The sequence below is a fragment of the Gouania willdenowi genome, unplaced genomic scaffold (genome assembly GCF_900634775.1).
Source record: "Gouania willdenowi unplaced genomic scaffold, fGouWil2.1 scaffold_32_arrow_ctg1, whole genome shotgun sequence".
Lineage (NCBI taxonomy): Eukaryota > Metazoa > Chordata > Actinopteri > Blenniiformes > Gobiesocidae > Gouania > Gouania willdenowi.
In genome coordinates, this window is record NW_021145091.1 from 1,467,086 (window position 1) to 1,539,174 (window position 72,089).

A 72,089-nucleotide genomic window follows, 5' to 3' on the forward strand; every position below is an offset into this window, starting at 1 on the left:
AAAGGCCCCAGGGATGTTATTCATAGAGGTTTGCTTACATTCTGAGTGTTATCATAAGTTGTAATCACTTACCTTTTTTACTTTGACACATTACAGACACTTCCCCAGCCAGTGGCATCTCGTCACCTGAAACCACAGAAAAATACTGTAAATAGATGCGTTTTCTGTGGTAGAAGGGCAAGTGATAAGAGAAAACGTATAAAAGAAAATGTATCTGTAATATTTCCTTATACTGTATATGTCAATATGATGCTAGAAGAAAAATTATCCACCACTTTGCCTCCCATGAAATACATTTTTGATGAAGCTATTTTGATTCAGCCATGCCTCTCTGTCATGGTGCAAGAATCAAGTAGTGCAACTTTAATAAAAGTAACTTGGTTAGAGATTCATATTCTCTTCTGTTTGCATGACAAGACAGAAAGATCATATTTTCTTTTCAGTACTTTTAGTAAAGAGCAGTTCAGTAACTGAGCAGTCATTTTACATCTACACAAATTGTATAATTGTATAAACTGTAGAGACTTAAAAGAAGTAGAAATATCCTATGTTTATTTAAGTTCTGATTGTAAATTGAATCATTTGTAAAACTGTAAAAGAAACAAAAGACTGAAAATGTATGAAGGAGTAGGAAACATAAGTTTTACTTCTACCTACTCCTTTTCAAATTGTATATATATTTTCCTTTTTTTATTGTATTGTGCAATGAATAATTAATAATTCGAAATAAATAAAGACTACTACTACAACTACACGTAAAACTGTTATTTTACGCAAGAACAATATTATTACACTTTCTAGATTTAAAAGGTCTTCTTGGGCCCCCACCATTGTTTTTTGCGTAGCATTTTATCTTCAAATAGTGTTTGAGGGACCCATCTTTTCCTTTGAAAATTTACCACAGCATTTATAAACTTCTTTAACTTTCAAATTTCTCTGCCAAACTACATCGATCCATTTGACACATCATCATCTTACATTACAGAAGTGTGATTACCTTTGGCTGGCTGTGGAGAGCTTTGACCAACTTCAGAGGATCTCTTTTACACCCTGGAATTTTCTGTGAATACAAAGGTTATGCTTAAGAACATGAGTGTTCAACACAGGCAAAGTCATTAGTCAAGTACATGTTTATGTGAAGCATCATAATTAAACAAACCAGTGTTTTTTCAGTGCTTGGTCAAGTAATTAAGAGAGCCCCAGGGTAAAATTCCCACAACCAATTATACATTACAAACTTTGACTGCTACAGCCTTACATTTGAAACATCTGAAAGCTTTTTATTTATTGTGGCGCTTAAAATGGCCGTCTATTTCAAAGAGGACAAATTTTAGTTTTAACAAACTCAGGCATTTTGATCACAACTAATTTACCTGTCATTCGGTTATCAAACCCTACAAGCATATTTAAGTATTGAACACATCTTGTAAAGAATACTTCTAAATGTTTGTCACAAAATATTTGCCTTCATACCCGGTGATAACGAGGCTGAAGGTGAAGCTGCACCCAACTTGTTAATGTCGTCATCTGATTCACTGTCAGTTAAGTCACTGTCCACTGACATTTTCTCTGGAAATGCATTAAAAAAAGTGAGATCAACACTTACTCAACAAAACAAATCTTCAAGAAATCCTAATACTGGCAATTTCCACCATCATTCACCAATATCCATTATTATTACATTATTGCATAATTGTAGTTAATTTAAGACAGACTCTCTGGCAGGAAAAAAAAATGATCTACAGATTGTGTAAATGCATATATTCCATCATTTACCTTGGGGATCGATGTTGATTTCATCCAGAGTTCTTCCCTGAAACTGTGACAGCTGACCTCTTTCTAGTGCCATCAGGACTTTGCTGATTTTTGCTAGCTGTAATGTGCCCTCTGGGAGTCTATAATACTGGCGATGCACTCTGATGTCATGTCCTAGGAAATTAGCAAGGTCATCCATCTCATTGTCCTTCAGATTAAGGACCTTGGACATGGTTGCCATGTGCTTCCTTAACTTAGTGGATGATAAAGCTTCCGGATGATTTGTCCCACAGCTTCGAGCAACATGACGAATGACATCTGATCCTCTGAAGTGGCTTAGAGCTTGTGGTCTGCCAAACATGAACAGATTTTCATCAGGTACTTCACAGTTGCGACGAGTCTTGACGAGTATCTCCATTGGACAAAGCTAACTCAATATCGGGGTGAGTTGACGAGGTATCTCGTAATGTGAAAGCATTCAATGTCATCTTCGATACTTCTCCCTCTCTCCTGCGGTTAAACAGTATAATCTCACAGAGAGTTATTTTTGCAAGTTCTGCCCAGTTCGTCTTTGTCGGCTGTTCTTCGAGTTTTGTATGGCAGCCCTCTCTTTGTCTTCTGAGATACTCATGCATTTTTTTACATCTTCTGCAAAGGGAAGCACCTGTGGGACATTCCATTTCGCTTCATCAAGATTTCTTAGGGCCTGAGCTGACACACACTCATTCCACTTGGTGTCACATATTTTTTTAAACACCTGAACATTTTGGATGACATCCTCTTCACCTGCAATCATAGCCTCACATTCTATAATGCTTGCAATTTTTTTGAGGTTGTGGCCTAACTTTAGTGCCAGAGAAGGTGTTTTGTATATGTTTGTTTCCTTATTGAAGCCAGCTACATCTTTGACAGCTTGTATCACATAAGGGAATTTAGCTGGTAAAAAAAAGTCTGACAACTGCTTCAACTTGCCATTTTTGTGTCCTTGCACAACAAGTCACCCTGTCTCCCGCATCTTTTGTCTGATATATTCGTGTTTGTTGACGTCATGGCCATGTTTGTTGAAGAGGTGTTCTCCATATTTCAGAATGTTTTTCTCTTTGCGGACAGCAGTAGTTACCTCGTCCATATGCATGTTTAGCACCATTTCCCAAAAGCATTCATTAACGTCCTCTGGCACTGGCTGAGCATACTCACAAAGGGCCTGGACTCTTGTTTTCCCGGGTTTTAATACTTCACTCTTCTTGCTTAGATGACATCTTTGCATATGCCTCCACAGGGATTTCCTCTTGAGGTAAGCCTGGCAGTTAACACAGTGCATGTAGTCTCCGGCTGTAACTTCAGTGCTGGACCGTTGTCTGGGGACTACTATTCCTTTTCCTTCTTTCAGCACCTTATTATTATGTAGACGATTCCCTTCGTTTCTTAGTAAGCAGAGTTGTATTTTTCTCTCTTTTGATCCCCTTGGATGTGTCATCGCTTCTGCCACTTCTAGTTTGTCTTTGTGTCTTGATTCCAAATGACGGGTAATTTTATGAAAAGTCTTAGTGCAAAACACACAGAAAAACTTTTTGTTTTATAATCTGCCCCAATTCGGTTTCTTCTTTAGCATCATTACTGTCACATCTGAACTGTCATGTAAGGAGGCCTCTGCATTGCCTTTTTCAGCCACTAAACTTGTTTTCCGTCTTCGTTTCTGTGGTTGGACGATTTGTGCTGCCTGAGTGTTAGTTGAGTACTTTCTCTTGGCCTTTTTCTTCTTATTCGTGGGCTGTTTGACCTCACCAGAGCTCTCTTCTTCATCAGTTTCATCAGCATAATCAGGAACATACAACTCTTCACTGCTCCCAGAACTTGACAGAGGATAGTCTTTGTTCCACAGTATTTCCCTGGTCAGCTAAAAACAAAAAAAATACTTGTTTTTTTTAAAGTTTTGAATGTTAAGTAAATTGTCTAATACTAATTATCTTCACATCAGAAATGTAAAGACAAAGAAAATACTTTGTTCAGAGGTGGTGCAGAAAGGGAAGGTGAGTGACAACCTTAACCCTACGCAATCATGACTTTTTTATGTTTACATAATGCCAAATCAAACAACACAAAATGATCAGTATAAAGAAAGTACCAAAAAGTGCAAACATGGACTATTCATTTGGAATGTACACATTTCACAGGATAACTATTTGATTAATGATGCACTGTGTAATTTGGGTGCAGAAATTTGAAAACAGTTCTAGGCTATATTTTCTGAACTGAATACAGTTTCTGTAGTCCCTGAACACTGGAGCTAAAAAGCTACCAGGAGCATATAGGTGTCTGATATTCTGAGACCACCATCATTACTTCTCACATAACCTTTTATGCTACACTGTTACAGGGACCAACGTTTCCTAAGAGGACAGTATGAGTTATGAACATATGCAACAGAATGTGTCGACTTCTCTAACTTTCACCAACCAAAACTATATACATCCTTTAAGTAATATGCCCCAAAGGTTATTACCATTATTATTGATGTAGTTAAACCAAAAGCACATGATAAAGTAATGGAAATCAATTTCATGCAAATGTTTGAAAATCCTTTCCAGGATCAATTAGTTTTCTGTGTCACTATGTCTGCTTCCTCTATGCAGCAATATCATGGAGTATATGACAAAAGCCGTGGCAGGTAAACTTACAAAAACACTCTCAGTTCTTTTCAGCTCAGGTACAGTGTCCGTGTCCTCACTGCCCGTGTCTTCATGGTTGTCTACATCAGGTGGTGTGAGGTCAATGGTGTTATCACTGTCGCTTGAGCACTGATCAGCTCTCTGGGAAATGAGGAGAAATATTAGCTGCACTAAATAAGACAATGGCAGTTTTATGCCATAATAGAGTTCAGGCACCGTGATGATAATAATGTAAGAGAAAAAGGAAATAAACCTAAAAAAACATTGAACAACTCTTTTTGATTTCTAAAAAAGAAAATTCATTATGTTCTCTTCAGTGATTCACAGACAAGATGACTGGAATAACATATTTTACTCTGATTTGGGTTATTACAGTGGTACATTCTTTATGAAAAGAGCTATTTTGCTCATTGAATGAAGGCATATCAGGGATTTTGACAATTTTACAGTTCGTCATAGTTTACATTATATTAAGGACTGTATTTAACAGTTTCGGGGTTAAAGCAGCGGCTTGCAAATCTGTGTCAGACAGATGAGTCTGCAAGTGATAATTTCTTCAGGAGTCTGGGAGAATAGAGCTGAACAGAGTAAAGTAGTAAACTTTTTTGTTTCTGTCAGTTGATTCATTAATGGCTTAGATCTTTGATCAAAAACCTGGGGATCAAGAGTAATGGTTGCTTGAATCGTTCTCCAATATTAAAAATTAAGCTGGATCAAGCATTTCTGACTGTTCTGTTTCCATAGATACCAACAGTGCATCAATGTCATTTTTTTTATTATATAGCAGAAAAAAAATATTGCAATGTCCATTTTCTCTAATATCCGGCAACTGTAGTTCTTCTTTGGCAAGGAATCTACAGCTGGGAATGTATAATTCACTATTTACTATTAACATTCATATATTCACTTTAGAAATGTTGTAGCAAAGTTAATTTTTATTTAAAGCAAAGACTAATAATACAACTGAAACCCTAATTGCTATCAACGAAATGTAAACTAGTTAAACTGAAAATGGCACAGTATTTACTTAAGGTATCATTAGAACACATAGCCTCATTCCCCTTCACTGATTTTAAAAAGTATCATAAATGATCATGAGCTGTGGGTCATGACCGAAAGGACAAGATCGCGGGTACAAGCGGCCGAAATGAGTTTCCTCCGTAGGGTGGCTGGGCTCTCCCTTAGAGATAGGGTGAGAAGCTCAGTCATCCGGGAGGGGCTCAGAGTAGAGCCGCTGCTCCTCCGCATCAAGAAGAGCCAGATGAGGTGGCTCGGGCACCTAATTAGGATGCCCCCCGGACGCCTCCCTAGTGAGTGGATGATGATCATTTAAAAAAAAAAAGTGGCACAGACTCAGATAATTATCCTTTTAACTACAGTACTATTTCCAATATTTACAACCTGCTACATTGCATATAGTGCATCTTTACGTGCTTATAAATAATGACATTTTTATTTCCAAGATGATGTGTCAGAAAAGCATCAGAGAGAATTAAAGATAACATGAAAACTAATTGTTGCTTTTGATCACTGTCTTTCACTTTGGCTCAGAACAGATTTTTGTTTGATTGGTGATGTAGAATTGGATCTCAATGTGTGCTTAATGCATCATTTTGGCCTCATTCATGATTACATAGCAGAATAATAGAGCTTAAAGTAAACTCTTTAAGGTTATGCATGTAGTAAAGTGGTTACCTTTGGATTTCCAGAGCCCAAAGGTTTAATGTCGACCTCTTCATTATCTTTTTCAAAGCCTTTTTCCACATCAGCATCTGCAAAAAATGTCAGAGAATTAAATCCTTCCTTGAGTTAGAATTAATATATAAAAATCCTTCCTTGCAATCAGGAATATAGTATAGGTTTTGATGGGCAGCTTGATACAAATATATTAACTTAGCAGTGGTGGAATGACTGAAGAAAAAGAAAGGGCAGCCCTGAGTGGGGTACAGTGGATATTATATTATCTTGTCTACATGAAGGCTTCATCTGTAATATATCTGAACAATTACATGTTGAATCTGTTGGTGGGAACAGCTCAAGACTAGACAAAGGTCTCCCTTTTCTTTGTATTACTTGCTTTTATTATGCTGTAACTGTAATTTTTTTGATGCGATATGATAATAATTAGAGTATTAACTTTTTTATACAGCACCTTTAAAAACATAGGTTTAGAAAGTGCTCTTATAGCCAAACGTTAAAAGGTCAAAAGTTAAAATAGCAATAACAATGTGATGATTAAGAACATATAACAATTATTTGGTGTACAATAGAATGAAATTCAGGAAAATAAAACAGCCAAATAAATAACTGCCTAAAAACAGAAATTAGAAATGGAGTCAAAGGCAAAGGTAGTAAGAATACATTAAAACCCAATATTCACAAATCATAACATCAAACATTTTTAGTTTGTGTTTATAAGGATTTTATTGACTTATACGGCTCTCATCATATCATCTTTACAAATAAAATGGTGCTGGCAGTTAAAAGAAGTCAAGTGTGAACTTGACCTTATGAAAGTTCAAGTGGATAATACACACACAACTCCTTAAAGGGGGGCTGAGTAAGCATATTAAAGCTAGGGTGGGGAATTTTCTAAAGTTAGCTTGATTTTAATGTAGCTTCCTCCGACCGGCTCCACCTTTACCCCCCTCCCCTTTGTGCTCCATCTCACTCACATGCACGAGCACCAATGCTCCAATAGCGGAACTAAGCTCATCTCATGTATCGTGTAGGAACTTTGTCTCATTTAGCAGTAAGTAAACACTAAACTTAATCATTATATACAGTATGTTAAAAAACAAGACCTAAAACTCAGTTTTAACTGTCAGCGGTGACGCGCTTTGACTGTGGGCTTGTGCATGCGAGGGATTGAGTACGTGCAGGGAGACAGAGACGTGATTGGTTAAAAAAATGGTTCTTTTTTTCATTGGTTGAAGTTTTACTGGTTTACTGCTAATACAGATGATGGATTTTGTTTGTTCCTTTTTCAGAGCACAAAAGATCTTAAATTATGTCAGAAAATAAAGAACACTTCAACTAAAAACTTAAAAAGTGTATCTGGAGAACATTCACTACCCTCCCTATGAAGTAGTGAAAAAGAAAACTAAAAAATAAGTTGCAGAGTAAGCCACAATTAGCTATTTAATCACAAGTTCATTAACATGATCCTAAATGGGTTACCCTCATTTAATCCTGAATATCAGGCCCTGATGTAAACTCACACCACAACTCACATATTTCAACTCACATATTTCAACTCACCTTTCTCATGAGTGGATTGAATGCTGCAACCAGTGGCAGGAGGACTCAGGTCATTTTTCTGTGGAAACAACACAGTCAGTTTATATTATGTCAGTGTGCAGTGAAACATTAACAGTTTGAACTTCTACAGTTCACAGCTAAAATCTTTTAAATACAACAGCTAACTAAAATGTAATTTATTCACTAGTAAAATTTAATTCTAATCAAACTGATACATCAGATGCTTTTTTAAATAGGCCTAAACAAACATCAAACATTATTTAAAACAATTTACTTTTCAAACATTTTCTTCCAAAAATCCTCTGAATAAGTATTGTCAAAAACAAATGTTAATCATGGATTTCAGTCACATCTGCTATCACCACAGCTTCAATCAAGCATTAACTTCAATCTACACTATTTTTACATTACTCCGCATCTACTAGTTAATTTAATAAACTAAAGTTATAAAAGTGGAACAGCTAAACAATTCCACGTGATAGCCATGTGTCAGGTTAGCGGACGTTTTTATAATTTAATTCTACTCATTTTATCATGCAACACAGTTTAAAATGTATAAAACCAGCTTTCACAACACTACATTCAAGTCTGAGCAAAAAACAAGTCTTAAAACTTATCTTTTCTTTCTGTAAGCTCACAGCCTGCTCCATCGCTGTGCCTGTCGACTGTCTGTGAGTGAGTCAGACTAGTGTAGGTGTAGTTAGACCCCTCCCCCACCCAACAGCTCATTAAGCCTTGTTCAGGAGAGAGAACACGTTTGTTCCCTGGTCCTCTGGTCCTATTATGCCTAACTACAGCTACAGTTGTCTTTTAGTTTTTAAAATAAGAAATTGATCCATGTTTTGAAACAACTTTTTATTTATTTATTTATTCAGTTTATTTCTGACATGGTTGCATTCACAGAAGTTTTTTGTTTTGTTTTGTTTTGGTTTTTTTGGGGTTTTTTTGTACATGCTGAAAAAGGAGACAGGAAAAGCAGTTTGCTTATCTAAGCCCCGTCCCTTGTTTTAAACACAGAAAATTTACATCAAAGCTTGTGTCTTTTCTGGTCAAATATTCTTGGGTCACTTTTTATTAATTATGACAAATTAATGTACTAATTGAAGCTTTCAATAATAATAACTTAAAACTAATTATGCATATAGGCTACACACAATGATATGGAAGCCCATTTCTGTCACTTTAAAAAAAATAAAATAAACGAATTTAGAGAATGAATAATTATGACGAAAAAGAGAAAATTATACGATTTGTGCATGTGCAACACTTCAAAGACTTCTGGCTGCCACACGCCTTCCGTACACAGTTAAAAGAGGACATATAGTAAATATGCTTTTTTGTCTCTCATACTTGAGATAAGCATTATTTTAGATGACCTGCTTGCAGCTAGCCTGGAATCCATCCGAATCTCCTAGTAGGCCATTAGTCTGGAAGTGCTCAATAGAAGCATGAGTTTGGGTGGGAGGGACAAACACGGGCAGAGTAACCAATCAAACGTAGAAGAGATGTGATGACATTAGTGCGACAAACGTAGTTCTTATTTTCTAAACAGATATATCAGGTCTTTTTTAAACGTAACAGAGCGCAGCTACGAAGCTATTCTCTGTGTCGGGCGCCGTGTTTGTGATGATATTCCTCAGTGCAGCCGATATGGCATTTTTTTCCTGATCTACAGATCTGGAGACGAGGAAGTGAGCCGTTGATGGCAGAGAGAGTCCAGACCCACTTTCTTACAACAGTAAGGAAGTGGGTGTGGCTTCGCCAGGCTAGCGTGCATCCTCAGGCTTGGGATATGTGATAGACCAGTTTCAGGTTTTATTTTTTTTTTAATCTCATCTGATTCTATCATTTTCAGAGGTTCCACTGCTAAAGGTTAAACTCTCCAAGTGTCAAAGCGGCTAAAAGAGAGCAAAAAATCATCAGTCATGAAATAAACAGGTCTTTTTGGCTCCTGTTCATGCCTCGATACCCCTGGGGATCTGAAAATGTCCATGATTATTCACATTTGACTCGGTATCAAGCCTGTAAATTTTGGTCTGAATCGGTTAAGAATTTGCTGATATTTTGACCCTAAATGGTTATTGTAGTCTGCTGGACATGAAAGGGTTAATCCTCCAAATTTCAAGAGGCTCTCATCTGGGCTCCTGTAAAGCTAGAAGGTCGATATTGAATATTCAGACTCAGAGGGAGCTCTAGTACTTGTGTGGGAAATTTGGTGTTGATTGGGCCAAAAATGAGGGAGAAAATCTCATTCATCTGGCAAGATGGTCTCAGGGTGTAAGCAAAGAACAAGACCTGCATTTTCAGAAATGGACTGAAGTGAAAAAAGTTCTACTGGGACCTCAGGAATGATTTTTAAATATGTTATACTAGACTCCATTTGGAGCTGATCTGAGGTGGTTTGGTGTCTCTATGACTTTCCTGTGCCTTGTGGCACCATGGGAAAATTACACAAGTGTGGACTTCGAAGCCCCATAAATGAGTCATTTTTGGTTCAAATGAGCTGAAACTTTTAGAAGTCTTTCAGGGCCTCTCGATAAACAAGCGATTTCAAGGGCGTGTCTCTAGGTGGTTCCTGGAGCTACTTCCTGTGTGGGAGGGGCCATCGAAAAGATTCCACAAGCATATTATTTGAAAGTTGTCAGAGGTCCCACAGCCCAAGTTTCACCTTTCTAAGTGTCTCAGAGGTCAAACAAGAGCAAAAGAGCACCAGTTGTGAAATATGAAAAATTGTGTCTTTTTGGCCCCTGTTCATGCCTCGATACCCCTGGGGGTCTGAAAATGTGCATGATTATTCACATTGAACTTGATATATTGCTTGCCAATTTTGGTCCAAACTGGTTAAGGAATCTCAGAGACTTTGACCCTTTTTAGCCTTTTTGTACATTAAAGGGTTAAACGTGAACTGAGAAACAGGCCCATGCTCAGGCTCCTTTTGAGCTAGGGGTCTGATATTGGATTATCAATGTCATGGAGGGGCCTATTAGTTGTGTGTGCAATTTGGTATAAATAGCCCCTCAAATGAGGGAGTAGTTGTAGTTTTTTCTTTCTTGAAGGCCCCAGGCTTCATCACTACAAGTAGGCCTCAGGCAGACAATCAGGACTCTGGGGCTGACAAAGCTGGTGTTTCAGACATTAGAAATGTGGTGGGCAGTGAGATGAACTAATGGATCACTTTTCAAGGGTCTAGCCCATAGGACCCTCCCTTTCAGCTAAGGACACCTTCAAAGACTCTTTTCTTTAATTTTTATTTAAATGTTCATCAACGGATTGACCTGGGAGGCTGAAATTTGAGTCTGTTCATCGTGTGTGCATGTACAACAAGTGTGCTGAATTTCAGACTTGTGCGACCTTCCAAAGGGTGAAAGGTCACCATTAAGGGGACAGAGGTCAAGTTGATACATTTCTTTTTTTTTCCACAACACTTTGAACTGAAGGCTGACCTCTATGAAATGTGAGATCATATTCTCATGGAACCGTGTGACTAGCCCCTTCCAAACAGGAAGTAGCTCATTAACATGCGTGCACCCTCAGACTTGGCATATGTGATAGATCTCTGAGAGCTTTCTGATGAGGTCTCTAATTTTTTTCTAGAGGTGAGTTTCAGCACTCAATGAGGTGGACTTAATGCATGTTTGGTTCCTGCTGGCTTCACACAGGGATGTTCATACATGGCCTTGCTCAGATGGTCCAGACCTTTTCGTACATACCTAGCTTGTGGCTCTATGACAAAGATAAGAAAGTTGCCATGGTTGGCCTCCTTAGGTGACAGTATCTTGTCAGTTTTCAGTCTCAGCTTGAATGTAGCACGGACATAAAATGGCCAGCTATAGACCTGATTATCACATACTGTATATGGTGGGAACACATGGCCCTACATTGATCCCACTCTGCGTTCCAGAGCTGTAGTGTCTTTAAGGTTAACAGGTCAAAAGGTTAAATGTGCTGTGTGAAGTATTTTTATTTTCAGATTAAAAACATGTGAGATAGAGAGTTGAAATTGTTTGTACTCTTATCCTGTCGTCATGTTGGATCACTGTACTTTGTACTTTCTATTTAAAAACAATCAGTTAAAAAGGAAGAGAAAAAATAATAATAATTATTATTATTATATATGATATATCGAACACATTTATTAGAGCAAATGTTTATAATTAGCTTAAAAAAGGAATTAATTCCTTACTTATTGAAATTATTTACATCCTTTTTAAAAATACTAGTTTTTTAAGTCAAACAGGTTCAAATAAATGCAAAATTGAGATTTTATTTATTTTGACTATTTTTAATTAAAAAAAAACAAAAAACCTTAAACCATCTTTACTGGTCATTATATATCCTGTACATGCATATGTATTTACATTTCTCATATCCCTGAGGAGCAGTGAGCAGCCATAGAACAGCGCTCGGGGGGGCTATGAGCTAGGGGACTTACTCAGGGTCCCACAGTGCTGGACCCTCCGGTTACAGGTCACTTCCTTAACCACTCAGCCACCACGACCTCTTTTTTTGGGAAAAAGACATTATAAATAATTACTAATGCTAACTAATATTACTACTACTACTACTACCACTACTACTACTACTACTAATTATTATTATTATTATTATTATTATTATTATTAATAATAATAATAATTATAATATAATAATAATTCAGTTAAAAATATTAAGAACTGTAATACCGATTTTGATCTATAGGTTTTTCGCGACACACACTTCAAGAAAAGTAGACCTCGTGGGGACCGCGGTATTCTGTGTATCCACAAGGGGCGCCTCCTTACACACACTAACACACAAATGTAGTGAAAATGGTCAGCCTGGGGACTTTTGAAAAAAATGCATGGGGCGTGTCTAAACACTGTTTCTGACCTATTAGAAAGGGTTTGCCCGTGGGGACCTTCATTTTAGTCCCCACGGGGAGGTGTGCAGTCAGGTTGAAGTCCCCACCGAGATATAAAAACAAGTGCACACACACACACACACACACACACACACACACACACACACACACACACACACACACACACACACACACACAGACAGGCTTGGGGAGTAATGGATTACTAGTAACAGCGTTATGTAATCTGGATACAAAAATAATGTAACTATAATATGTTACAGTACATTTAAAAACATGTAATCAGATTACCAGTGTTTTTATTAAAAATGGGGATTACTTAGTGGGATTACTTCTTCAAAGCAAACAGAATATACACCGTGCAACAGATACACAGAGTGCACACACACATTGTGACACTTCGTAGCACTTCACCATAAACGTGAAACCAATACTGCCTGCCTAGCTGTTTACCATCATGACTCAGGAGTTTTCACTGCATGAAAATTCCTGAGTCACTGTTTGCTGTGACCACACCAAATAAAACATGGAAAGGTAAATTACAAAGATGAATCCAAAGTTAACTTCTGACACAAACTCTCTACACCATAGACTGTAAACACACATCTCCACTACGCATCCTCAAGTTGCCTTCACTGACTGCCAACGCTGTAGGAATTAGGAACATCTACAACGGACACATCCAACAAACAGCAGAGCTGTTACAATATAAAGCTATTATGGTAACAGCTAACTTATATGATATTGTGCAGTAACATAACAGCTGTATATGTGTTTGTTGTGTCTATCACTGCATGATGCAGAATAACTGCATTTGTTTGTCTAGGAAATAATTTTCAACATATTGAATTAAAGTCACTTCCTGTACATTACATGAAAGACATGCTGACACACCAAAAACAACTAATAATTAACTATGGAGCATGTTATTACGTAAAACATCTACTTTATGGCACTTTTTTCCTGTAATTTTTTAATTAATTTAAAACCAGAATCAGGAAAACAGAAAAACCAGAAACAGGAAAAAATAAAAACCAAATACAAAAAAAATGGTGTATTTCTGATTGGTTTTAAAATCAAAATAACAATGGTAACACATTATATAATTTTGTTTGTTTGTCTTTTTTACAAAGTGCAGTTGATTCTATATCTATAGCATAAAAAATCTGTGACTGCAGGTGACAGAACACATTTTTGTGGAGGTACGTCTTTTAAATTAACGCATGCCTCGAGATGCGTTCAAAGTCCCTGGGAAACCCAGAAATTTGTAAAATATCCCCACACAGCCCTGACACCACGTGAAAACAAAAGAGGACATGTCTAAAACCAGACGTATGGTCACCATACATGTCATCATTATTTAATAATGAATGGAAAAAATAAAAATGCAGTGTTATAGTTTGGTCACTTGGGGGAGATTTATTAAGTTTTATTGTTATTAATATATGGACTTTTGGTATTGTTTACCATATATGCATTGATAAAGGAACCTTGAGATGAAATATTATTTAGAACATATTTTCACTCAAACACATCTGTAACCTTTACACACCCAGAAACACAATATATTATGACTGTAAATATCATGTCTGCTATTAAAAACTGTATATTACAATAATTAGCATATTAGCACACACTTAGCTATAATAGAGCTTTTTATCTGTAAACCCTTCTTAGAAACCAATGATCACACAATGTGTTGCCTGTTATCTCACGCTACGAGGTGACTATTGTTGGAATTGTCCCTGTATAAATAAAGTTTCATTGAATTAATATGTGACCTTTGACAAATAAACAGTGGTTGCAAATATCAAACTACTTATGTGTAACTCTATTGTGTCCAGTCATCACATTTATAAACTATCTTAGTCATCTAGGATCTGTGCACCCTCAGAAAATCAGCTGCTCACATTATTTTGACCTGAAATCATCTGATTTTCCACCGTTTGTAATTCTTCTCCAGTCTGCATTGACTCCTCCCACCAGAGCGTCATATTTAAGGGAAGAAGAAAATGAAAATGGATGATTTATTATTCATTTTATTTATGAGTTAAAAAATGCAGTTATCTTCTGAAAATGAAAAAACATTTCTGTTAATGGATTTTAAATTGAATTATGGTACAGATATACTTCCATAGTTTATACAGTTGATGTAGCGTTCTTATTCTCTATTACAAGTTCACAGAGAAGCTGCAGTGTTTGCAACTGTCGTCACCTAAAAAAGACAAACAAACAAAACAATAAAATATGTTGACATTGTTATTTGGAATATTTTAAAACCAATCAGAAATACACCGTTTTTATCTGTATTTGGTTTTTCCGTTTTCCTGTTTCTGGTTTTAAATTAATTTTTAAAAATTCAGTTTTAATTTGGTTTTCAAACGAAATAACCAAAGAATGAAGGGTACATGGATTCAAACATGATCTAAATCATATTATTTCTGAGTGTTGTTATCTGTTGATAACGCTCTTGGTTCAGTTCATTAGTTCTAACCTGATAAGTTAATAATAAATGAGTGTTCAATGAACACGCCCTCTGAAGCTGTTTTGATGCACGGCACTGCTTCTCTTTAAACTCTTCACCACATTGTCCTTTTTGCTTTATTCCAGCCAGGAGAGGACCCTGGGCTATACCTGGAGAAGCAGCCTCTCTCCTCTCCGCTGCTGGTTTTTGATGGAACATCCAGCTGTGTCGTTGTGGGAAACATGCCTGTGAGCACCTCCCCCAGGAGGAATTCTGGGAAACAATGTTGGTATTGATGTCATACTACTACACTCTGCACTTAACACACCCAAAGTGTGTTGCCACGGTCCTCTCTGTCATTCAAACCGCGGACATTGGTGATGCCATCCATGATCAAGATGCTACTAGCACATATAGGAAAGCAATCGCTGAATGGAAATCATTGGTTGAAAAATAGGTGAATGTCAAGCAGCATTTTGTCAGGTCTGTTGTGTTGGTTTTTGTTTGCAATTCCTTTGAATTAGTTGTTTTGTGCCTGACTTGGCTAGCTACGCCACAAGTTTTCCCTCAGTGTCCTTAGGTCTCACATGTTAGATGGACCTTGAACTGAGACATGTTTGAATACTTTACATTGTAGTGTTGCACAAATGTTTGATCATTTTGTTTTTGCCTTCTTCACGTGACAAATCACAGCACTTTATACAGCAGCATATTATGTGTTTTGTTCATTGCTGTTTGTTTTGCTTTAAAAAAAAGTCTTAAATTGTCTTAAATTTGACATAAAAAGTGTGCAGCAACCACTGTTTCTGGTGTACGGTTCATACTGTTAATAAATGTTGATGGTACTCGTACTCCTGGTTGTGATTCTGATAAGATGTTTATTCTAAGAACAAAAACTGGTTTTAAGGTTTTGGTTTTAGTTTTAATATAGATTTAGGTTTATTTCAAGATGAGTCAACTTGTATCAAGAAACAGCTTAATCATTTTTCATTAATACTGAGTCATTTTTTACTTAGATTAGTTGTTTTCTTCTTGTTCTGAAGCTTTAATTTGCAAAAATTAAAAAAAAAAACTTTTTTTCTCAAGAATTATTTGCTTATAGTCAGTATATGTAACTTATTATTGTGCTGTAGGAAGTTTGATTTTAAGTAATTTAATCTAATAATCATACATTTCTGCTTATTTTAACCCTTTAGAATATTTATCAGGACCTTCTTATTTTAAGATTCAACATCTTTTTTTCAAGATTTCTTGTTTAGTAAATTTAACTTGCTTCATGGACAGATAATGTCTCTTGTTTTAAGAATTCTCCTCAAATCTAGTGTTTTTTCTTATATTTTATCTCTAATTTGCAGTAAAGGCTTTGTTTTAAGATCAAATAGAGAGCAGCAGCTTTTCTGGGACAGTCCACAACAACATTAACTATGATATTGGTCAACAGATGAACTCCTCTGTCCTGTTGGTTAGGACAACGTGTCTAACAATAAAAGCCCATCATCACAGAGCTTCATTTGGACATTTCCTGATTAGCAATCATTTATTAGCTTTAAGTTTGGACCAGACGTGGGCCACACAATACTCAATCTAGTATTAGCCACACCCCAAAGTAAATGCTCAAAATGAAGGAACAACACACAAAATAATAGCAAAACTGAACAAAAGGACAATAAAAGTACACAAATGTACTGTACAGTTTCACAAAATGACCATAAATATGCACAAAAAAAATCTAGAAAATACAACAAACAAACATGAATAACTCATTAAATACAAAACAAGAAGAATACACAAAGACCCTGTCCTCTGAAGCTGGATTTCCTCTTCTCTCTCTCTCTCTTTAACTTCCTGCATTTAATCAGTGTGTGCTGTACTCAGACTCTGGATAACTTCTTACCAGGCTAAATCACCATGGTAACTTAGGCTGAACACCTAACCTGGTCTGTAGGTGTTATATTGTATTACAGTGCATTATTCTAAATGGTAAAATAGGTTCTATTGTTTTCAGTGGTTTGTTGTGTCGCAGAATTGCATTGTTTTGTCTTGATATTTGAAATAAATACATGCTAACCACAATATTATTTCTAATGAAATTCAGTACATCGACACGTCTGCTATATGTTGTCACCACTAAAATGTAGTATTTTTTTTCTAGATCATCATCAACTCAGGTTGTTCCAGGCTGATTAAAACCATCCCATCTGAGCTGGGACATGAACTGATCCATTTATTCACACATTAGTTCTTCTAATGTATTTAAACACTTTTATTGATACACACAGACCTGGTCAGAGCAGGTTACACTCCCAGTTAGGATCATGGAAAATAACATTTGCTCCATCTCAGTATCTAGTTTAGACCTTTTTTAGACCTGTGTCCTGGGTATGATGGGTTTATGAGGTGAACAGTACTCAGCCATGTTGGGAAGTCCAGAAATCACACAGCATTTCACCCAATCATTGTGGTCCATGCCAGAAAATACTACAGCCCAAGTATTTGTAGTGTAGTCATAGCACTCAACAATTCTGTTTCCTGTGCTACAAGAAACAACAAAGATCTGCTTGTTCATCACTGCAATGTCAAAGAATCTGTGTGTGTGGACCATTTCAGGGACATCGTACCAGGTGTTGGTCACTGGGTCATAAGCCTCAGCAGACCTCAGATCTCTGGACCCATCGCATCCTCCAACTGCAAAAATGTGGCCCATATATGCAACGACTCCATGTCCACACCGAGGTGTTCCCATAGGAGTGATCAGTGTCCACTGGTTGGTGTCTGGGTTGTAATACTCAGCAGTATTCAGTACTCTATTACTACATCCTCCACATATGTAAATCTTGTTGTTCAGTGTGGTGCAGCTGGCGTAGATCCTCTCTTCATTCATTGATGCAATGAGTGTCCACTGGTTGATGTTGGGCTGGTAGCGTTCAGCAGTTCTTCGTGAGGTACCATCATCATCCCTGTAGCCTCCCATAGCGTAGATGTATCCCTTTAGCACAGTAACACTCACAAAGCTCTGTGACTCCTGCATTGGTGACATCTCCTGCCAAGTGTGTGTGACTAGGTTATACCTCCACACTCTGTTAGAGGGGTTGGTCCAACTTAAACCACTACCCACAATGTAGAAGCATCTACCAAGGAAGACAGTGCTGTAGAGGTCTAAGTGAGTCATGGAATCCTCCAGACTAGGATTAGTCTGAACTGTGATCCAGCTGTTAGTTCTGTAGTCAAAGGCCTCTATAGTCTTAGAAAATATTTTAACCATCATTAAGACGGCGTTTGGAAAACGACGGCAAAACAAGGTGTTGTTGATCCCAGACTCAGAGCAGAGTAACGAAGGTTGAGACATGACTTTTAGGGTATCAGAGACCAAGAGGTGGGACTCAGGGTTTGTTTTTACCACATCATTGCTAAGCACATTGTCTGTGATGTAACTTTTGTCCATCAGCCCCAGTCGTACCTTTGGTAACAGAGTAGAAATGGCTCCCTGTCGTTCCTCAGGCATGTGGTTTATCCACCTTAAAACACTTTGATAAACTGTGATCTCCTGGGTCACAGTAAGGTCATCCTGACCCAGGATATCAGCCAGCTCCTGCTCCGCAAGCTGCAAAAACTCTTCACAGAGTGAAACCTCCTCAAAATTCTCACAGATAAAGTGAAAGGCCTCATTCTTCAGTTGAAACAAAATGGGAATATAACAGGCATTTGCAAACTGCCACAGCCCAATGCAGTTTTCTGTACAGAGATGATCCTTAAGGACATCAAAGCATGTTTGTTCCAGACTCTTTACATTGAACTGATGCACTTCCATCATTAGATCAAAACTATTGCTGTTGTCAGAAATATAATAAGTAAAGTCACTGAGTCCAAGGAGTTTGTGAAATGTTCTGACAATGAAGGTCATGTGGGGATCCAAGCATTTTAGAACTTCAAAGATCAAAGCATTTTAGAACCTAGAAGATCAAAGCATTTTAGAACCGAAAGCTTCCATTTCTTCCAAACAGAATGTTACCATAGTTACCAGCAAAAGAGCTTTTGCTGAGTGTTGTTAAGTTGACAATTTGTTATATTCTTCAGTAATTTTGTTATATTTTAGTTTTAGTGCATGTAATATAGTTCACATACATAATATTGTTGTTTCATGTTTTCAGCATTTCTGATTGATGTTTTATAATAAAATACAAACATAGGTTTAATATTTGAGTCTCTGTTTCTCCAGTGATAGGCAGAGGTTCTGGACACTGGACTAACTAGGGCTTCTGTGCCCCAGCACGTTTGACACCTATAGTCTGGATTGTTTACCTATTCTCAGTGAAATTATGCTGTTCCTGTACCTGGTTACAGAACACTTTGTTGGCATAGTACCGACCTTCCCTTCAAGACAATGATAGCAACACATAGTCTCTGATTTTCCAAGTTTGCAGAAAACGGGAAAACAAAAAAATAACTTCCTGAGAACTATTTACACAGTTTTGCCAGATTTTCCCAATAGAAGTGATGTTAAATGTTAAATGTGATAAATATACTTCCTGCACTAAGTAACCTCACAAGTTCATTACTTTGCACTTGATCTGGTGACATGTTGGTAACCACGGTGATGTGGTTGAGTGAGAGCGCACAGAGCTTCTCGATCAGCTTCTGAACGTGTGCGCTGGGCCAGTGGTTTTCTTCTGTAATCAGCCGTTGAATAGAGCAAGTTTTACACAAATCACCAGTTTCAGAGCAAAAAGCTGAGAAAAACAGGCTTTTTCTAAAAAAAAATATCTCTCAGTGACTTTGAAGCAATTTCTTTTGCTTTATTGAAAACTATAACATTTGAACATTGGTATCCTTTCGCTTTTATTTATCAAAAAAACAACATTTGGCTCCAAAACTGAGCCCATTTATTGCAATTTAACCATGTAGTGTTAATAAGTGCCAGTTAAGTCAACTAACTTACTACTAACATATAATATATAATTTCTGGGCTCAGCCTATTTGCTATGGTAACCTAGAAACCTGTGTGTGTATGTGTTTGACAAACACTGAAATTATGTTTTTAGCAGCTGAGAAAATTAATTTATATCAGGCTTAATAAAGTATTTCTATTCTATATAAAATATTGTGTTGCTGACATTATTAGAATTGTCACAGTGATGATCAGAGACCAGAGAGTGTTTAAAGTCCACAACACTTCAGAGCACAGGCACTGAGACGTACCACAATATTTAATGCTACAATTTCTCTAATTTAATCCCATTTTTCTCAAATATAAAGTTTTTAAGGCTTTAGATTTGGCTACATCACATTTAATACTTTACCTTTTTAAGGATTTAAAGACCATCTACCCTGGTTTGTGTGTACACGTGTGCAGTGCTTGATTCTGATCACACCGCTTATGTCTCCTCCTCTGGCGGAGTACGAGGCTCCACAGGCTGCTGGGTGTAGCCGCTGTAGCAATCTGAAGCTAGAGTTGCTGCATCTATCGGACTATAACTGTTTGATTTACATAAATCTAAGATTACCTGATGGTCGTGTACTATTTTAGAGAAATTACGCTGCAGGTTCACTGATAAATTATTAGAACAGTTATCTGCTGTTTTATATCCATGCTAATGCTAACCTCTGCAGCTGACAGACACACAGCCAAATACACATGCATATGTCAATATATCAAGGCTGGAAAACTTCCACGTTCATTTTAATTTATTGTCCGGTTAATTTATGTATTTATTGATAATCGGCCCACGTCTAAATTAGCGCTACATTACCTTGTTTCAGTCACACTTGTATAAACAGCATGTGGATGCTTTTGGTTCAGATGCTGCATCATTGAAGTCGTACTGCTGTGGTATGACAGGTATTGTTTACAGTAAACACATGATTACACCTTGTTTTCTTCATTTTTGAGGATGCAATGATTCCAGACTTTAGACGTTCTCTGTCTTTTACTCTCCGCCATGGCGCTAAACTAAATGCAGAATGTTTGTCACGCATTGATGACGCACTAGCGGTGTGCGGTTCCTGCGCGTATAGTGCGTATCATAGGAAAGTAACAATGCTTCGAGGCACAATTTTTGCCTTGAAGAATTTTTTAAATCGAGTAACTCTATGAATCCTTTCAGCCCTAGTTCAAAGTTACCAAAAATGATGAAAAAAGTGGTGAAATGGGATTTTAAAAACCAGATAAATTGGTTGAAAGTTGCAAATTAGAGAGGACAAAAACAGACAGAAAAAGTGGTAAAAAAGGGTTGAAAGAGTTAATATTGGAACAATTAGTTTGAACTGGTGAATAATGAGTACGACAAATGGTGAATATGGTTCAAATGACAAAAATAATAATGAAATATGGTGAAAAGAGGTTAAAAGTGACAATAATGGGTCAACATGTGCGACATTAGGTGGAAAAGTGGTGGAAAGGGTTTATAAGTGCTGAAAATGTCTGGAATGTGGAAAAAATGTGCAGAAAAGGCATTGAAATGTGATGTAGATGTGCCAGAAATAGGAATAATGTAGCAAAAATACATTAAAAGGAGCCAAAAAATGGCAAGAAAAAGTGATGAACTTGGTTAAAAATGTGGAGAGTTTGGTTTAGTTGTAGAAGAAGGATAAAAATAAGCAAAAATGAGCTGAAATTATTCAGAAAATATTCTTAGTTTCTTGAAGGCATCTGGTGAATCCTTCAGTGTCTAATGACTCCAAATGGGGTTTTGACCCCAAGGTTGAGAACCCTTGCTTATTATCAGAGCAGTGAACTCCACATGTTGTGGAGTTGATGAAATGGTCATTTAAAAAATAATTCATGTTTTCTCTGTCCTTTTTACTTGCTCCTGAGGGCCGAAATGGATGCTCTAAAGGGCCGGATTTGGCCCCCAGGACTGGAGTTTGACACATGTGCTTTAAACTGTTGCTTCAATATGTCGGTCTTCCTTTTTCCTCTTGCTTTGTCGTGTAACTGTTGTGCCTACCACTGTAATGGCCACTTTTCTTGCTGGAATGTCCACCATTGCACTTTTACTACAGGAAGGACGTGAACACGCATCTACTTCAGTAAAAAGATCTCTGATTGGCTGAAATGTAGCGTTTCGCCCCTTGTTTTTCTAAAGCTCAGATACAGAGCCATGAGAAGGAGCAGAGGTCCAGAGTTTTCTCAGAAAACTTTGAATTACAATGCCATCAAAGGATAGGATGGATTTATGACCAAATGAAGCAAAAAAGAAAAAAAGTACATACTGCAGCTTTAAGTTTATGTTTTTTAAACCTGCTGGAAGTGTGTTGATTGGGTGACCTCTGATTTATTTTAGTTTTCATTTAATTTCTGATTGTCAATGTTGTGAATGGGTGAGTTTTTGTATATTTAGTTAAAACAGTGAGCTGACCTAATAGTTTCTCTGTGTTACCAGGTGAGGATGGAGGACATTTACACAGTCAGATTCATGAAGCTGTCTGCTGACTTCAACAGTGGAGTAAAAGTCAAGATCAGATAGTTTGTGTTGTATGACAACAGTGAGCGTCAGACATGGGACTGTCTACTGATGCTTCCCAACACCCCAACAATGGCCCTCAGGTCAGCATTAGTGAACTGATATCACATGACCGCTGCTGCTGCGTTCTCTAGCTAGTGGGCGGGATAACACTACAGTCAGGATGACAGCGCTAGAGATGATATAGAAACTTTTTCTTTAGGAAAAACGACAGCTTTTAAAAGATGGAGACCAACACCTGAGCTACCAGACCTTCAGCAAAGGTAAAGTCAGAAAATTGTTCATACTTTTCACAGTGAATGGAACAAAAGGAAGGATTGGCTTTGTGGATGCTCCTCACTGAGGCTGTTCTGAGTTGTTGTTGTCATTTTCTCCGTGTTACTGTGTTTCCAACACGAACAACAGATGTGCTGCCGTGTCATGAGATATATCTTGCTGGGAGAGTATGGAGGCTATATTAAATAATAGTTTATGTTTCTTTAATGGTGTTTACGATGGCTAAATGCTTGTTCATGTGGATCTTGTTGGGTTTTTTCTTTCTTATTATGAATTTTATATTTTGATAAGCGCATTGAGATGACTTGTAAATTGCTTTATACAAATAAAGTTGAATTGAATTGAATTGAATTGAATTGAATTAACACTTGCCAGCAGAAACATATGAAATTTGTCATTGGTGTTGACATTGGTGGTCTCAATTTGGAACACCCAGCCTACCCAACCCTAGTGCTCACGACACGTCACTGATGTCAATATAGTGTAGAAAATTTTATATGTAGTTACAAATATATCAAATAATATTATTAATAACAAACATTTTTTTGTTGATGTATTTGTAGTACTACAAAAAACAACTTGAATTTGATAACACACGATCACGTCAGTCAACACAATTTCTTGCAACATATCAAGCATTCTTATTAATCCAGCACATGAGCAGTTAATCAAATATTTTTCTAAACTAATAAAATCTCTTTTTTCTTCCAGAAGAGTCATTTTGTTGATTTATTTATCTTACCAGAAATTTAAAACATAAGGTTAACCACAGGTGTAAGGAAAGTTTATTGTTGATGATAGTTTTTAGGTTGACAGATTGTTTTATCATGATTTTATTGTCAATTTCATTAATCATTAATAACCTCTGTAAGAAATAATAATTCATTATTTTAATATTTTCTTATAACTATAGGGAGCCTTTGCAAAAGAGTCAAAGATCCAGCTCCAGGGCCACAGGTTACAGACCCCTGTCCAGAGAAAAGGAAGACGACATCATGGTGATGAACCAGATGCAGGCAGTGGACAACAGTGGATTAAGCTTTTAGACTTTGAACTTATTTTGTAAATATTTCTATTTTTAGAAGTTTGCTGTTTTTTATTAAATGTTTTGTGCTTGAAACACGGTGTAGTTTTTTTTCAAAGACTAATCTTCATGCATGTTTATTTTAAATACTCTGGGTCAAAAATAATAAATAATAGGAAAATGCTGTAGTTAAAATAGTTAAAATAGTACAGAATTACATTTTCTTTTTCTCTTAATTTTAACTGTTTTTTATCCTCTGCCATATATATGTAGGGAACAAAAGCACCTCAAGCATAAATCTTCCCCCTTTGCTAGCAGGAATGAACCAAGGAGCCTGTCTTTGTGTTATCATCGAACTGTTTACACACAACTGCCCCCGTAACTCTGAGATGCAGGACTAACCCCACTATGTGGTCTTTGAACTTCTTACCGGAGCCGCTAAGACTGAACCAGCTATGTGAAGTACTCAGTATGAACCCGTCTTTTACGACTCCCCTTCCGGCCAAACAAAAGGACCAGAGAATCCAAGGACAGTTTTCCCTTATATTACCTCCCTGCGACATTTATGATCAAAGAAGAACATCCCTCTTCTCCCCCTTTTTAAAACAGATACTGTGGGATGCTATAAGTTCAAAGAACGGTCCCAATGCCCTTTGACCCCCTGTGGTGAGATATCACAGGAAGACGCTTACCAGACCTTCACTGAGAGGTCTCCTAGTGAAGAAAGGAGAACAAAGAAATTGTATTATGTTTGAAAAGTTAGAAATGAGAACAACGAACATGTGTTTGACTGAAAAATTACAAATGAAAACATTGTTGTGGAATGATTTCTCCAGAAATTGGAATTACAAATATTGCTGTTCAATCACACTCGTTTCATGCAAGACAATAACCAACAGAATGCTATTTTAAAGTGTTTATCATTTAAAAGTGCTTAAAATTACCAGAAAAACATCACAAAAGTTAGTTTGAGGTATTTACTGCGACCGTATAGTTAAGAGGAGGCATAACATGATTTTTGACATTTATGTTATGAGTAATTACAGGTAAAATGCATTAATTAGTTCCTAAAGTGATTCGAGGCTATTTCCTAGTCGTGTTTGGTATCAAACTCTTTCGTAATACATGATATTTCAGGATATGATGTTGAAAAGATGTTTTGAAATATGTGGAATTAATTATTAGGCATTCTTTTATGTTTAGAATCATCCCTTGTCGTCTGTCTCTGTCTCACACTCACACACACCCAAGACACACCCACAAGCTGAAAGCAGAGACATTGACCAATCACCGACATGATCACAGAATAATCAACGAAGACGCCTCCTCCAAAAGGCGTCACCAAACGCCCTTTAAAAAAAGACGCGCGACCAGAAACAACAGTTTTGGACGCGGGCGTTCATGCTCACACGTGTTCCCTCCTGTTTCCAGTCTTTCATTCTATTTTATTTTATTTGTAATTGAAACAGTTAGATTTTTGAACGAACAGCTGCTTGATTCGGACAAATACAGCCTCTAGTGACGTGCGTAACAGCCGAAAGGAAGCCCGGCCTGCGACCCATTGAGGTGAGCCACGAGCCATTCTCTAAGCCAGCTGCGAAGGCAAGAAAGCGCCTGGATCGGCTGAAGGGGCTACACTCTGTTGAACCGAAACAGAACCAACGGTGGCACGTCCTGCTGTATTGCTCAAACAGCACCTCCAGGTCCAGCCTGACCTCCCCTCCAAGGTACAAGAATGAACTTTCATCAGCAACTTCATCCACAATAGATCACATACATATTTCCATAACTACAAACTTACACGCATTAACAACATGCTGCACACACAGTACATCTCATTCATGTTTGTTCGTCTCCCCCTTGTCCGTCCTCCTCTCTTTGTTATGAGCTCTCTTTATTTTATTCTTTGATTTTATGATCTTATTATTGAATATGTATCCTGCATTTTTATTCAATATTTAGTAGATTAGCATCCTTCTAGATTAGTGATTTCACTTTATTACGTATAATCCTCACCTTTATTAGCCTAGAAATGCATTTTATCATGATTTAATTATCCCATTTAAATTGATATTTTGACTGTGTTAATTGTTGACTTTTGAATAAAAGGTTAAACATAATATTTGATTCCTCTGATTCATTAAAGCTGTGATGATGGTGTAGATGTCTGGTAGAATTCACTTTTCCCTGGTTTCACATTGATGAGTTTAGTCTAAAAACTTAGACATATTTCTCCTGTTAAAAGGAGTGGCACCCCGCAAATTTGAAGTAATATTAATAATCATAATTAATATTCTTAGTTATATAACCCATTAATAATAACTCATCTCATCTTCCTACATATACATGATAATAATATAACACTTAAATTCAATAAAATATCACAGATTAACTAAAAGAAATAAAGCAAGCAGCTAATCACTCAATAGGGCAGTTTCAAACCATTACGGTACAACATTAAACTATTTTAGCATTAATAAGCATAAAAGATGTTGAGTCGTCTTACAGCTATAAACTTATTACTGAATTCTACTGAATGAGTATGACGTAAACATAAGTATATACATCTGTAATCACACACATTTCAGTGCACATTAACACAATCCTAACCAATGTGTGGCTTTACCACTTAATGTGACACTTTTCATGTTCAGTGAAAAATGATCTGCAAACATGTCAACTGCACTTAATTAATAAAATATAGAATAATTTTTAGAAAAAAAAGGCAAACAATACCTTTTTTACAATCTTCAAATGATTGCACAAAATAATCAACCTGGTAAACCATGGATGACTAAGACTCACTTAACATTTTTAATATAAAAACATATAAAACTTGTTGAATGTAAGAAAATTTAATACATAATAAAAAAATATCATTAGGTTTTAAAGTTGCTGTTTATTTATTTTGTATTTATTTATTTATTTTTTACATTTTGATTTGTTTATTTAGTTTTCTACATTATTAAAAGTTTTTGCAGCAGACAGAGAAGTCCATCTGTCTCTAATGTAACTTCCTCAAATGTCTGTGTGCTTCTGTGCACTCGCATCTCCAAATTGAACGAGCAAAACGCTCATTTCAATAGGAGCGTGTCCACCACTTCTGCACGTGCACTAATCATTAGATGTTTGATGGTTCTTTTTTCAGACATTCAGTGTAAGCTGCATGGCTGACACATCACACGCTGTCAGTGAGACGCTTCTGAGGAAGGAGAGAGACATCACAGAAACTGTCAAACAAAGGTAAAGAGCAACATCTAATCTTACACAGAAATTGATTGTTTGCTTCTTTGTAACTGTGACTCCACAGTCTTGATTTTACTTTTCAGCAAATCTTCTCCGCAGTGAGACTGTGGAGGTTAGAAAGGAAAATAAGCCAGGAAGAAGGCAGATCTGAGTCAACTCTGACCTTACGTTACCATGGTTACCATGGCTCTTTTATAGGGACAGTCCTCAGAAGGCCATCATTACAGCGCGTCTGTGTGTGTGTGTGTGCGCGTGTTAGTAGTGGCAACTGTTTATATATTATGTATCTGATTAATTCACATTTGTCAGTAATAATAATTAAATAATTGATAGTTAATTTTAATAATACAATGTTTTTAAAGTGTGTACAAAATGCACATAATTTGTTTTAAAAATGTTGATATTGTTCTTTACACTTATGTTATAAAGGTCCCTGTGTGACGGACATGTGGCTTTAACTGACTGACCTTATTTTAAGGATTTTCCTCTGAAAAACAGGAACTAACAGGTACATTATGTTATAATAGTTATAGAGGAAACCCCAATTACGTCACTGAGTAAACATTATTATATATGTATATATATTAAGTATTGACATTCTGGTGCACAGGGGCACACGCACACACACAGAGAATATTTGCTACATAAAATATAAGCAACACAAAATCAAACAGCTTTAACAAATTAACATTACAAACACAAAAGTAAATGATAGTTTATTTTCATGCACTACAGTTACAGGATCCTGGAAACTGATAAAGTTGCACAGCACACATGAACAGAGGCACACTTTCCTGTGTAAGACTGGCAGTTTACAGCCATTCTTTGCAGCCTAGATAGAGCGGAAACAGGAAGCACCAAACCACAGGCTGCAAATGTCCCTCGCTCTAACACTCTAACGTCACTCTGCTGTGTTCACACTGTGAGCTGGTGACAGACACACAGACACAGCTTCTTCTCTACAGCAGCAGCTGAAAAGGCTCTGAGCTGATGTGAGGTGAGGAATCAGTGAGTGTCTGATGAGCAGCTTCACTCTGATCACACACTGACTCAACCATGTGGATCCACTGCTGTCAAACATCTGCTGCTATTACAATTACAATTCATTATTCATTACAGTTACAACGGAAATAGAATCAGAATTATAACTGAAATACAATATGTTGCTGTCGTAATCATAATTGATTGTAATTGAGTTCAGAAAATTTGACTTTGTAATTGTCATGATTTTTATTTATTTTTAATTATCAATTACAATTTAATGAAACGTGAACCTGTGGAACCATTTTACAGTTCTATGGCTTACACACATGTAGTTAACAACGATTAAAATATGTTTCATATCAGGTTTTCACTTCACTTGAGGATCATTTTACCATTAAATAAATAAAATATATGCTATACTCACTGTAAACATGAATAAGTTACCACAACTAAAAAACATTCAGGCAATTCATTGCCAGATTTTTAAAAAAAATTTTTTAAAGTTGATTAACTTAAAAATATTTTTTTTCCAGAACTTAAAAGGTTGGATGATCGGCTACTTGTACTTTTTGATAACATTTATATTAAAGTGTTATATGAAGTAAGTTTTTTTTTTTTTTAATAATCACCATTTAAAACAACAGAAATAACTTTATCATTCTTAGCATGTAATGTATATTAAATTGAACTTAAGTTGTGTTTTTAAGTTATGTTTAATGTAGTTCCATTTACTCAAAAAATATTAGTCAAAGTTATTCAAAAAAAAAGAACTTGTTTCACCAACTTAACATAATGAAGTTAGTAGAACTTTTTCTATAACTTTGAGTGTAAACTACTTAATCTATTTAATGACTTTGAACGTTCATATTTACAGTGCTGACAGAAAAAAAGGCTCAGACGTCCACACCATAAATATTAATACCAGGTTTATTTATTAAAGGCTCAATAATTGTGATTAACTGAATTTGAACTTTAGTGATTGAGAACATAATTGTAATTAACATTAAGGGGAAAAACAACAATTGTAATTTTAATTGTAATTGGAAAAAATGCTGGTGACCATAATGGTAATTAAGTTGTAATTGAAGACGTAATTGTAACTGTTCTTTCTACATTGTTCTTTGAAAGAGGAGCTTGGTTTGTAAACATACAGTATGTTTGAACTTTTTCAGTGATACAGGTTTTCATTTCTTCACTGTAATGGTTCTATAGATGAACACCTTTGACTGATATACAGTGTGTTTATGTGTTGGGTCATACAGGCTGTTTTTAACATGTATATAACCCTCATATTGTCTTTATTTTCTCTTATTTGAAATAACTTTTGGATTCCCTTTTGTCAATGATTGTGATTTGTTTTGTTCACAATGTGAATAGTTTTGTGGTTGAATAAATCCTAGAATTTCAGTGCCTTCAGTTTGATGAAGAGTGGGTTTGATGGTTCTCTCCATGTGCTTTTATTTACTGTTTTTATTGCTCTTTTATGACCTTTGAATATTAAGTCCATATTTGTTTTATATGTGTTCTCCACATGTTCACACAGTCAGTAATAAATGGGAGAATGAAGGAACAGAACAAGGTGTATAGTGATGACTGATTTAAAAAAAAAAAAATACTTTTTGTAATATTGTGATTGACGTTGCTATTTTGGCTGCAATGTACTGTATATGTGACTTCCAAGAAATTATATTTTATTCACTCTCTCTATTTTTATGCTATTTATTATTCATTTCTTCACATACTTTGGCCAATCGGTAATGGAGAAAATGAATACAGGCGTTCATTTTCCGTCTTTTGTTTTCTGTACCCAAGCAAAAGAGATTGAATTTGAAAAACAACATTTTCCGTTTTTTCTTTTTGGTTTTGGAAACAAATGTCAAATGAGTGTTTTTTTCGTTTTTCATGTTTTTGTTACATAATAAAAAAAAACAAATGAACTAATGATACACAGATTTTCCTCAAATGTCATTGTGCTTCTGTGCACTCACCTCTCCACATTAAACAAGCAAAACGCTTATTTAAATAGGGGCGGTCTCCACCACTTCTGCACGTGCACTAATCATTAGACATTTTTTGGTTTTTTTTTTCAGACATTAAGTGTAAGCTGGCTAACACGTCACACGCTGTCAGTGAGACGCTTCTGAGGAAGGAGAGAGACATCACAGAAAGTGTCAAACAAAGGTAAAGAGTAACATCTACTTTTACTCTTACACAGAAATGGATTCTTTGCTTCTTTAGCAGCTGCTGCTCACCTGCATGTAGACATGATGTAACTGTGACTCCAGAGTCTTGATTTTACTTTTCAGCAAATCTTCTCTGCAGTGAGACTGTGGAGGTTAGAAAGGAAAAGAATGGTTGTTGCAATGTAGCAGACTGTTGGAAAGTGTTTTCTTTTATTGATCTATTTATTTTATTTATTTATTGGAGGATAAACCCCTTGAGATGGAACATCTCGTTTTTGAGGGGGTCCTCAACTTACATAAGATGACAGATACAGCAGAGTAGACAATACAAGAATTCAGTATTTCAGAAATAATAAATACAACAAAGTATAGATAGACACACACACATACACACCCACACACACAAAGTATACATTTGACAGTTGTTCAAAACAGTAAATATTTTATACAAAAAATAAATAAGTAATAATAGTGATATCATTAATAGTAGCTATCTAATGATAGTAAGAACTTTCATTAGATTATATAAATCAAAAGGTTTAGGTTACATAGCCTATGATCAAAAACACTGACAGATATTCTGGAAATGGAGGACAAGAGCATTTTTAAACAGAGACAGAGGTTAGAGAGCGGATCGATAATGGGAGAATGTTCCAGTCAAATGGAACTTTATATTTGAATGAAAATTTACCGACTGCTTTTTTGACTCTAGGGACTACAAGACATGGTTGATCAGCATGACGCAAACTGTATGACGATCTGAAAGGAATTATATATTGTTTTAAATAATCAGGAAAACTTAAATTAATATATTTAAATATAAATAATAGCCAGTGAAGCTGTCGTCTAGATGCCAGAGAGAACCATGACAAATGTTCATACATTTGGCAGTGGTGAGTTCTGAAGGGACAGCAGAGAATAAATCTACACAGACTATTGTACGTGACTTTAAGTGGTTGGAGAATCGTGGCAGTGGTGTTTTGATAAATAATATCACTGTAATCAATAATGGGAAGAATCAATTGGGAAATTATCCTTTTTCCAACTGAGTAACTAAAACAATTAACTGATTGATAAAGCAATTTTAAGCGATAAGAAATTTTGTTTGTAATAGTTTGTATATGAGTTTTTAATGACAGTGAGGAGTCTAGCCATAGACCAAGATATTTAAACTGATCAACAACTGGGACTGGTGACAAATCAGAAAAAGTGAGTTTAAACGTGGAATCAGATTTCTCCCTTTGGCTTGGCTTTAATGCTTTCATTTGGACGAGTGTCAGCTTTTGAGAAAGGGAGAGAAAGACAGAGAGCCAAACACACACACACGTCGCTGCTGTGTTTTTCTTTTTTTTGGACGTGTGAACACACACACACACACACACACACACACACACACACACACACACACACATACACACGCACAGAGAAGCGCGCGCACGCACACGCACAGGCACGCGCACGCACAGAGAGCCACACCCAACAGAGAGAGAGAGAGAGAGGTGGCGCCCCTCACTGGCCAGTTTAGTGCACTACACACTTGTGGCACAACATTGTGATTTCTCACCTTGCCCCCTGCCGATAGAATAGTGCCATTACACACAGACACTATTTTTATTTTTATTTTAAATTTTATTTTGATTTCATGTTTGATGGGCAACACACACTCAAACACACACACACAGATGAATACAGTATTTCATTTTATTTTAATATTACTGTTACCATCATTATCATTTTTTTTTTATTATTTAATTGTCAGTTTCTGTTGGCTTTGTGGTTGCCCCCTGAAGAAACGACATCTTCAATGAAAGAATGAAATCACCTTCAACTCTTACGCTAATGGAATGTCAACATCATTCAAAGGACCAAGCATCAGAAGGAAATGGACAATCAAAGGTGTGTGACCTTTCAGGACTCAAGGACTCAACTCCCATTCAGCAAAGCAATGCTGAAATAACTCGCTCAGTCCCAAGTCAACTCTTCATCGTCTATGAATGGGCCGCATGCCAATGCCCCATCATCAAAGACTGAGAACCTGTGGGCGTCGGAGTGGACACTCCCCCCACCAATGAGTTGCGAGTTAAACGCCACGACTACTGCCTGAATGATGGGCAGCAACTGCAGACTGGTCACACGTCTGCTGGAAATCTTCACCAAAAAGACACTGTTTCAAAAGCCACAAGGATACCAAGCAACAAGAAGTCCACCACAGCCTTTGGTGGTAGTGCTAAATCACTTTAGCCTTGAACTTTGGCATGGAGGGGGACAACTAGCAAATAGCCAACAAGCTTCTCCTTCGCACAATACTAACCCCTCTATCTTCTGACTGTGCACTAGATTATTTTGTTTTCATTTATTCTCTCACACGCAGACAGACCAGACATACAGTCACACACCCACATTCATAACTATGAGAAACACAGTTTGCCACATGAGATCAAGTGTGCCCATCATTTATCTTTGCTTTTATTCATTATGTTGCTCATTTATTTACACTGCTGTTGCCTTTATGAGAAAAGAACAAACAAAGGGGAAGAAAATAGTGTTACTGATAAGGTTGTTTTTGTTTGCTTTTCTTTCATTTATTTTCTTGATTGAGGGGAGGCCCCCCACAATGCAAGATATGGTTACATCCGCTGAAGACAGAGCCCTCTGTTGCCTCAGCTTTTGGAGCTGAAGTTTTAATTTTTATTGGCCATGATTTTTTTGAGCTCACACGTTTTTCTCCTTTGTTTTTTCTGAACGATTCTTCTTTTTCTCTTTTGTTTTTACTCAATTTCAGGAAAATTGAGACAGAGATTGAGGACTGCAGCCTCAACAAGTTTAAATTTTGACATTTTTTTGACCGATACCCTCGTAAACAATCTGTACCTTACCCTTTTTGAAGCTGCTTGCGACAGACAGCCTAGTTCAACATTCATTGTTTTCATTTTGCGCGCCTCCCCCTTACCGCGTCGGACTGTCTGGCCGGCCCAAAGCCACTCGACAGCATGGGGGGGGTACCAAATTTTTCCTGAGAAAAAAATGTCCCATTAGTTGCTATGAGTACATAGGCAATTACTTTTCAAACAAGAAGTCCTGGTTTAATGTGCAGAAAAAGGATAAACTTTGCTAGGGAAAGCGCTCTTTGGGGGATAGCGGTCCACCTGATTTGATACATGCTTGGTAACCGAATACCGTTCTGAACAAATTTCTACGTTCCCTTAGAGTGAGGGTTATTAGAGGTTGCGTGCTCCGTTCAATGTTGAGTGATATTAGAGGTGCCCAGAAAGTTCTGACAGTTGAGTTTCCCTCAGGTTGCAGACCGAGGTTGAGTTTCCTGCCGATTCAGAGGTTTTTTCTTAGACTTCTGGAGTTTATGGTGGTTGAGTTATTCCCAAACTCTTATTCGTCAAGAGTGGCGGTTGAGTTTCCTGCCGATTCAGAGGTTTTTTCTTAGACTTCTGGAGTTTATGGTGGTTGAGTTATTCCCAAACTCTTATTTTTCAAGAGCGGTGGTTGAGTTTCCTGCTGATTCAGAGATTCTTTTTTACATTTCTGGAGATGGACAGCGGTTGAGTTTCCCCCGCGGACCGGGGTTGAGTTTGGTTATTGTGCACGGCTGTGCGATTGCTGCCTGATCAGCAGCTAGTAGACTGTCAGTACTGCAAGGGACAATACTCTAAGTGTAGACTCCGCCAAGGCGGAAGTAAAAAGGAGCGTACCTCTTAGTAATCAGACGATACCAGTAAAAAGCAATTAATTAACACTAAAAGGTTGCCAAGCATGAGGGGGCAATAAGAGCTCATTGACCCCGAGAGAGGAGGTGGACTGGCTATCGCCATTGGTGGGTTAGATGAGACCTATATTCCACTTAGACACTGCAGCAAAACCTTGTGAATGCATGGACGTGAAAATTGAGGCATGAACGTGTGCGGTGCATGAGTGACTGAATGATGACACGTTACGTATGCCTGAGAGAACCGCGTTGTGAGTGCGAATGTGCCGTGGACGTGTCATTGAGTGATTGACCGATGAATGGCTGTTTGACTACACATGTTCCTCTGTTTCACCTTCTTTTCCTCCTGGGTTTTGATGCACTTGATCTTCTCCCTGTTTTTGCCAATTATGTAGTGGGGTGTTCAGAAAACACTGCTGCTTGTTAAAAGAACTATGGTTTTAGGCCTTGGGCCTTCTAAAAAGTTTACCAGGTTTTAAAGGGTTTTTTCTGGGTGTTTAAAAACACCAAACGACATTTTTTATATATGATACCACTTTCAGTGGAATGACTGGCTTTGACCTTGACTGACCTTACATGTTCAGTGTCCATGTTTTTTTGTTGTTATATGTGTATACTCGTTGTGGTGTGCACTTGTCTATGTCTTCGTCTTAGTTGTTGTTATTGTGTAGCTTTTTCCAAAATACAGGTCGCTGGCTGTATACTCAAAGGAGACGAATCAGATCCAACTAAAGAAAAGAGATATTTTAAATTATTCATTTAAGTCTTAATGTTTTCCTCTCTTTCTGTTTCTGAGTGTTTCCTAACAGAATGCTACCGCCTTCTCGACTCCGATCCTTCCTCTTCGCCGCCATGCCTGGTCACTGCTTCTTATGATGAAGGATGAGAATTAAAGGGAAGTATTGTCCATAACTGTAACTGGGAAGCAAAGGGGAAATAGATTGAAATAGACACGTGACAATATGACATATTGTGGATGTTCTAACATAATATCTATTCCAGAGACTACAGCGACTTCCAATCCAACTGCAAAAGTGGGGACAGATCTTCAAATTTCCAAAAGGAGCGTACAGTTGACCCTGGCTTTGACCTTTATGGCTGAGGAGGAGGAGGTCGAGGAGGTTGGAGGGCACAAAGGCAGGCGGACACAAGAGAGAGGAAAACGGAGACACATCCAAAATGATCAGATAAGTGATTTTCCAATGATATTTATCATATGGTTTTAAGAATCCAAATGTATTCTTATGTAAAAAAGGGAAGGGAGGGGCCAACGTCCCTCTGATTTCTTGATTTATATTTTATCATAGGAAAATAATATACCCCAAAACCCTCCAACCATTTTCTTCTTGTTCCACCAGCACTTAGCGTGCAAGACCATAAAACACCTTCACTGGGTGTAGACACTTTTAAGGGAAAAATTAAGTGTTCTCAACATTGGGTTGGTGGCCCAATCTGGGTCGCCTGAGATTTAAAAAAGGGTCCTCCTGAAATTCTTGATAATTGATTGAAATAAGAGATAGTTTAAAGTTGAGTAACTTCCAAGCATTTAAGGAAGCTCTCCAAACCGTGCTGGGGCTCGTCACCCCTACGAATGGGATAAATACAGAGAGCAAAAGACAATATGATTGTTCGACTCAACTTAACTTTAATTCTGTCTAACCTTAAAGGGCCAATAATCTTGCTAAACTCTGGTTCAGACACAGAATAGGAGACACTTTTGCCACCAATTGACCTTCAAAATTAAGTAAATTACATCTCAAATAATAATTATGAGGGAAATGAATGAAATAAATGAACTGACAAATTCAGCTCTATAAAAGAATTAGGCTATGTGAATAGGTGTGGAGTGTTAACATTATTCAGAATAAATAAAGGATAGAATAATATTTCTCCTTCACAAATAAGAGATAGCAACGAAAAATGAAACAAACAATTTAAATAAATAAATAACATTATTTATTTATTTGGTTAAACTCATTTAGCTTTCTCACATCTCCATGTCTCCCAATTGTATGTATTCATCTTGAGAAGACATGTAATCACACTCCACACTTCTCCGTCCGACTTGCATGTCCTTCTCCGTCCGACTTGCATGTCCTTATAAACAGTGGTTCTCAAATTGTTGCTTCTCACCAGGTAAGTAGATGTACCACAGATAATCACTGCAACTCCAGCTATGCTTCTTCTTACTCCAGGAAAAGAAAATCGAATTAATACTTCCTGCTTTTCTTTCAGCTACAGATAACATTGAGCTAGCATGGCTAAAAGCTCACTAACCCACACCTAACCATTGTGTGATTGTGCAGCAGCACCTTTTAGGATCTGCTCTCAGATCCTGACCTCTGACCTGGCTCTGCCTTCCTGGCCATACTAACTATTCATTTAGTTAGTTAACCAAACCTAACACCCCTAAACTTTTATTCTATTCTATTCTATTCTATTCTATTCTATTCTATTATTTTATTTTATTTTATTTTATTTCATTTCGTTTTATTTTATTTTGTTTTGTTTTGTTCTGTTTTGTTTCCCCCCCCCCCCCCCCCCCCCCCTTTTTTTTTCTGTCCAGGTACCAGCTAAAGCCTACCAGGTACCAGGTACCAGCTAAAGCCTCAGTAGTGGGATCGCGCCTGTGTTCAGGTACCAGCCAATCCCAAGAGTTCTGTTTCGGTGTTTTTCCCCCTCTTCTGTTCAGGTACCTTCCGATCCCAAGAGAGGTTGCCAGGTGTGTGGAGACTACCCTTCCTCAGACAACAACCAATCATCTACAACGCCGACCGGAAACGAACGACCCACACGGCAGTGAAGGTCGTGGAGCAGGCAACATGGATCCAAGATGATTGCCGACACCAGCTGATGCTGAGACGGAGGCTGACCGAACAATGAAGGGGGAACCGACAAGGCCACTGAGACACACACAAGAAAACGCTCTAGAACAAGGGCCTAGCTTTGTTTATAAGCCACACCAAATGCTCATAGCTAGGTTGAGGGAGGACAACCTCACACCTAGCTGCAGGAATACAGTCATAAACCCTTCTGCTACGATTGAGGAAAATACTCAAGGTTCTTCACTCATGATGCTATTGGTTACCCCAGTTACCACTGAACTCAGCCGATGAAGACGAGTGATGTCCTTGATGCAAATGATGATTTTTGCTTATCTAGATGCAATAAAGGATGATTTTTGATGATTCATGCCATTGATAATAATGATGAAGTTTTTTTTAAGGTTTATTTCCACATTTTTCTTGATATATCTATATCCGTGCCTCACAAAAGAAGAATATATCCAATGTATGACAATAACGATGCTAATGGTTAACCCTGACAGACAGCAAAGGTGGAATATAATAATTTTGTTTCTTGATTTGGTCGTTGATGCGACCAAAAGTGGGGAATGTTATGGTCAATTATTATATTCATCATCATATCCTCAAATGTATGTTCATGTGTACAATTTGTCAAGTTTTAATACATGACGACTCCATTACTCATTACACTTTTGAACATCTGATTAAACAGTACAGATCGTATTATTCTCAGTGCAGCACAGTCTCTGCCAAGGCCAGAATCTCTGCTCACATGCAGACATACACTGACGCACACACTTATCAAGACAGATAAAGACTGGAGCCAAACCTTCTCATAACATCTTCATCATCCTCCAACATTTCCACTATGGGCATCTGACTCCCTCCCTTTTGTCTCTCACTGTTGGGACCTTTTCTTATCTGTATAAAAAGCTTAAGCTTTGAAACTGTTGGAGCGGGGCGCGGCACTTCCTTCGGACGTCCGCCTGGACGGACGCTAATTTTGTTTCACTTTGTTCCATCTTGTACCTTTTTTCTTAGTTTAGAATAAACATTTTTTATATAAAATCATCAATGCTTCTCCTGGATTCCATCATTCAACCAGAGCAATGAATCATGTCTTCAAATGAGGTCAACCGTAAATTCTGCCGTAACAGACTCCTCCCACCAGAGCGTCATGTTTAAGGGAAGAAGAAAATGAAAATGGATGATTTATTATTCATTTTATTTATGAGTTAAAAATGCATCTATATTCTGAAAATGAAAAATTATTTCTGTTAATGGATTTTAAATTGAATTATGGTACAGATATACTTCCATAGTTTATACAGTTGACGTAGCGTTCTTATTCTCTATTACAAGTTCACAGTTGTTTTTGTTTGCAGTGCCTTTGAATAAGTTGTTTTGTGCCTGACTTGGCTAGCTACGCCACAAGTTTTCCCTCAGTATCCTTAGGTCTCACATGTTAAATGGACCTTGAACTGAGACATGTTTGAATACTTTACATTGTAGTGTTGCACAAATGTTTGATCATTTTGTTTTTGCCTTCTTCACATGACAAATCACAGCACTTTATACAGCAGCATATTATGTGTTTTGTTCATTGCTGTTGGTTTTGCTTTAAAAAAAAGTCTTAAATTGTCTTAAATTTGACATAAAAAGTGTGCAGCAACCACTGTTTCTGGTGTACGGTTCATACTGTTAATAAATGTTGATGGTACTCATACTCCTGGTTGTGATTCTGATAAGATGTTTATTCTAAGAACAAACACTGGTTTTAAAATTTTGGTTTTAGTTTTAATATAGATTTAGGTCAACTTGTATCAAGAAACAGCTTAATCATTTTTCAATAATGCTGAGTCATTTTTTACTTAGATTAGTTGTTTTCTTCTTGTTCCGAAGCTTTCATTTGCATAAATTAAAAAAGCAAAAAAATTTTTTACAAGAATTATTTGTTTATATTCAATATATTTCACTTGTTATTGTGTTGTAGGAAGTTTGATTTCAAGTAATTTAATCTAATAATCATCCATTTCTGCTTATTTTAACCCTTTAGAATACTTGTCTTGCTAACCACTACATTAATTATAATGAAATTCAGTACATCTACACGTCTTCTATATGTTGCCACCAATAAAATGTAGTATTTTTTTTCTAGATCATCATCAACTCAGGTTGATCCAGGCTGATTAAAACCATCCCATCTGAGCTGGGACATGAACTGATCCATTTATTCACACATTAGTTCTTCTAATGTCTTTAAACACTTTTATTGATACACACAGACCTGGTCAGAGCAGGTTACACTCCCAGTTAGGATCATGGAAAATAACATTTGCTTCTTCTCAGTATCTGGTTTAGACTTATTTAGACCTGTGTCCTGGGTATGATGGGTTCACGAGGTGAACAGTACTCAGCCATGTTGGGAAGTCCAGAAATCACACAGCATTTCACACAATCATTGTGGTCTATGCCAGAAAATACTACAGACCAAGTATTTGTAGTGTAGTCATAGCACTCAACAATTCTGTTTCGTCTTCTACAAGAGACAATAAAGATCTTCTTGTTCATCACTGCAATGTCAAAGTATCTGTGTGTGTGGACCATTTCAGGGACATCGTACCAGGTGTTGGTCACTGGGTCATAAGCCTCAGCAGACTTCAGATCTCTGAATCCATATCTGCCTCCAACTGCAAAAATGTGGCCCATATATGCAATGACCCCAAGTCCACACCGAGGTGTTCCCATAGGAGTGATCAGTGTCCACTGGTTGGTGTCTGGGTTGTAATACTCAGCAGTATTCAGTACTCTATTACTACATCCTCCACATATGTAAATCTTGTTGTTCAGTGTGGTGCAGCTGGCATCTTCCCTCCCTTCATTCATTGATGCAATGAACGTCCACTGGTTGATGTTGGACTGGTAGCGTTCAGCAGTTCTTAGTGAGGTACCATCATCATCCCTGAAGCCTCCCATAGCGTAGATGCATCCCTTTAGCACAGTAACACTCACAAAGCTCCGTGACTCCTGCATTGGTGACATCTCCTGCCAAGTGTGTGTGACTAGGTTAAACCTCCACACTCTGTTAGAGGGGTCAGTCATTCCTAAACCACCACCCACAATGTAGAAGCATCTACCAAGGAAGACAGTGCTGTAGAGGAATAAGTGAGTCATGGGATTCTCCAGACTAGGATGAGTGTGAACTGTAATCCAGCTGTTAGTTCTGTAGTCAAAGGCCTCTATGATCTTAGAAAATATTCTAAACATCAGTAAGACGGCGTTTGGCAAACGACGGCAAAACAAAGTGTTGTTGATCCCAGACTCAGAGCAGAGTAACGAAGGTTGAGACATGACTTTAAGGGTATCAGAGACCAAGAGGTGGGACTCAGGGTTTGTTTTTACCACATCATTGTTAAGCACATTGTCTGTGATGTAACTTTTGTCCGTCAGCCCCAGTCGTACCTTTGGTAACAGAGTAGAAATGGCTCCCTGTCGTTCCTCAGGCATGTGGTTTATCCATCTTAAAACACTTTGATAAACTGTGCTCTCCTGGGTCACAGTAAGGTCATCCTGACCCAGGATATCAGCCAGCTCCTGCACCTCAAGCTGCAAAAACTCTTCACAGAGTGAAACCTCCTCAAAATTCTCACAGATAAAGTGAAAGGCCTCATACTTCAGTTGAAACAAAATGGGAATATACCAGACTTTAGTAAACTGCCACAGCCCGATGCATTTTTCCAGACAGAGATGATCCTTCAGAGCTTCAAAACATGTTTGTTCCAGACTATTTACATTGAACTGATGCACTTCCATCATTAGATCAAAAATTTAACTGTTGTCAGAGTGACAGAGATTAAGTAAATTCACTGAGTCCAAGGAGTTTGTGGGTTATTGTGTCTCTCTCAGAAGGGTTTCCCTCATTAAAGAATACTCAATGTGCTGCTGACTCCTTTGATGTGTGACCAGCTCCTGATGATGTCATCAGCAGAGTGTGTGATGATGTCACAGTGAAATTCACACTGACATTCCTTCTGCTGGCTCCTGATTGGTGGATGGCATGACAGGTTCTGCGTTCTTTGATATCTGTGTGTGTGGGTGGGGGGGGGGGTTGTCTCAGCTATCAATCAATCAATCAATCTTTTATTTGTATAGCGCCAAATCATAACCAATGGTATCTCAAGACACTTTACAGTAGAGCAGTCTTAAGGATGGACTCTTCATTTTATGGATACACACATATGCATATATACGTATATACACATACATATGTATCCCACACCCAACATGAATTCATCATGGCGGCAAGGAAAACCTTCTGTTAAGCAGCAGGAACCTTGTGTGGATCCCATTCCTATGATGAACAGTCATCCACGTTATGCTGTGTTGGGTGTGTGCAGAGGAAAGGGTGGAGACAGAGCCGCTGAGACTCTGTAACTCCACACTGAGGATCCCACGGATCTGCAAGACAAAAGCCAGAAGAAGTACAGGAGCAAACACACAAGGGAAGAAGCAGACATAGAGGGAGTGTTTGAGAGAGGAATGGGACCCTCTCCGGTCCCTCTCTAACCTAAATGACCTCTCTGTTAAAGCCCTCTCCAACCGAGCATGCCAGACCCCCACCGGCAGTCTATGCCTATTGCATCTTAACTATGAGCTATGAGCTGGTTCCTAACTAAAAGCTTTACCAAAGAGGAATGTTTTGAGCCTAACCTTAAAGGTAGAGAGGGTGTCTGCCCCCCGAACCGTGGTTGGTAGATGGTTCCAGAGAAGTGGGGCCTGATAACTGAAAGCTCTTCCTCCTATACTACTTCTAGAGACAAATGGAACAACAAGTAGTCCAGCATTTTGAGAGCGTAGTGTTCTGGTGGGATTGTATGGCACTACAAGCTCCTTGAGATAGACTGGTGCCTGTCCATTTAGGGCTTTATAAGTGAGAAGAAGAATCTTGAATTCTATTCTATATTTTATGGGAAGCCAATGCAGAGAGGCTAATACAGGAGTATTGTGATCTTTAACCTAAATTGTTCTGGGATTATTCATCAATAAATTGGTATTTGTCCTACTTGCTGATTTATTAAGATGTCAAAAAGAAGCTTCTTTACTGACAGTCATTCTAGATTTTCGGCTATTTGTGAATTTTTTTCCAGGTTTAGGAATGGTGGCCTTGGCGTTATTAGCACCACGCTCTGACCAGTTGAGCTAACTGGCCTATGAAGCTGCAAAAATGTGTAAAAATATGGTTGAGTTAAAACGATCACGGTTCTAAACACCCAGAAAGTTGGCAGTAGAAAATTCAGCAGTACTCATCCCTTCGCTTAAAGCTGCAGTATGTTTTTTTTTTTTTTATGTTATTTGGTCAAAAGTCCATAATCATCTTTGAGCATATTGTAATATTGTAAAGTGTTTTGAGTAGACAGTGAATCTCTACTCCTTCTCCAGGCTCTGAAAATGAAGTTTATCAATACAGGATGGATGTCAGCCAATCAGAGGTCTTTCTACCAACACAGCAATCTTATGAGCTGTTTTAAGCATTACTATTGGCTGCTGGAGCTGCTCGTCAAAAGTCCGTGTGTTCTTGATCTGAGAGTAGAGAAAGTCTCATGGCTTTATATTCCAGCAGAAATCTCTAACGTGACTTTTGTCAAATCAAGAGGAAAAATGAAGACTGAGGTGGAGAAGCAACTGAATAAAGGCACAAACATGTTCATGAGGAACAGAGTCACAGAGGTTCCTCTGACTCTGTGTGTGTGGTGGACTTCACTTGATCTGCTTTCAGTCCGTGCACAGTCTGCCCTGAGTCAGACAGAGAGTGATAACAAACGAGATAAATAGCTTGTAAAACTAAGAGAAACATTATCTAAGGTGGAGACAGAGAACAGACACATTTCATCTGCAGTGTGGAGTGTGTCTGCTCTGATCAGCTGCTTGTGTGAGGATCACACAAACACACACACGCACACACACACGCACGCACGCACGCACGCACGCACGCACGCACGCACGCACACACACACACACACACACACACACACACACACACACACACACACACACACACACACACACACACACACACACACACACACACACACACACACACACACACACACACACACACAATTCTCACTGAGGCCTTCACTCACTATTACCTACAGGGGGTGTGGCTAATGGTTTTGTTGACACCCTTTAACTGCTCTAGGATTGGTTTGAATGGAAAGCGTTCCTGGTTTATGAAGTCTACATGGAAGTAAGCTGAAGCGTCTCCATGGTAACTCCCAGCTGTGACAGCAGGGGGCGTGGTCTCCTTCAGTCACTGCTGCACATATCTGTGTGTATATTTAACATTTAGATATAGATTTAACATTTAGATTTAACATTTAACATTTAGATATAAGATTAAGCATTTAGATTTAACATTTAGATTTAACATTTATATATAAGATTTAACATTTAGACTTAGATTTAACATTTAGATATAACATGTAACATTTAGATTTAGATTTAACATTTAGATATAACATATACCATTTAGATTTAGATTTCAATATTTAGATTTAATGCTTTTTTACCTCTATTTCTGTGGTTACATGTGTTAAATGTAGGAAAATGTGCTAAATATGAGAAAAGTGAGATAAATAATGAAAATGTGTTAGCTACAACTTTTATACTAAATTTTTACACTTGGCACCGCATAGATGTGGTTAGTTGTGTTTATATTTGGTTACATTCACCAGATCACCATAGTTACAGTCCAGGAACAGTTCAGTTTAATGACCATGTTTTCTGTTATTATCAGTATGTGTATGTGTTACAAAATGATAAACATGTCTTAAACATTAAATGTTTGACCCAAAAAAACTCCTAAAGTGATTATATGAAGTAAAGTTTTGGTACAGTATGGAGTCCATTCATTTAGAATCACACTTGGGAAAATTTTTGTTCTTAAAAAAGAAATAACAATATATTATGCTTTCTAATAAAATGTGCACAACTCAATAAGGAGCCATTATAATCCATCAAATCAGTCACAAAAATAATTTCATTCAAATCAATGACCAATAAAAACTGATTTCCTGTCAATAGTCAATATTCTTATTATTGTTCCAGAAAGTTGAATTATGAGGAGAAGAATTGTGGGAAAAAACATTTTGGGAAAAAGAAAAGCCCGTTAATGTAAATCAGAAATGTTTATTCAGAGAAGAAGAAAGTAGACACACAACTCCCTCAGATTGTTGCCATGACAACAGTTTCTCTGAGTAATGTTTGTCCTCCTTTACACATAATCAATATTATTGATTTCATCTAATTCTATATAATAAATAAATAAATGGGCCTAAATCAAACAATAAATAAACTACACATAGAACACAGGACAAGTCAACAACAGCTGTGTTGCCAGGTTGGGTTTAGAGTTTTTGAAGGAGACGATGTAGATACATTTATGACAGTTTATGGTAGAATTAGAATATAATAACAGCTCTATCTGGATGGCTCTGTGACAGCTACACATTGTTGAGAGGAAAAAATAAATAAACAGGAAACAGAAGGGTTTCATTCATAGACTTATTAAAAAGTTTATTTAGTCACTTTAAAGTATTTAAAAAGCTAAATGAGCCTCTGTTTAGATAGTTTTAGTAGCACAGGCTACATACCTGAGCTAACGTCAGTAAACTCTACTAAACTTACATTATTAGTTTCATGCTTAAAGATGTTATTTTACAGGTTCTCTGTCTGAAAACAGCTGCTGGTTTAAGAGTAAATTAGTGCAGAAAACAACCTTTTGGTTTGTGAAACCATTAAATATTGAGAATCAATCATTTCAGTAAAACAGATGATATTATCAGTTAAACATCTTGTAATAAGTGCAGGTAAATGTAGTATCTATATAGAGCCAGGAGGTGGTGGTAGAGCTACAGTATAGATGTGCTGTTCCACAGGTTGGACCATGTGAATAGATTGTAAACTTTCCATGTGACCAGCAGTGATTAGAACTCAGTGAAGGAGAACCAGCAGAACAACAAGGATGCTTTAAAAGCACAGAGTCAGTTAAACTCAGACACAGAGTAGCTCATCTGGAGGACTGGCACCGTTCCTGGAGGAGGACTGGCACCGTTCCTGGAGGAGGACTGGCACCGTTCCTGGAGGAGGACTGGCACCGTTCCTGGAGGAGGACTGGCACCGTTCCTGGAGGAGGACTGGCACCGTTCCTGGAGGAGGACTGGCACCGTTCCTGGAGGAGGACTGGCACCGTTCCTGGAGGTCTGATGTCACCTGGAAAGTGATGGAGTGTGTGAGGCTGTGAGGGCTTGAAGCACTAGAAATAAAATGGGACAGTGTTATTTCTGTGTTAGTTTTGTTCTCAGGGGAAAAAACTTCAGGGTTCACTGTTCAGTTACTGTTTATTTTATGCATTAAACAGTGTCATAAATGTATTTACCTCCCTATAGGCTACATGATGGAGCCAGTGCACTACTGATACTATTGGAATCATTTACAATCTCATTCTTTTTTTTGTTTTTCCCAAACTACATTTTAGTCGAGTAGTAAAAAGAGATAATAAACAAATTTACACAAATCAAAAAAGAAACAAACTACAAAGCAAAGCCACTCACTGTCACATGAGCATGTGAAGCACAAATACAACAACTTAGACTATACACAATATATCCATAATGACATATCTACAATTACACAAATATAAACATATATACACACATAGATTTACACACAAATTAAACCTGTACTTTCTTGGTTTCTTTTAAAACACTAAAAACTTAGACATATCTCAATATAATCTCCTGTATAACATAGGAGCAACAAAGACACAAAAAGTGATTTTACCTTTAACTGCAACAACAGATGATTTATATGGTATTTGTCCAAATGTATCACTATGTTTGTCACGGTCCGGTGTGGGTGTGGACCCAAATGCAAGGAGAGACGGAGGCAGGATAGAGGAATAACGTTCGTGGAACCAGTCCATGTTTATTCCTCAAACAAACTTATTCAAAATCCAAACTCAAAAACAGGGGAGCAGGAACAGGGAGCAAGACTAGACACAACTGCACACAAAGAGGGACAACGAACCTGACAACATCACAACGAACCAGCAACCACACTGTGTCCAAGCACACAGTTAAATAGTGGAGGAGGCCTGATTAGGAATGGGCCACACCTGGGTGAAAACATGCACTGGAAAAAAGGCCACTCTAAAAATAAGCAAAAAAAAAGTTAAAACAAGATATTTTTGCTTGAAATAAGCAAAAAATCTGCCAATGGAACAAGTGAAAATTCTCTTGGTAAGATATCTTGAAATAAGACAATATCTTTAAGCCTTAGAAGATAATGGTGATCTTGAAATTAGCTGGGAAAACTCCTTTTAGCTATAATTTACTAGTATTGAGATGTTTTTGTCTCATAATATGCTTGTGATGCTCAAAAAGAGTATTTTCCCCTCAAAAGTAGCATCTTCACCCTGTTTGTTACAAGCATATTTAACTCATTTTTATTTATTTAATTGTTACACTGTTCTAGATTTAAGTCCACCACCTACTTGAAATGAGATTAGAAACTGGCATTTTGAGACAAAATGTCTTGAAGTTATCATTCCTGACTCATATTAGGCAGTGCTCTTTTGCAATAACAAGACATAATTGACCATTCTGTCATCATTTTAAGTGTATTTACCTTATTGTAAGCGCTACAAAAGTAATACTGTTCTAGACTCAAGACATTCACCTACTAGATTCAAGACATTAACTTCTTCTTATAAGACAGAAAAAATGACAATTAGTCTTGCACTTTACCAACTGTTTTTTATTTAAACAGCAGCAAGTCCCAGAGGACTGCATAAAAGGGAAACAGCTTAATTTACCTCAACATTTTGGCTCACAGTATCTATGGAACTGCAATATAAAAACATAGCAGAACATGCCAAATATGTGAGTGAGTTAAGGCCAGGTCTAAACATCTGACCAATGTGCCCCTCAAAACATGTACAAAATGCACATTCAAAGCACTTGCTACACTTAAACTGCATCTGCTGAACAGACAATTAGCTGTTTAAACTCAATATCAACTGTTAAGTTAAAATAAAAACATAAGCAGAATCTGCACTAAATTATGCAAATAACACACAATATATAACATCACATCGATATGTACTAATGTTGTTGTGTACCCCAAATTAAACTAACTTTCAACTGACAATCAATACCAATGAACAGGAACTGTAGTACCTTTTGAAGGGAGAGGGGCAGTGCTATGCTACACCATATCTGACCACTGGATTTATTGGCCAATAAAAGCTTTCCACTCAGTCATGCTCTTCTTGTAAGACGATGTGAGATCTCTCTCATGGATTTTGTCTAAGAGGACCTCTGTCTGGATGACTGAAAGCAGAGTGGCTACACACTTTGGATAAGTCAGGTGTAGTGTATAATAGTAGGCCATGAGGTATAAAACACTCTCGCTAAGCTCGTCTTTTGGAAAGGTGGTTATTGCCACATCTCCTACCGCTAGGAGGCAGTTGGAAGAACAGACAATCACGACTGGGCAGGAGAGAGGGCATTTCTTCAAGTAGGAATTGGGGTCTTCTGCTTCCTGTAACACATAACAGATATCCTTCCGTTAGGATAAAGCAATTTGGTCATTTGGAACCAAGGGTAGAGGGTTGTTTACAAAACACAACTTTACAAAGCACAATTCTAACAAAAGTTACAGTATTGAGAAGCTCCACCTTAAAGTGCTGTTTTTAAACTATCCCCAGTGCATTTACTGTTACACACACATCTAGCCTTCCAAAAGAACTAAAAACCAAGGCAAGGCTATTCTTGCTTGGCAGCAGGTTTTTTCACTCTTATAATAACCATGTAATGCATCCGTTCTTGTTCATACTGTGACATAACCAAAGACATCTACCCAGTGAAAATCATCTTTCTAAAAAACACTTAAAAAGGTAGGGTCTGGGATTCTCTTTTTTGGCCATTTTTGCAAAATCACTTGAAATCCTATTTCTAACCCATTTACAGCCACTAAGTTGGAAGCACTGACATGGAAATGAAACAAGTTAATCATCTGTGGAATGGACAGGTCTTGAAAAACTCCAGCCTAATATTTCCAAGACCACCTAGTAGCATTGGACAGTAAATTTGTCAATCAAACGGTCGTCGAATGGGTGGAGTCAGGGGCAGCGTTGGAGGCAAGAGGGGAGGACCATTTGGGTTGTGTATTTTCAAAATCTGCCAGCTGTTTTGCGAATCCCAGACCCAACCTTTAAGGCTTAGAACATACAGTATGTGAATAGGAATTACATTGGGTGTTGTCTGGGGAAGCACCTTCAGTTATCATTTTTACTACAGTCAAAATGATCCTGCAACATTTTACACAGCTCACCTCAAGGACATGCACCAGAGCCTCACTCGCATCTCGTACCCTCTTTGGAGGAGCAGACGTGGAGGGGAACAGTGATGGCAGAACACGTAGGATCTCAAGAGCCTGTTCAGCTGTTCAGGAAAAGATTTATGACTTTAACACTTGGACAAAGTGCACAAGGTAAAATCAAAAAAAAAAAAAGAAAAAAAAGAAAAAAAAAAAAAGGTGTACAACAGACAATGCTTAAAAAACAAAACAAAACATTCAGCAAATAATCGGATAGCAACCATAGATGAAAAAGGACGACAAAACACTAGCTCATGTACTTGACAATAAACATGCCTGAAGGTCCACTCTTTACCCTATTCTCTAATAACACCAAGAGAGCATTCCCTACCTTTGTCCATTCCCATTGGGGGTTTCAGCACTTTTTTCCATACTCCAAAAAACTGCACCCTCTGGCAGAAGTCATGCCATCTTCCCTTCAATTCATTGATGAAGTTGGCATTATCCTTATCCAAAATGCGCTGAAGCACCTCCATCACCTATGATTTAAGAGGTTATTGGTATTTTAAACATTGTGTGTGATACCATGGTTTTAATCATGCACAGTCAATAATGACTTACATGTCCAATGTCTTTAAAACAAGGATATGCTTCTAAAACCTTCTTGGGTCTGTCCTCCTCACGAACGGTATTTGAATCAATGAATGCTCTTCTGGTTACAAATTCCAAATCCAAGAGATGAGAGACATCCTGGTGGTTTGGATTTTTTCTTTTATACAAAGTTTGTAGGGTCTTGTAGTGCCTGACCAAGTTTGTTGGACTGTCAACATCTGCAGACTTGTTAGCTGTAAGACACAAAAATGCATAATTAATACCTCAGTTTAAAAAAAGTTCATCTCATGTTGTTGGATGACAAAAAAAAAAAAAAAACATCAGAAATGTATTTATATAGCACCTTACAACAACGCTCAGGTTGATAAATGTTCTTTACAACTGTGAAAACCCACAAAACAGATAAAGCGGAACTATACAGAGTAAGAATTACCAGAAAGGGACAAAGTCAAAAACACGCCAAAACCATACAGTAACAACAAAATTATTAAAAAAATATAAAAAACACCTTAAAACCAAAACATCAAAGTGCTAAAAATCTAAAAAGCCTGTTTAATTAAATGGGTCTTGAGTTTAGCTTTGAACAGCGGCAGGTCAGTGCCGCTGTTCAATAATCTAACTGTTGGGGAAGATTATTCCACATTGTTGGACCTGCCACTGAAAAAGACCGGCACCCCCCATTGCTTGTATCTGGATCGAGGCACCTCCAACAAATGTTGACCAGCAGAACGTACAGCTCTGCTGGGCCGGTGGGTTTTCAGAAGCTCCGACAGATAAGGTGGTGCAAGACCGTTCAGGGCTTCTAAAACAAACAGCAGTAGCTTAAACTGTATCCTGAACCGAACTGGGAGCCAGTGCAGAGACATGAGGACAGGAGTGATGTGATCATGTTTACGTGTTAGTTAGGAGGCGGGCGGCAGAATTCTGTACCAGCTGTAAACGGGAGGTGCAGGTTTTATTAATACCGACATATAAAGCGTTGCAGTAATCGAGTCTGGAGCTAATGAAGGCATGGACGGCCTTCTCCAGATCATTGCGGCTCAGAAATGGCTTTACTTTAGACAGCAGCCGAAGCTGAAAAAAAGCTTATTTTTACAACAGAATCTACTTGTTTGTCCAGTTTTAGGCAGCGGCCCAGTTTCACCCCCAGATTCCTCACCATCTGGAGGTTAAGACAAAGACTGGGCAAAGCCATTTCAGGTTTATTGGAGGCATCAAATAAGATCCACTCAGTTTTATTGTTGTTTAAATGGAGGACATTTTGGGAGAGCCAATGTTTTATGTCTTTAATTAACAATTAACATAATATGCCATAAATAGTATATTATTATTATTATTATTATTATTATTATTATTATTATTATTATTATTATTATAACAAAAAACTACCATAAAAATCATATATTAATATTAGATCAACTTTAAATATCAGCCCTGATCCTAAATACCAAACAACTATTCATTTCTGGAATTTTAACCATTTAAATGCCATTTAAAAAAACAAAAAAAAAAAAAAAAACAACAACATTTTTTGTATAATAAATGCATGAGAACTAATTGCAATCTCATAAAATTACATGTACGCACAAAACTACACCCCTACACAGATGCACATACCCCTACTACACACAGTCATGAGGCAGTTGGACAAACTCACCATCAGGACTGGAGAAGGCAGAGGGTGCTTCTTCAGGAAGGCTTTGGGATCTTCTTCCTTCAACACATAACACAGAAATATTTCTGATAGGATAATGTACTTTAAGGATAATTTTGTAACTAAAATTAATTACATTCAATTAAAAAGAGCAAAAATGCCACAGATGAGACATATGGGTTTTAAATACAAAACATTTGATATGCTGGAGAGGATATAGAAAGTAATGATACCAGCTTTTTATTAATACCAGATTTCTGGTAGAACTTAATTTCTACAATAATGTTAATACTTTGAAAATAAAACAGTACAGGAATCCTCTGATGATGTCAATTTAAAAGCCTTTCACTTCTGTCATGTCAGTACTGTTATGATGACCAATAAAGTGGGTTTATTAGTTAATCTAAAATATAAATACCTCATAAGGACAAATGTGTAAATGCAAAGTTGAAACTCACTTTCTTTACCGTCTGAGCCTGGGCTGCCAGTTCCTTCTGTGGACCGATCCAGAATTATAGTTGAGTCGCTTGAATCCATTTCATCCGTGTTTGTTGGCGGCTCAAGATGGCGCCTCTTTGAAGAGCTGCAAAGATTAGTCAATCAATTAGTTGTCAACAACTAAAATCAATCCATCTGACTTTATTTGTATAGCACTTTTCATACAAACAAAATGTAACACAAAGTGCTTAGTAATAAAGCAATATCCCCCGCACACATCCAAAGCAATTACCTTGTGGTCAAACACTAAAATAAGAGCATCCATTAAAAAACAGGAAGTGAGGAATTTTTTTTTTTAATGTCCAAATATGATTTAAGTTTCTATAATGTGAAAAAGTTCTAGCTTCTTTAGTCCTCCATGACAGTGACATTAATATCCTTAGGTTGTGGACCAAATAAGACTTTTGAGGACATCACCTTGGACTTTATATTGACCAGACAACTGATCAATTAATCTTGAAAATGATTAACAGATCAATCTTTAATGAAAATAATCTTTAGATACAGCTCACCTCTTTGAATGTCTCCAATCTGGGGTTCTTTTTTGGGGGGATCTCACATTTTGTAATCTTTTGTACAGCTGTGAGTACACAGTGAGCTGCACAAGAAATTTAATACATTATTCAAATCACTGCTAAAAATGTCCAACATGAAACACAGTCATCAACTGGATACATTTCACTTACCCATGTATGGAGGCCTTGGTCCTGCAGCATGGGATAGTACAGCACGATTCTTTTTGCCATTGCTGTAATTTCTGGCTTTGATGGGTATCTGTGTGATTCTCTATCACCCTTTGCCCTCAGGATTGCGATCATACTGGTCATGGTGTTTCGAATGAGCCGGCATCTGAGCTCCTTTGACATCTAGCAGTTAAGCTGTTCACCTCTCTTCGACAACTCAAAATACTGTTGTCGGACTTGCTCAAGTTCTGTGTCGGTGTGCAACACATATTCCGGAAAGGTTAATTTCACAACCTTTTCAGGGGTTGTGTACTTTGCAGGACTTGCTTTCACAGGAGTGGATGTCTGCTGCATTGGTGCTGTATTACAGGAGGAACTGCTCGAAGATTTTGAGTGTTCTTGGCCACACTCCTGTAAGATAAAAAAAGATAATGAACTACTGCAAAAGCAACATTTGTTTTTTTGTGACAACACAAATGTAGCATTGACAGCTCTGCACATGTATAAATAAACAATGTTCCATTTTAGGGGTGAATTGCTTACATCAACTAACTGAACACCTATCAATCTAAACTGAATTGATCACACATGTAGACTACCATGGCTGTTCCAAAGATACCATGCTGTTAGCTCAATGTGCTGCTGCCAACTTAAATAGGTGGATAGTTTCGGCCACTTAACTGAGAAACTGACCTCATCCAACGCACCATGACAGGCACGCCAGACTGCTTTTCTCCGTAAGAAGTTCTCTGGGCCTGGGAAAAGATCCCGCAAGTCTTCACGAGACAGGGTGTTCATCATTGTCTCTGTGATGTTTGCAGCTATGAAAACATTGGAAGACAAACATAGCAAGATGAAACAGTGCCATAGCAATGAAACTGCATGAGACTGTTAGAAGTTGACACTACATTCAAATTAGGCAGCTAGTGTTAACCAGCTTAGTATAGAAATACAGAAACCTCATTGGCTGCTGTTGGATGTCATATAGACGTTACTAGTACAACAACTACAGCTGCCACCAACTAAGAATTTTCCTAGTGACCAACAATTTTCATTTGGCCATTAGTTTACTAGTCTTCACAGTAGGGATGTAACGATTCACTCAACTCCCGATACGATTCGATTCACGATACGATTCTCTCACAATTTATTTTACAAAATGGGACTGTAGACAATTTTTTTTTTTGGCAAAAAAAACTAGAAAATGCTGTACTATTTTTATTTTATTTTTCATTGTCAAAATAATTCCTTGATAAACAATTCAAAACAATGCAATTTAACTAAAAATAAATCTTGAATGAAATAAATAAAGGAATAATACAAATGAAAATGAAGCCTATTAATTTAAATTCTGGTTCTATAATAAACAATGCAAAACTGCATAATAGTTATTTTTCTTTTAAAAGTGCAACTGAAAATGTATTTTGTGCCTTAACAATTGGACTTTAAAAAAAAAAAAAAAAACGATTGCACTGATTTACGTCATATTTGTTTGGACCAGCAGAGGGCGCTGGTAACCCAGTGGTCGGTTGGCATGCAGATATCTTGCAGTGAAGAAGAGAAGCTATGCTAGCAGACAGAGCTAATATAAAAACGTGACTTTTACAGATATTCAAGTAATATTACAGATATTCTTTCAGTGCTAAAGGGGTAATAAATCATTTATTAACATATTTAAGAGTAGAAGGCAGCCAGAAAGAAAGTATTAGCAGACTCCGCCCACCGCCTACACTCGTGGATAAAAAAGTACTGCGATTCAATTTTCAGAAAATCGATATCAACCATGATACCTATGAATCGATTTTTAACTGCCTTACGATTAATCGTTACATCCCTACTTCACAGTTTATGAATTTAGCTGGAAAATTCACTTTGCTTTTGGTCTGAACACAACATAATATTTATTATAATAATTTGTTATTTTAAATTTTTTCATAATATAACATTATCCCCAAAGCGCAATTGAGTTCCTACAGTTCACCGATCACACACAACCCTTCACACAACAGGTGGGAAGGAGCGTGATGTGACTAATGGGAGAGTTTGAGGCCCACAGTCATGTGGAGCAGCCAGGAAGCAATTAGCTTCTTCTTTAGCTTCAATTAGGTCTCTGCATTCCTACGTTCAAAATGATAAAGAATAATACTTGCATACATTACCCCTTAAAATCGACACTGCGACATCATCCAATTCTTCCATGCTGTTAGCTGACTTAGCTAGCTAGTTAGCTCCGCTAACCGCAGTTCACCGAGCTGTCTCTGTTCGACTGCAACGATACACAATATACACTGAAAACGCACAAAACGTCGATAACATTCAAAGTGTGTGCGGGATGAACTACAAAGAATAAGCACGTTTGTCGAAGGCTCACCTTACAATGAAACACACCGTCAATCCTAGTTCAAATTCTTTATAACGTTAGATTACGTTGGTTTACGGCCAAATTCTCATTTGCAGCAGCTAGCGGGTGTAACCATAGTAACGATGTTTTACGGCAGACTTGCTCTACCGCCTGTGACCTGCCTGTGACGACTAGTTAACCGTCATCTTGTCTACGACATCATTGCTTCAACATGATTTGGCGTTGCTTCATATGCTACATATTTGTGGCATTGTCTCTGAAACAACTTCTAAGTCACATTAACACCATGCACAGTCGCAGCCCTGACTTTCGCGTCGTGTGCGGGATTGATGGCTGTCCAAGCGAGTACAGGGTGTATAACTCCTTCTACTATCACGTGAAGCGGACACACGCGCATCACCTTCTCCATGTTGAAGCGGCGGAGGAGGAAGGGTCGATTAGTAGAGGTTTACCTGGAGCAGGTGAAAGGACAGCCGCAAACGACCAAACTAATGCACGCCCTGTGGCTGAAGCGGAGGCATCTAGCATCGGCATCCCTGCGGTAAGTTACACTAAGATAACATTTAACGTAACATGTAAGTCAACTGTGCCTGATCCAAGCGCGTGCACTAAACATGTTTGTTTTTAGCCTCAGGTTGTAATTTTAAGATAAAGTAATAGCAGTGTTGAAAGTAATGTGGTTCTGTAATTCCACTAGTTTTGGCAGTAACGAGTAATCGAGTAACCAGCCTACTGAGATTCAAACATATGAGACTCAGTCCTGATAAACTTACCTTGGCTGAAAGGTGTAGTGGAGTGCAGATACGTAGATATAGTGGACTGCAGCTTTGTTTATCTGCCTCCTGCTGCTGTAGGTAGACAGTTGTTACTCATCCATCCCCAGGTAAATGCATTCAAACTTAATAGCAAGTCCCGTTAGTTAAAAGTTGTAATCCAGTGTTGAAATACGTTGGAATCAGCCGGATGTTTACATATGCGTTCAAGTTGGGCTCAGTAAAATGACTATTAGGCAAAGTTAAATAAAATATCATCATGATGTGTTCAAATGTCAACGTCAAGAAAAATAATTTAGGTACTAAAATAATTTAAGTGTATCGACACATTAATTAGAGAATTAAAGAAGTTATTTATAACTAACACAAGTTCCTTTTCTGACAACTGCTTAATTTTATATGCAGTAATTGGTAACTTAATTCACTTATTTGATTATTAGTTTAATTTGCTTAATGTAATTATTAGTTATGTAATTCAGTTGCCAGACTTAACTGAAAAAAAATCAGTAACATTAATGTTAGTCATTTAAATAACAAACTAGAAATTACAGGTTATCCTTTAACAGTTTGAATCAGGCATAGAGGCTGTAATATGTGTATTATTGGCTTATCATTGGCTGGTGAGACATGTGTCATGACAGTGTGTGACAGGAAGTTGTCTCCTTCTAGCTTATTGGACTACATGTTAAGTTCAGAGGCCTTTAGTAATATTCATTTATTGGCAAGAGAGCAGGTGAAGGAAAACAATTTAGTATGTGTGTAAACCGTAACACTCATGAAGTACAGATTTTTTCTGATGCTGTCAAAGTCATTGTTTTTTATAGTAGTTTTTTGTTTTCTTTTTATTAGTAGTTTTTGTTATTTTATATACTCAAAATAAGGACACCAATCAGTAAAATTATGCCCATCTTGTACCTTTTTTTTATAGGAAGAAATCTAACCAGCTAGCTTACCCAGGTAGTTGTCAGATTGTCTGGAGGTGCTACCTACAAATGTCAATATTTTCCCTGTTTTAATAGATATGTTTATTGTGAATCTCTTTCAGAGTGGATTTCAAGAAGATGGAGAGGGTCGCATGAATGTTGACCTTTCTAAACATGCAACTGCATTTCTTTTTCAAGCCAGAGAAACGCATCGACTGACACAGGTAATTTATGCCATTGATTTTCCAATTAGTTATATTTAATTTTTAGTAGAAAGTTTAAAAGCAATAAGCTTAAACTTTCAAATAACTCAGCCACTGTTCAGACCTAAAATCTTGATTGATCTGATCACAGGTGGACAGTTAAAGGTATGTCAGAGAAACACCTGACATTAGAATGTGTCTCCACATGCTTCATCAGTGACCACTTCTGATCAAATCTCACTTCCCCGCTATATATGCATATGGCCATATACCTTGCTTACAAAATCTGTCCATCCACTATATTTGTTGAGCATGAGCTGAAAATAGAGACAACATAATACACCCAACACTTAAACTTTTATTTAGCACTGTCCACTTGTGATCCTATTGCTCAAAACGCATTTTAAGACAAAGTGTAAACAAAGTCTTAAAGCAGCAAAAGGCAACAATATTTCATGATAGTTTTGCTGGAAATAGCCTATTTTGATCATCGCACGTCACTAGCAATATGTAATTGAAGGGTTATTACTTTTTTTTTTTAAAGTGTCTGTGAATTTGCATGTTGACAGCATTTTTATATAAATTTTATAATGTAGTATTTTTTTGTTTGTTTGTTTTCTGCTCCCCAGAGTGCTGTTAACCAAATGGTGATTGGAGTCCAGCAATATCAGGCCGCATTATTGGAGCACCTTAAACAGAAAATGAGCAACATGATTGAGAGACATTCTGGGGACCCGGTTCAACTAAAGAGTGATGCAATGGGGATATTTGACCAGTTTGTCGACCCTTTCTGTCAAATTTCTTCCACCCATTTGCAGGATAAGACAATCAAAGAACTGTTAAAACCAGTTGAACCAGAGATTGTTGTCGCAAAACAAACAGTATGCTATGTGAAACATGGAGACTCCAGAGTTCTTACCATTAAGGACCATTGTTTTCATTATATACCGTTGGTGAAAAGTTTGGAGCAGCTGCTATCACATCCAAGAACAATTGCAATGATTGATGAGAGGCCACAGACATGCAAGGATGGATTTTTTCATGATTTCATTGATGGAGACATTTTTAAGTCACACCCACTCTTTTCAAAATTTCCCACAGCATTGCAGTTAGTTTTATATACTGATGAAATTGAGCTATGCAATCCTCTTGGATCTCGGGCAAACAAAAACAATTTGTTATTGATTTATTACACTTTAGGTAACATCAACCCTAAATACAGATCAAGACTTGCTGCCATTCGTCTGCTTGCCATGGTAAAATCAAAAGATATTTCCCGTTGTATTGATGAGATATTTCAGAGGATTAACCAAGACTTAACTGAGCTGTGTGATGGTGTCCAGCTTGTCACTGCAAATGGTGAGAGGACAATTTATGGGGCACTTATGTCTGTGTGTGGAGACACTCTAGCTCAGGATGAAGTGGCTGGATTTAAGATAGGAGTGGGATTTGCCTACAGTAAATGCAGGCACTGCGAATGCAAGTTTGAAGACATGCAGGAGCAATTTAATGAAGATTTGTTTGTTAAAAGGACAATGGCAAGTCATAACAGGCAATGTAATGACATTGAGAAGGCAAATACTGACTTTCTGAAAGAAAATCTAAAAATGACATATGGCATAAACAGCAGAAGCAAATTAACAGAATTTCCTCACTTTGATATAATCAATCAAACCCCACAGGACATCATGCATGTCATTCTTGAAGGGGTTGCCCCTTATGAAATAAAATGTGTTTTAAAGCATCTTGTGCTTTCAGGGCATTTGGACTTAGATGTATTCAACAGTGCAATTATTTATTTCCCTTATTCTCCTATGGATGCAAGGGATAAACCTTGTCCCATATCTGTCAATACACTGTCATCAAATGACAATAAATTGAAACAGTCAGCTGGGCAGATGCTGGTTTTGTTAAAGATCCTGCCATTTCTCATTGACAAAATTGGAGAAAATGATTACACACAAATGCTACTTAAGTTGTTAGAGATAGTCAAAATTCTGTTTTCACCTATTATTGCTCTCTCATCTCTTTCAAGGCTGAAGCTTTTAATAGAGCAACATTTAAAACATTTCAAACAGCTGTTTCCAGATGCAAATATTATACCTAAACAGCATTACTTGCTGCATCTTCCTTCACAGATTAAGGCACTTGGTCCTGCAGTGAGGCATATGTGTATGCGCTTTGAGTCAAAGCATTGCTTTTTTAAGCAGTGGGCTTTGAAAAGTAGTTTTAAAAATATCTGTAAGTCTCTTGTGAAGCACAACCAACTTTATGAATGTAGTCAGAATGTGCATGAGAAACATCCAATTTTTTCAAGTGAAGTTGACATGGGCCCAGCCTCTGAGGTGAAAGATGCTCACTATGTTGAAGGAAAGATTAAAGACTTCTTAGGAATAGAGCATGTCGAACATATAGTTTCAGTACGGTGGATTATGCAACATGGAAATAAGCATACATGTGGAAAATCTTTGGTTATTTCTAATGTTATCAATGATACTCCAGTGTTTGCACTTGTGAAAAACATTTATATTTTAAATGCGTCAGTGTATTGTTTTGAATGCCAGCCTCTCTCTACAGTTGGGTGGAATGATCATTATTTAGCTTATGAAATAGAAGTTCCCGACCTAGCGCAAGCCAATATTTTCATGGATGCTGAAAAGCTTGTTGATTATACACCATACTACTTTGTTAACTTCAATAATAGCATGTACATTCCCCTGAAGTATGAGCTCACAGATGTCATCAAACATCATTCTTCATGAGTCTTTGAGTGGGGTACTTTTTTTTTTTTTAAGGACAAACACAATTGATGACAGCATTTATTTTTACTTGTTACTTTTGGAATAATGTGGTGCAGTATGTATGAGTGTAACAGAACAGAGAAGGAAACATAATTCCAGCTTTTGCCTCTGTCTTTTTTACATATCACATGGTCATGGTTTGATGGAAATGTAAGAAATATAGCCATACTGTACTGCATTGTGAGTTGGGCATGTTGCAGTTTTTAATAAAGCAGATTTGTTGTCTCAATTCAAGTTAAGTCTATTTCTTGAAACAAGACAATTCATCTTTTGCAAATAACACAACAGCTTAAAAACCTTGTGAAATGTCAAAAAAGCTTGTTTCATCTGACATATGACTCAAAACAAGATGTTTTCAAGACAGTTTCACTTAACAAGGTATTCAAGATGCACTGTCTAAAAACAAGTTCCTTTATCTCACTTAAATCTTGCTCTTTAGGTGATTTTGTCTTATATTAAGTGTGATACGATACGATACGACGTTTTCTTCTTGTTCCGAAGCTTCCATTTGCCAAAATAAAAAAAAAACATAAAAAAAAAAATTTTTTTTAACAAGAATTATTTGTTTATAGTCAGTATATTTCACTTGTTATTGTGCTGTAGGAAGTTTGATTTTAAGTAATTTAATCTAATAATCATCCATTTCTGCTAATTTTAACCCTTTAGTATATTTATCAGGATCTTCTTATTTTAAGATTAACTTGCTGCATGGACAGATAATGTCTCTTGTTTTAAGAATCCTCCTCAAATGTAGTGTTTTTTTCTTATATTTTATTTATCCTTATTTGCAGCAAAGGCTTTGTTTTCAGATCAAATAGAGAGCAGCAGCTTTTCTGGGACAGTCCACAACAACATTAACTATGATATTGGTCAACAGATGAACTCCTCTGTCCTGTTGGTTAGGACAACGTGTCTAACAATAAAACTTAGGCTGAACACCTAACCTGGTCTGTAGGTGTTATATTGTATTATAGTGCATTATTCTAAATGTTAAAATAGGTTCTATTTTATTCAATGGTTTGTTGTGTCGCAGAATTGCATTGTTTTGTCTTGATATTTAAAATAAATACATGCTAACCACAACATTAATTCTAATTAAATTCAGTACATCTAAACGTCTGCTATATGTTGTCACCACTAAAATTTACTTTTTTTTAGATCATCATCAACTCAGGTTGTTCCAGGCTGATTAAAACCATCCCATCTGAGCTGAGACATGAACTGATCCATTTATTCACACTAATGTCTTTAAACACTTTTATTGATACACACAGACCTGGTCAGAGCAGGTTACACTCCCAGTTAGGATCATGGAAAATAACATTTGCTCCATCTCAGTATCTAGTTTAGACTTATTTAGACCTGTGCCCTGGGTATGATGGGTTTATAAGGTGAACAGTACTGCCCCGAGTGCCCCAATGACCACGGGCACCACTGATGCCTTCACCCTCCAGGTTTTCTCCAACTCTTCTCTGAGCCCCTGGTATTTCTCTAGTTTCTCGTGTTCCATTTTTCCTGATGTTGAAGTCGCTTGGTGTTGCTATGACGACCACAACGGCTTTCTTTGTCCACCACCACAATGTCCGGTTGGTTCTCCATTACCATTCTGTCCGTCTGTATCTGGAAGTCCCACAGGATCTTGGCTCGGTCATTCTCTACCACCTTTGGAGGTGTTTCCCACTTTGACCTTGGGGTTTCCAGCCCATACTCTGCACAGATGTTCCTGTACACTATACACAGTGTCTTATTGTCTGAGACATTCACTCATATATATATATATATATATATATATATATATATTAGGGATGCGTAACCTCACTGGCCTTGTGGATGAGTCTGTTGGCATCTGTGACCCTCAGTCTGCTCCCCCAGCAAACAACAGCGTAGAGGATCACACTCCCCACCACTGATTCATAAAACATCCTCAGCATTTTCCTGCAGATGTTGAAGGACCTCAGCCATCTCAGAAAATAGAGGCAGCTTTGGTCCTTCCTGTAGAGGGAGTCAGTGTTCCTCCCCCAGTCCAGTTTATTGTCAATCACCACAAAGACACATTGAAATATAAGAAAATACCATCAATATGGCAGCTCAGACTGAGTTGGTAAGGCTCGGACCCTTTCTTAAAAAAGTAAGTCTTTAAGTGCTTTTCAGAATAATCTACAGAGAGGAAGGAGAGAGGAAGCCCACTGCTCCTCCATGGTGGGTTACAGTGCTGGCCCTAACCTCTCTGGTGCCCTAGGCCAGATTTTCTTATAGTGCCCCCTTATATGCAGTTTTTTTTATTCCAAGTAATTGATTTTTACATTATTGTTATAATATTATTATCAGGATCATTTCTAACACTTGCTTAGTGGTCTTCAATATATCCACAAAGAGGCTTTATAGAAGGAGAAAACATGAGCAAAATTACTTTTTTGACATTTTATTTAATTTTGATGAAAGGGTTTCACATACACATATAAGAACACAGACAAGTAAATAAAAGCCAATTTAAATATCTTAGTGACAGGTTAAAAATAAATAAATAATAAATAAATGAATAAATAAATATTATTATTATTAGAGTAAGGCTTTGCACAAAAACAAGATACAAATAAATAATAGATAGATAGTGGTGGGTTGGCTCATCAAGTATTCTTTTTAATCTAAATACTTATGACTAAAATATTTTACTATTTTGTGAAAAGATGCAAAACGTCCAGATTTAACATAACATTACTGAAATTGTAGAAATGAACACACATTAATTTAAAGAATTGCAGTTCACAGAGGTATTGAACAAAGAAACTGTTTATTAAAATAGTGTCTTTTTGATGGTGATTTATAAAACAGTTTGAACCAACACAAGCTAAAAAAGCTCCATCCATTCTATGGGAGAGTTTTGTCTCAAAAATATCAACAAATATATCCACAATTTTCACGTGTTTTATCATGTATGTGTAACTGGTTCTTAACAAATTTTATGAAAATTTAAACTGAAGGTCTGGAATCACCACTTTCATTAAATGATGTCCTGGTTCGGGGTAAAGACAAAAAAAAATAAATAAAAAAAAATAAACAAATGAGTCTTTGGCTGTAGAAAATGAAAGACTTCACACAGAGAATAATGCACAGACACAAACTGCTTAGGTTGTTATACCAAAATTATTATTATAACAATTTTCACAGGTTTTTGCATTAACAATACCACAATTTATTCCCCAAAACAAAAAAAATAAAATAAAAACTGGCCCAAAAAAAATAAAATAAAAAAATACGCTGTAGCTTTAGTCCCTTTTTGTTGTGCACAACTTTAACTCAGTCCAAAAAAAATGTTGAAAATAAATCCGTTTTAGGAGTGGGTTTCTGAGTCACAAGTGTTGGAAAGATCTTACTGGTGTAGGAGACATGAAATCCAAGTCCTACTGAAGCACTGAGAATCTGAAACGATTGTCAACTCCACAGCAACAGGTCCTCGTGTTGGTAGAATTCAGCACAGAGCGGACAGACGGCTCCTCCTTCACACTGAGACTCCTCCCACAGTCCAGGCTATCATGACAAGTACACAGTATCAGACACTGTGAAGTCCAAACCATCCAAAAAAGAATTAAAAATATTGACTTTCTTATTTTCTTTCTTTTAAAGAAAAACATTTTCTTTTGCTGGGCTGTCTAGTTGCGTGGGGCAGGGCCTTAAAAGGGCGGTGCACCATCAGGTGGGGTTGGATCAGCTGCGTAATGGGCAGAGGACATCACCTCAGAGCAGCAGGGCGCACAGCGCGAGCAGAGCCATCCAGCTGACATTAGAGTGCAGTGTATGAGAGAGGAGCAGAGACGGTATGTTAATCATTGGGTAATGTACGTTAAGGATAAAATACTCTGGGTAGGCGTGAGTTTGACAGACAGGTCAGCGCGTGTTTGACAGGCAGGCGTGTGCAATGCACTAACTGTGCAGCAGATGGAATGGTCTGATCAGTGAGACGTCATCCTTTCTTAGTAGAATATTTGATTTGAGTAGTGTTTAAGTTAATAAAAGAACTATTTGGTTAAATAACTAAAGTAAAATGATCAAAAGTAAGTCTTTAGTTAAAGATAAAGAAAAAGTTCCAGGTGATGTCATAAATTGAAAATTATAATGGTTGGTTTAAAGTGATGGATATTAATACTTAACACTTAGTAAAATATGTGTTTACAATTTAATTAATAAATTAACAATGAATAAGTAAGTAAATACATTAAATAAATAAATAAATGCAATTTGAGGAAAATGTAATTGAGATTACAAGTATTTCCAAGTTTAAATACATTTCAAACTAAGGATTTATAATAACTATTTATAAATTAAGTACATTTTAGGTTTGATTTTTAGTTGTGTATTGGTTTATTAGGTGAGTATAATTTGAGCATACTGTTTAATATTACAAAAACATTTAGTTTAAATCAGGAAAATGGATCAAGTTAACTAAAAATAACAGTAAATTTAGATTCTTTCATTTAAATGCAGATATAAAATCCCAGCATGAGAAAATTGTTAATTATGCTTTGATTCTAACTTTCCCTCTTCTTCCTTTGTCCAGGTTAACAACCTGTTTGACCTGCTGAACCAATGGACAGTTAAAATAAACTCTCAACCAAGCACAGAGTTGTTCTCAGCGTCCTCTGTCTTCCTTTCTGGTCCTTCAAGTTGGGCCGTGGTGTTACAAACACATACAAACTGGACAGACATCACGTCAAAAATCCCATGTTTTGATCTTTTTTTTTCTCCTTAGTGTTAAAGAGAGCTGACTATCACTCAACCTCCCTCCACAGTGCACATGGAAAACACGGTAACCACACAGTCACACTGCCACCTAGCGGATTTTACCCTCAAGTGTCTGTCAACTGCTGTAAAGTGTCATAAAAAATAAATAATGATAATCCTAAAAAATGACACAAACATATAAATAAAATAAGGACATAGCCCCACCACATTTGTCTACTTACACATTGACATAGAAAGCTTATACTTTGTTAATGATTTACTGAAAACTTAAATATGTATTTATAAATACTTAACACATCAAATAACAGTATGTGTGTATTTATCATGAAGGATCATGTGTAAATCTTCAATTGTGCTTGTGAACTGTGTAAAGTAAAATAGACAGCTGTTGCCATGCAACCAAAGCTAGTATTTTATCTGTTTGTGTTTAGCACTAGCTGCTAACATGTCTTAGCATAGTCGCTCTGCTAACTTGTTTGATAAAACATGACAATTCATTAATCCATGATAGTCAAACACTGACTTACCTCTGGCTTTTCCACATTTTCCTCCTCTTCTTTCTGTGTTTTTCTTCCCTGGACACCAGATCATTAGTTTGGTTGTTTAGACATGACGTCACTGCTGCAGCAGTAAACAGTAAACATCTGGTCCAGCTGCCCTGGGTCACGCTTCAGACAACTGTCAATCAATTTGGGAGTAAAACTATTTTATTTTATTTTAATCAAACTAGACTAACTAAATATTAATAATACTATCAAGTTAAGTATACTAATATCAGCGCTTTGATTGTGTAATTCATCATTTTATTTTTGCCACCCCCTAGCATTTAGCTATACTGCCTATGCCACGGGCCGGCCCTGGTGGGTTAAATCACGGTTTTTTCAACACTAGGGTAGTGACCCCATATATATATATATATATATATATATATTTTTTTTTTTTTTTAATAAAAAAATACATTTTTAAATAAATGAAAACATGTAATAATAATATTATTTTAAAAATAATTCAGACCTTGGCAGCCCACTGCCCCTCCGGGTCGTGACCCTCTGTAGGGACACTTGGAAATAAAATAGTCACCTGAAATGTCTTGTGATTGTAACCCAGGTAATTCCGGTTCTCTGGTTTCGGATTGTCTTTGAACGCACCGCACACACGTTTCACTCACAGGTTAACTGCTAGCCACATGCTGCAGACAGTAGGAAGCATTGTGCCTCTCTGAGCTGCTCCTACACAAAGAGCCATGGACAGGTCTGTTATTAAAGAAGTGTTTTTGTGTATGGTTCAAATGAAAGATGAGTAGTTGATTGTTATTTTCTCATCAGAGAGGGAGTGTTAAAGAAAAAATTAAAGAAAACATGTTAAAGAAAACGCAAGCAGCTTGAGGAGCTGTCTTTTTTTTTTTCATCGACAGATGCTGAGGTGAGTTTCACCTTAAGTTAGTGTTTAACTTAGTGTTAGTATCTTTTAAAATGATAGTTGTGTTTTGTTTTGTATTTTTGTATAAATGTAGTTAAAAGTCAGGATATGACTTGTGAACTGAAGATGTAACTGATGCTGAATTATTTCACACCACTGTTAGCTAAACTGAGGCCTAGAAGTTAAGCTTAAAGCAACATACTCAATGTTCATCGAGGGTCAAAATAAATATGCAAATCTTGTGTTTAATTTAAAATGAATATGTGGAAAAATACATTATTTAGTTGTTTTTTCTGGGGTTTTTTTGTTTTGTTTTCAACATGATCACATTTCATGTTATTATTTTTTTTGTTAACAAATGGACTATGGAACAAAAAGATTGAAACTGAACAGTAATTTTCTGCACACTCGTTTCGTGTGTAGGGTTTTTTTTTTCTGAGGAGAGACAATATACGTACAACAGAGAAGCTGTTCTCACCACCACAAGATCATCATCGCTGCTCAGAGGAATGCTTCTCCAGGACAGGGATGCGAGGATGAAGGGGTGGTCCCAGGACCAGTAAGGATCGCACCAAAGGAGTTATATTTTATTTTGATACTTTTTCTACTGAGATCTCAGGTATTTTTCTTTTGTCCTTGGGCCCAAGGTAACAAAAAAAAGAAACTCACGGTTGAAAATTAACAGAACATTCCAAGCAGAGAAACTTGAAGGCAAATGCTTTATTTTTTATTATGTTATTTTTGTGAATATTTTATATAGATGAGAGTCTGAAAAGAACTATTGTTGAGTTTGGGTCCCAGTGAGGGATACATTTATTTTCATTGTAGATTTGAAACAATTTTGGTTGAACATTATTTTTATTTAGGTTATTTTATATGAGTGAAATGTGCCTCAAAGATATATGAATATATCATTGCTTTATACCATTCAAGACACAACACCAGGATGCAACATGATTGTTGAATAAATTTATGTTAGATTTTCTTTTTTCTAAAAACTAAGTAACGAATCTGTGTGTTCATGTAAGTGAGAATTTTTTCTTTATGTTACTATCAATCTCCCTTTTCCTGAACCTGCTGGAGTTTAGAATTTAATGAACCTGTGATTATAGAACTGTAGGAACTTGATGTAGGATTTTTTTTTAACCATAGATTTTGGGTATTACAGCCAAGGTCAACAGTAAGTTTACCCGTTACTGGGAGACACAGGTTACATGATAATGAAAATTTAAAAAAAAAAACTGATTGAAAAGTAATTTTTAAATAATTAAAAATATAATTAATTAATTTTTTTTTTTTTTTAATTTATCTATTTTGCACAATTAAAAAAATCAATACATAATAGTCTGTCAGAAAGTCTTACGTTTACAGTTCTTTTATTCTGAAACTGCTTGGTTGTTATGTCATTTCCTTTCTGAGCGCATCCATTCTCAGTACTAATGTAAGGAAGTCAAAAATGCATAAGTTTTATTTAAAACAACCACCCCCTATTTTTAAAAAATATTTTCTACAATATGACTCTTGACTTTTAATGGTGTGCAGTTACACCGCTTGGTCAGACGATGGCGACCGCGTGCTTGTAGGGCAGAAAGAGAATAAGAGATTGGGCCAAATCAGCGCGTCTCAGAAGTAAAATGGCGCTGGCTCGATAAAGATGTGAAAACTACGTCTCTCTCTCTTCATTCACCTACAGGTACAGTTTTACAATAGTGTATGCCTTTTACTAATCCATACTTTAAAGGAAATGGTTAGGAATCCGGTTAGTGAAGTTGTATGGTAGAGTTAGAACTAGGAGAAACTTATATTTTGTTCAAAGTTAATAGTGTATGGCTGAGCGTTACCACCGCCATTAGAGTTGTAGGGAGATGAGATGAGTTATTATTAATGGGTTATATAACTGAGAATATTAATTATGATTATTAATATTACTTCAAATTTGCGGGGTGCCACTCCTTTTAACAGGAGAAATATGTCTAAGTTTTTAGACTAAACTCATCAATGTGAAACCAGGGAAAAGTGAATTCTACCAGACATCTACACCATCATCACAGCTTTAATGAATCAGAGGAATCAAATATTATGTTTAACCTTTTATTCAAAAGTCAACAATTAACACAGTCAAATATCAATTGAAATGGGATAATTAAATCATGATAAAATGCATTTCTAGGCTAATAAAAGTGAGGATTATACGTAATAAAGTGAAATCACTAATCTAGAAGGATGCTAATCTACTAAATATTGAATAAAAATGCAGGATACATATTCAATAATAAAATCATAAAATCAAAGAATAAAATAAAGAGAGCTCATAACAAAGAGAGGAGGACGGACAAGGGGGAGACGAACAAACATGAATGAGATGTACTATGTGTGCAGCATGTTGTTAATGCGTGTAAGTTTGTAGTTATGGAAATATGTATGTGATCTATTGTGGATGAAGTTGCTGATGAAAGTTCATTCTTGTACCTTGGAGGTGAGGTCAGGCTGGACCTGGAGGTGCTGTTGAAGCAATGTAGCAGGACGTGCCACCGTTGGTTCTGTTTCGGTTCCACAGAATTTAGCCCCTTCAGCCGATCCGGGCGGTTAGGCCTTCGCAGCTGGCTTCGATAATGGCTCTTGGCTAACCACAACGGGTCGCGGGCCGGGCTTCCTTTCGGCTGTTACGCACGTCCCTCGGTGCCGGATTCGTCCGAACCAAGCAGCTGTTGTCTCAAAAATCTAACTGTTTCTACCATGAAATAAATGAAAGCTGGAACATGAGGGAACACGGGTGAGCCTGAACGCCCGCGTCCAAAAACTGTTGTTTCTGGTCGCGCGTCTTTTTTTTAAAGGGCGTTTGGCGACGCCTTTTGGAGGAGGCGTCTGGGTGGATCCTTCTGTGATCATTTCGGTGATTGGTCAATGTCTCTGCTTTCAGCTTGTGGGTGTGTCTTGGGTGTGTGTAAGTGTAAGACAGAGACAGACGACAAGGGATGATTCTAAACATAAAAGAATGCCTAATAATTAATTCCACATATTTCAAAACATCTTTTCAACATCATATCCTGAAATATCATGAATTACGAAAGGGTTTGATACCAAACATGACTGGAAAATATCCTAGAATCACTTTAGGAATTAATTAATGCATTTTACCTGTAATTACTCATAGACATAAATATCAAAAATCATGTTATGCCTCCTCTTAACTATATGGTTGCCGTAGATACCTCAAACTAACGTTTGTGATGTTTTCTGGTATTTTTAAGCACTTTTAAATGATAAACACTTTAAAATAGCATTCTGTTGGTTATTGCGTTACATGAAACGAGTGTGATCGAACAGACAATATTTGCAATTTCAATTTCTGTAGAAATCATTCCAAAAATGTTTTCGTTTGTAACTTTCAAACATAATACAATTTCTTTGTTCTCCTTTCTTCCCGTGGAGATCTCTCAGCTAGGTGCCTGGACAGTGTCCTCCTGTGACGTCTCACCACAGGGGGTCAGAGGGCATTGGGACCGTTCTTTGAACTTATAGCATCCCACAGTATCTGTTTGATAAGGGGGAGAAGAGGGATGTTCTTCTTTTGATCATAAATGTCGCAGGGAGGTAATATAGGGGAAAACTGTCCTTGGATTCTCTGGTCCTTTTGTTTGGCCGGAAGGGGAGTCGTAAAAGAAGGGTTCATACTACGTACTTCAAATAGCTGGTTCAGTCTTAGCGGCTCCGGTATTGAGTTCACAGACCACATAGTGGGGTTAGTCCTGCATCTCAGAGTTACGGGGGCAGTTGTGTTTACACAGTTCGTGATAACACAAAAACAGGCTCCTTGGTTAATCCTTGCTAGCAAAGGGGGAGGCTTTACGCTTGATGTGGTTTGTTTCCTACATAATCCCCCTGTTGATAAGGTTTCAATGCTTTGAAGCTCTTATCAAATAGTTCTTTTGAGGAAACAAAAGAGGGAACGAACCTTCAAGTTGACGACAACTAGAAACAGGTAAAGGTGTGTTGAGGTCCTCACACACCCTGACGAAAGTTCAGGAGTGACAAAAGTCCAACGTCCTTGTTGGAACTTGGAGGTGTTTCCCCCTATAGGGTAGGGAAATCACTCTCACCTTGACGTTGAGATGAGCAGCATTGCCAGGAAGTCAATACTGGAGGCAACGCGGGGAGGTTGAAGCTAGAGCCCCTGGTGGTTGAGGCTGGAGCTCCGGAGGTTGAAGACTGGAGCCCTGGTGGTTGAAGACTGGAGCCCCTGGAGGTTGAAGGCTGGAGCCCCTGGAGGTTGAAGGCTGGAGCCCGGGAGGTTGAAGGCTGGAGCCCGGGAGGTTGAAGGCTGGAGCCCGGGAGGTTGAAGGCTGGAGCCCCTGGAGGTTGAAGGCTGGAGCCCCGGAGGTTGAAGCCTGGAGCCCCGGAGGTTGAAGCCTGGAGCCCCTGGTGGCTGGCGTTGGAGCATTGCCTGGTGTTAATGCCCGTGGGCCATGGAGGTAGGAGTTGGGCGACCATGGAGTCGATTCTGAGGTGCCGCTTGGCAGTGGGCACCCGTAGACCAGGAAGGCAGACTAGGTGTGTGTACTATATGTTGCTATGTGTCCCTCAACAATGCTCGGTGCGAACATGTAATTTGGGATCAGCAGTGTGGGGTAACATAAAAGTGTACACATAAGCACATAGATAGCGTGGTATCGGTCAGTTACTCCTGGTGCAGATCAATAACACAAAGACAAAGCATGCAGGGTATAAAAGAATCAAATCTAAACACACAAAAATAAATCCCTAAGGGATCTTAAACTGAATGAGAGAGAAAGAAGAAAAGTTTTCTTTTGCTCTGGCTAAATTTGGCCTGTGCCTATATAATGAGACGCGTTGTGGTCTCGGTAGCAGGGTGTTAGATATGCTAATGTTTGGGGCCTGATCAATGGGATGGCTGATTGGAAGTTTACGGATCAACCAGCACGGTTAAGTCCTGACCCTCGGGTGTGTCCTCGGTGGGACCAGATAGCGTAGTGGATTCTAGTTCCTAGTTCTTAGTTTATGTCGTCCTTGAGGTGGTAGATGTTATTGAACGTGACGACTGGTACGTTAATTAGGAATGCTATCTTTCGGCTCGTAGGGTTTATTCAGCTCGCGATTGATGGCTTGTCTGTTGATTTTGGTGTTCTGTATAGCTTAATTTGGTTTTCGGTGGACCCATTTGAGCTTTGGTTCAGTTTTTGTGCTCGGAATCTTTATTTGGTACACCACTGGAGACAGTTTATCGGTGACCAGGTAGGGTCCTGTTCATTTGGGAAGAAATTTCTTCTATTTATTTATTTTTTTTTTCAATTTGGTTGCATGATGATTGGTTTTGCCGGCGGGCGGAGCAACGCTATAATACCAGACGCGGTCTCCCACCTGTAGTTCCTCTTGTGAGGCTTTTTGGTCGTAGTAGGTTTTACGGCCCTTCGCGCTCTCTTTGAGGTGTTTTTGAGCAAACGCGAACGTAGCTCGGAGGTGGTTCTCAAGATCGGTCGTGTATTGGTGGGTGGTGTAAGCGGTAGCGGTGTTAGCTTGGTTTTGACTTTGACTCCTCTGTGTCTGGCGTAGGGCATGTCATGGGCATGTGCCAATATCACCCCCCTTTGGTTCTGTGGGACAACGAACGCATGCGTTTGGGAGTCCGCAGAAACATGGACCGAGGTGCCCTTGATTATCTGTAATGAGCGACGGGCAGCGAACAGATGGCTGGATGTGGAGGCAAAGTCCGAGGAGACTTTTAACGTTATTGGGTCATTGTCGGTGAAAGCGGGTTTTACCGGTGCGATGACATGCGAGGACATTGGGGTGTCGGTCTCGGCAGCTGCACGAGAGCGCGTAATAGCATTCACTGAGAACGGGTGGGGCTCAGCGAGCTGGGTGGGGTCAAAGGACCAGGGTGTCCCTGATAGCGCTCCCTGTTTGGTGAGAGCATCGTTGATGTGTCGGTTCTGAAACGCAAGACCATCGGTAGCGAGGGGGTTGTTGGTTAACGAGCACAGGGAGGTACTTCTGGTCGTTAGAGTACGGTCTACGGTTTTAGTAGCCGGACGCATTTGGGCCGGAGACCGGCTGGGGGTCTCCTTTAGAGCCCGAGAGTGGTTCAGTTGGTAGCACTGAACTCCGTCGAGTGAGTCATGCTGCAGCGGCAGTGGCTGCCTGACTTGGGCCCAGATTTTCCGATTTTGAAAGTCGATCAGGGGCTCAAATCGGTTGAGCAGATCGATACCTATGAGAAGAGGAATCTGGTTGTGGTCTGAGATGTAAAACGGGTGCACCAGGGTCAGGTGCCCTATGGTGACTTGTACGAGAGCCTTCTTCGTGATAACAGTGGCGTTGTCGCCATAAGGTTCAATGTCAATGTGGCAGTCTTGGAGTATCAACCTTAGGTTGGTCTCCTTGGCTAGGCTGCGCAGCTCATTGAACAGTTGGGCGGACATGAGGGATATGTCTGCTCCAGTGTCAAGTAAGGCTTCATTGGTAAGCACACCTTCAAAAGTGGCTGATATATAAAACTTTCGGGCGATTCCTCTTTCGTAGAGGTCACACAAGAATTGGTGAGTTGGTGGTTCACCCTCAATGGACTGATGTCCATTGGAAAAACGGTGGTTTGGTGCATGTGTTTGCACCAGCAAGACAGCACGAGGCGAATCATCGTCATTTTTTCGTTTTGATTGTTTTGGTTTATCATTGGTTTTGTCATCTATCATTTGTTCGAACATTTTCTTGATGGATGCCATTTCTTTAGTGATTTGGTTAGCTAACCTAATTTCTAAACTTTCTATTTCATTAGATTCATCGTCTGATCTTGATCTGTTTGGCTGCTGGTCGTATGACCTTTGATTATTTTTGTGATACCAAGGTTTTGAGTGTTCGTTTCTGGGTGGAGGTGTTCGGCGGTCGTTGTCGTGTCTTCTCCACTGGTCAGAACGGTTGTAATCATACCACGGTGGTCGCGGTCGGCGATCTTGGTGGTGTGAGTTAGGGCGAGAATTTTGGTGCCGAAAGTTTTGTTTTGGCGCATAATCTCGATAATCGGTGTTATCTTGGTATCGTTTTGGCTTTGTTCCATGGTACGGTTGCTGGTTGTACCGCGGAGGGGTCTGTGGTGCTTGCAGTGGAGGCATTTGAGGACTGTCGGGTGTCTTTTTTGTGCCTTCCAATTGCAGCGAGTGAGAGTTATTCTTTATCGGGAACATTTCGCGAGGTGTGGTTTTTGCTGAATTTTGTTTGTACAAGAGGAAGCCTCTGATTGCAAGATCGCGAAGTTTCTTACTGGACATGGTATAGGGATCTGCCGCGACGCCGAGATGGGTGCTCGTGCTGTGGTGAAGGTT

General features: G+C 37.7%; 2 long non-coding RNA genes across 2 annotated transcripts in view; one reads left to right on the forward strand and one right to left on the reverse strand.

Moving 5' to 3' along the window:
* The window catches only part of LOC114459589 (uncharacterized), a 1,555-nt gene extending 504 nt beyond the window's left edge, over window positions 1-1,051 (reverse strand). The window contains exons 1-2 of the long non-coding RNA XR_003673426.1: window positions 998-1,051; window positions 73-126 (exon numbers count right to left, since the gene is read on the reverse strand). This is a non-coding gene — a long non-coding RNA (uncharacterized LOC114459589). The remainder of the gene's footprint in view (window positions 1-72; window positions 127-997) is intronic.
* Window positions 1,052-26,916: 25,865 nt separating this feature from the next.
* On the forward strand, window positions 26,917-36,525 carry LOC114459581 (uncharacterized). The gene is made up of 3 exons (XR_003673417.1): window positions 26,917-27,010; window positions 30,088-30,178; window positions 36,465-36,525. It is a non-coding gene; the product is annotated as an uncharacterized LOC114459581 (long non-coding RNA).
* The last annotated feature ends 35,564 nt before the right edge of the window (window positions 36,526-72,089 follow it).